The 72089-nt window shown below is 47.2% G+C and overlaps 1 protein-coding gene and 5 long non-coding RNA genes across 6 annotated transcripts; 4 read left to right on the plus strand and 2 right to left on the minus strand.

Annotated features, from left to right (window-relative positions):
• Positions 1-12924: 12924 nt before the first annotated feature.
• Positions 12925-36927, minus strand: LOC135400617 (uncharacterized). Its single transcript, XR_010424629.1, has 3 exons — positions 36884-36927; positions 13300-14121; positions 12925-13202 (listed from the first exon to the last, which is right to left on the minus strand). It is a non-coding gene; the product is annotated as an uncharacterized LOC135400617 (long non-coding RNA).
• On the plus strand, positions 17136-18563 carry LOC135400599 (uncharacterized). Its single transcript, XR_010424625.1, has 4 exons — positions 17136-17182; positions 17373-17450; positions 18083-18236; positions 18296-18563. It is a non-coding gene; the product is annotated as an uncharacterized LOC135400599 (long non-coding RNA).
• Positions 18822-19348, plus strand: LOC135400604 (uncharacterized). The gene is made up of 3 exons (XR_010424626.1): positions 18822-18968; positions 19040-19102; positions 19190-19348. It is a non-coding gene; the product is annotated as an uncharacterized LOC135400604 (long non-coding RNA).
• Positions 20694-21346, plus strand: LOC135400608 (uncharacterized). The gene is made up of 3 exons (XR_010424627.1): positions 20694-20760; positions 20836-21084; positions 21172-21346. It is a non-coding gene; the product is annotated as an uncharacterized LOC135400608 (long non-coding RNA).
• LOC135400613 (uncharacterized) lies at positions 23961-24792 on the plus strand. Its single transcript, XR_010424628.1, has 5 exons — positions 23961-23991; positions 24082-24282; positions 24363-24483; positions 24563-24621; positions 24699-24792. It is a non-coding gene; the product is annotated as an uncharacterized LOC135400613 (long non-coding RNA).
• Positions 36928-56294: 19367 nt separating the features above from the next.
• On the minus strand, positions 56295-58554 carry LOC135370347 (uncharacterized). Its single transcript, XM_064604108.1, has 3 exons — positions 58388-58554; positions 57723-57904; positions 56295-56308 (listed from the first exon to the last, which is right to left on the minus strand). Exons 1-3 carry the CDS (start codon positions 58552-58554, stop codon positions 56295-56297), a joined length of 363 nt encoding a protein of 120 aa, XP_064460178.1.
• Between the last annotated feature and the right edge of the window lie 13535 nt (positions 58555-72089).

Here is a 72089-nt window from a genome sequence, read left to right on the forward strand (position 1 = left end):
TACGCGTCGGGGCCAAGTGTGAACTCGTTGAGGAAAGGTTCCCGAACGATGCGTTTTTGCTTCTCCATTTTGCTGATTGGTAAACACAAACAACAACAATGCAGACAGATAAGCCACTGTGTTTTTGAAAGAAGAACATACATCTAATCAACCACATAAGAACACCTGTAGCGGTTGCACTCCCTCTGCTAGGAGAGCGCCACAATCATCGGGTGTGAGAAGGGTATCACTATTTATGACTCAACCTAGTGCAATCTGGCACTGTTGCGCTGCACTGTCAACGTGATCTGGACTGGTCAGGTACACAAATCATGGCACCTACGGTGAACCACCTACCATTTGAATTCATTTAGCTCTTTTAATGTCGTGTTAGCGCCGCGAGGCAACTGTGGCTATGAGCAGCATACATAGATGTGGACACATGGAGTCTGGACAGCAGGAAGGAGTAGGGGACAGAGTATGCACCCTAGACCCTCTTCAGGGGGAACTGTGCCGACATTTGTCTGGAAAGTCGGCGCCGGAAAACCGGAAACCCCGAAAAGCGAAAAACCGAAGTCTGCCGGAAAACCCAGAGAAAACATCAGACAGCACAGCCAGTGGTAGGATTCCAACCTACCACCTCACAGTCTTTAGCTCGACCTTGGCTACCGCCATCGAACGGATGCTTTTAATCGCTCAGCCATGCCGCTGGTGGAAGTTCATTCAGCTGCCCCCTATTTACACTACATAAACTAGACATCAGGCGGGAAAACAACTTGATAAGAACAGCGTCTCGATCACCACCACCACATGAACTCTCAATGTCTCACCGTTCAGCTGAGGAGCTTGAGTCACTATACATTTCCCGCAATTGAGGAACAACGCCGTGTAATCCACGTAACCGGAGCCGAAGTCTGCAAAAGCAAGAAGAAAAGGATCACAACCGCAGCATTTGTTCAGGTCCATCGTGTGTGCATGCACAGTGAGTTGGGATTTCAGCAAAAGAAGCACCTGAAGAAGGAAAACGGCTGTTTCGCAAATACGTAGACCCCGGATTCCTAGGCAAATGCCCATTTTTTTCCCGTGTGGTTCTAATAGTGCCTTTTCAATACAGGAGCACGAACAGAGTGCTGGGGAACCTCCTGTATCGATTTGACAGTGCTTATAATGCATATTACGGCGTTAGTGCCTATTTTGGCGTCGATGCCTAAAACTCCGATTAAACATCGAAAAATGCCTATAGCGGCCCTAAAGCGGTGGCGAACTTCGTTGTCAAGGCGAAATTGACATCGGTCACGTCGGACGTCCTTTTGACACCCTTGACTTCTTGAAAGAAGCGAGTATCTCAAAGGTGCTGGAATGTTACCTGAGGATTCAAAATCGGCTACTCGGTACAGTCGCTTACTCGTTATTTCTCTCCCTTCCAGCATTGTGTTGTTTCGTGGGTCGTTATTATAAAATATATAGGCACGTTTCGTAACGGCTTTGTCGCAATCTAGAACTCACAGAGCTATTGCCTGTTTACATCTAGAAGAATCCCCGAAGCTCTTTTAATTTGTTCTTTTAATGCCGAAAACGAAATCTAGAAGGCGAAGCTGAAACGTTTGAGGACTAAGAAGTTTGCGCGTTAGACTAAAGCCTCCGATGCTCGTACACACTAAACTTTTTTACGCCTTTTTGAGTATAAGGTGGGTGTACCATAACTCACACCCCTTGAGAGTAAAATTTTGTAGGTGTAATGAAATATACCTACCTCTCAGGGTGTATTTCACAACACCTTCAAACTTTTACACTTAAAAGGATGTGAGTTATGGTACAGCCACATTACCTCTGAAAGGGTGTAACATCTACTTAGCGGGTGTGCGGCTTGTTGGACTGTTAATTGGAATTAACACTGCCAATTGGACGATACCCTACCTGATTCACTTTTTAGTGTCAACTGACAACCTTAAGCAATGGAGTAACATGTGCAGCTTTGTTTCCATAGTGAGTGTATATCATGCATATCAGCCAAAGTAAATGCATAACATGAACATATAATGTATTGTGTTCTCCTAATATAGCAATTCCGAACTGGTGCTATATTGGACCAGTATACGGTCTGATATACAGGTTAGGATATACGCGCTTAAATTGAGAGATGGATTTGAAACATCACATAAATGGGATGACGAACCAAAAGCTCACTTAGAAAGGCAGAGAAAACAGAACTCACTTAAGAGAAAACAGATACTATATATGTTGCCTGTCTTACGAGCGTCTGCAAATTCGACAGCCCTGCTCCCATTCCAGTCTAAAGGAAGGGTGAGGTGTCTAAGTTTAAGTTGATTATATACACAAGAAAACACTGAAGTGAGGAATTGCTTGGTGTATCAACTCGCCATCAAGATATATACCATTTGTGTTTCTTACTGGTTTTGGTATGAGGGAAACTTATGACTCAGTGTACACACCATTCATATTCCACGACAATGTTAAACATTTTACAATAAGGCAAAACACCCTTAAACCATTACACCCTTATTACATCCTCAGTACAGCCTTAACACACCAATGTAGATGTGTACTCAATTCATACCCATCTATGAGAGGATCAGCCTCGAAGGGATGTAATATGAGTGTGATCTGGGTGTAGATTGCAAAATACACCAATCTTATACTAACGTAGGTGTAAAAAAACTTAGTGTGTAGGCCATCTCGCACTTCGCCAGTATGCTACCCGTGACAAATCCTTCTTCGAGAGGTCATCGTGGAACTGGTGGCAATGGCTAGAAGCCTTGTCACCGTATAGGATGGATAAGTTTTGCATTTCGAGCAGCAAAAAAATCAGAAAAAAACTCCTATTCGGTACTGTTCTTGCGTGTAGAATTGATTTATTCATTGTTTTTGCACTTTCAAAGATACAGATGGAAAAAAAAAGCTCAAGAATTTATAGTGCCTCTAATGCCATTTGTAGTGCCTAAATCGGGATTTTTCCGCCTTCTATAGGCGCCTAAAACAATCTTTTTTTCGTGCTTAAAAATCCGGGCTCTATCCATCACCAACATGGCGTTGCGATGATAATCGTCTAGTTTTTCGGCGAGCAGATGACGACGATGAACAGAAAAAAAATGGGGAAGTAAGTCGCGGCAAAAACGAAAGAAAAAAATGCAGACACTATGGAGGAAAGGAGGTGAGCAGCTGAAATAAGCGAATGACTCTGAAAATGTAGTTTTTCACCGCCTTCTTTTATTTGCTCGAAACTGTGCAGGAATATGATGAGGAATTCCAGTGGTCGATTTGGAGCGTGTGTTTCTGCTCCGCGGTGGAGAAAGCGTGTTTCACTGGTCGGTTCCGCTTGGATTCGCCTGTTTCACTCGTCGTTTCAGATCAACTCGCTCCGCGACGGAGTGCTCCTGTTTGCTCCGCTGAGAAAGCCGGAACTCCAACGAATCATTGTCGTAACTTCCGCATCTTCAAGGCCGAGCAACAGCAATTGCTGGACCAGATGGGTGACATAAACCCGCCTTTGTTGTAACTACCCTCAAGCGAGTGCTTTTCGCAAAACTGCCATCTTGTCGTGGTCACACGTCATAGGCAACGTCATTTTGAGGACTTTGTTTACATGCCGTTTTAGCGCTTGTCGACATATTTCTGTCGGCATAAAACCAAACAAGTTGAACGTATTTTGCCAGCTTATACTATACGGTGCTTCTTCCGCGACATGGTAGCCCATTTCTCCTTAGTTTAAGTCAGAGTGTCGAACCGAACCGGAACCGAAAACCGGAATTAACCGTTATTTTTAGCTGGAACTGAACTGGAACTGAACCGTAATTACTAGCGGAACCGAACCAATCTAAAAATTCCGGTTACCGGTTCGGGATACCGGTTCGGTTCGGGTTGGTGTGTGCTGCCTGTTATCTATGCCATCTTCTGGTGGCGACATCCGTTTTATGTGAATAATACTCGAGATTCGGCGGTGCGTTCGGGTGCGCGGAACATACAAGGCCAAGGGCGAAGTTAGTTGTCCCCTCGCCGCCGCTTATAGAGGAAACATGTTTTGTCATTCCTACCTTCGAAAGCTTGCAGCAGTACTGCACTGTAACAACATCATGTGGAATATTTAAAACGTAGCCAAAGAACCACTATGTTCAATAAGGCTGCACTGCTCTGCTGCTGCAAGTGTGCCGCGACGCGCCAGTCACAGCATTTCAGCCCTTCCATTTGCAAGTGCCCCGTCCCCGGCACCGACAGCGGCGGCTGCGGAGTGTGCGGTGCACTTCTATAGTTTCAATTTTAGAGTTGTGGAGTGTGGACGCTGGCCGAAGTTGTGCCAGTCTGTCCGAACGCAGACGCAAAGAAGACGAAAGGAAGCACACGGAGGTCAGTGCAAGTTGCAGTGAGTGAAGTTCCTCGAACTACATATATACAGGGTGTTTCACCTAACGTGATAAAAAATTCTAACTGGCGACGTACTCGCCGGAGGATTGTGGGACTTTCGGCAATTACCTTCTGGAAACTATTGCCACCATTGAGGAGGCTTTGGACAATTTTCAATTGCGGTAAATTTTTTTTTATTGAACTTCGAAAATTGCACAGCGAACCTCACTTTCTTCTTTTTTTTTTTACATAAATATGAAGTCCTTCACGGATAGCCACAGACCCAACAAAAACTATGCACAGTATCCCAACAGAAATAGTCGAAAAAAAAGTGAAAATTACGCTTTAGCCCCGCCTGCTTGATTTTCGCAAAGAAGCGCTCGCGACATGTTCGTCTAGAGGAGGAAGTGTCCCCGCCTTCATTTGTTTTCTCCTTCCTTGTGATAAGACGGTTACTTTGTTTTCTTTGTGATAAGACGGTAGTCACCAGCATCAAGGTCAAAGCGGGGAAAAGAAAGGTCAAACAAGAGGCGGGACACTTCCTCCTCTAGACGCACATGTCGCTCGCGCTTCTTTGCGAAAATCAAGCAGGCGGGGCTAAAACGTAATTTTCACTAATTTCTTCCGACTATTTCTGTTGCGATAAGTGCATCCGTGGAGGACGTCATATTTCTGTTAAAAAAGTGAGATTCGCTTGGCTATTTTCAAACTGCAATTGAAAAAAATAAATTTCACTCAATTAAAAACTGTCCAAAGCCTTCCTACAAATTCCCAAGTTGTACACCGGGCCGCTGCCTCCTTTAAGATGCGGTAAAAGGGATCTACCTGACTGGCAGGTCATGAAAGGGTCGGACGACACCGCCTATAGGTCGTCCACGGAAGAGACCAGTAGCATCGAACCTGATTCCCCTGCGAGCGGATGCATGGTGATCACAGGCAAGAGAAGTGTGCCACCAAGTGATTAATCTGTAATCACCACTTCAGACGATGAACAACCTTTCCAAGAGGCTGCAAAACGCGCAAGGAAATCGAACCCTCGCCACACCGCGCGAGTAAACTCTCTGGAGGGAATTACCGTGATATTCGCGCCGCTGGAACGGGCTTCTAACCTGGCCAAACTCAATCACCTCAAGCTCTCTCAGTTTCTTACTTCGGTGCTGCAGGGGAGAATCAAGCGAATCCGGCCGAACTATATGCCAAGAACACTACTATGCCAAAGTACCCCTCTTGCAACTTACCAAAATCTGTTCGATTATCTGCCACGAGCAATACAGTGGGTACGAACATGTGGCTGCTTGCTGCAGTCGAACGAAAACGTGCCCTAACTGTTGGACATCCCACGACAATTTGGAGTGCCCTTCTACCGGTTCGGAGTACCAGAACCCTTCTGCATAAACTGCAAAGGGAAGCATACAGCCACATCTAGGGACTGCCCGAAACTAAGAGAGCAGTGGCGCATCACCCGGGAACGATCGCGCTCCAATAGTACCCACAGAGAGGCGAAGGAAAAGGTCAGAAGGATAGGGCACCATAGACATCTCAAGCACAGCAGTGCGCTGAAGCCTTATGCTGCTTCTGTGAAAACTGGAGCTAGGCACCCCGCCTGGATTGCTCCTGCGACGCAGCCACAAGCCCCGTGGACAGAAGCTTGATTTTCCTTCGCTACCACCCAAAGAGCATCAGGAGGTGCAAAGGTGTGCTACACTCAAGAAGCCATTGGAATGCAACAGCGGCTCCCCGACAATATACTCTCAGCCTGCTTACCGCACAGCACTGGACCGATCGGTGGGAACTGGTATGCCTGCGCTGATAGTGCGGCTGCTGTTTGCAGCACTCAAGGCCATCATCTCTGCTTGTCCCGAAGTCACCGCCCTTGCCGAAATCCAATTGACCTTACAACTCGAAGCAGAACATAACTGCCGTCACATTTCTCATCGTCCTAAATGAAACCGGCCAGGAGATTATTATGATGGGAAGAAGAAACAGTAGAGCATTCCACCCTCGTATTCTACGTTGGAATTCCAGAAGATTCGTGCACAAACAGGCCAACCTCAAGCTACTCTTACGAAAGGAGGACTTTGATTTCTTGGCTATACAAGAAAGCCTCACTCAGCCGTCATTTAAGATTCCGCCATACGTGTCGTACCACGCTAGGGGTCTTCAAGCTGATGGCCTCCCGATGGCATCACTATTTGTGCAACGGAATATTGCTCAGGCTGAGATCGGCTGGGATCCACAAACGAATGCGTCCTACACCATATGCGCCACATCTGACCATATACGCCGATGATATCTGTCTCCGCATAGCAGGAACGAACAAGGAGTACATTCGCGACTCAGCCGACGTAGCACTAAATGCCATCAACGAGGCCTTATTGGAAGGTTGGAAATATCACCAGAAAAGTCCCAATGTCTTGTCTGTATCCCTCCAAGGAAACACGTTGGTTGGGACTTCCCACGTCTAAGCATCAATAACATCTGTGTTCCAAGATGTACGTAAAGCATGCAGATACCTTGGTGTCACTATTGACAGCGCCTTGCGCTGGACGAAGCACGTGCACGAAACCATTGCTAAAGGGAAGAAATAGCTAAATTTGCTCAGACGAATCAGTGGCAAAACATGGGGCTGTAATGCACGATCTATGCTCACTCTGCACAGAGCTCTTAATTTATCTCGGATTCTGTATGCGACGTCTTACGTTGACTTGCCGCCAACACAATGACTGAATCTCGAGCGTCTCCATCGGGCCGGCATACGAACAGCGCTTGGTCTACCCAGATATTACTTGGCAGCGCTTGGTCTAACAGCTACTTGGACCAATTAGCATCTGCCTCACACCACAGCACAAGCCCCAATTTGCCAACCCCGGGAGACAGCGACAGAAAATTTGTTATCGATGAGATAGTTCTTACACAGCACCCTGCGATCCGGAACATCCTGCAAAATCATCGACTTGATCTCCCGTTGAATGGACTTTCCCGCAGTACACAAACCCTGCTTTTCAGGTTACGAACAAGAAGCGCTGTCACTAAATCACAGTTATTCAAGATTGGCTCTCTGGACAACGCAAATTTCAAATTGCATACATTGTCAGCAAATCGAAACTATTGAACACATCCTGCTCCATTGCTGTGCATATGCTGTTGTGCAGAAAAAAATACCTTGGTCATTGCAGGAATTGTACGGTGGATGATGTCCTACATCCCAGAGGCTCTTTCACGGAAAGACTCTCCAAAATTCGCAGCCTCGTCGGCTTTCTCCAGGAGTCTGGCCTCGCTCGAGACTATGAGTACTACTCGGACTTCTCACCAATTCTGGCAGTGACTGTCCTAGATATTAACTTTCGGCCGTCATCTTTCCTTCGTCTGTTATCACATCATCTCATCTCATCCTTGCTACAGTCGTGACGCTGCCCACGTAAGTAAGGCCAACAACGGCAAGCCGATTTTCCCCACCACCACCACCATCGGGGGATTCTGGTGCTCGCTCCAGATCGACCAGTGGAATTCGCCATGGTCAACACACATTACAACTAACATCTGATTGATCAAAAAATTTGCACCATAGTTCTCCTTCCAAGCACGTTCTATATCATGATTGTATTACATGGTGGCCTAGATGATATCATAACTGGTTATAACATTATATAGGTTTACTCAGGGGCGTCAGAAGTCCTTCACGGCAAGGGGAAGGCGGGCCTAACCTAACCTAACCCAACCTATCCTAAAGGAGAGCACTATGGTACATTGCTCTAGATTGAAAAGTGCGGAAAAATTCAAAAATGATAGCCATTGATGCGCTTATTAGTAATGACTCGTCCAAGCAATTAGATGACAATGGATGTTCTGATGTAGATGGGGAACGCCATCTCGCGTTCTTGGTTACCTTAGACGAAAAAGAAATTGGCATTAGAGCAGCAAAAACTGAAACAGTTGTTGATGAGGTTACATTAAATGTGGTAAGACAAATTTATAGAAGTAAGCGAGCGGTGGCGTGTTTCTTTATCTTCTTTTTTTTTTGTCCTCAAGTGAAATGGTTTCGCCTGCAAAGGGTCTCATTATTCTTGCACTAAAAGGCACTGTCGAGTGTTCTGGCCATGGCTCAGGCAAAGACAGCAGATCAGCCACACGAGTCATCAAACGTACCAGCGTACTGATTAAAGTGACCTGTTTAGCCATGGGAGAGAAGGAAGGGAAGATAATTCGATAATGAAGGAACCCGTGTTGCATGCACCCTGCATGTGGCCTTGTTCTAGGTTCTCTTTTCTTCTTTCTTTCTTTTGCTTTTCCGTTTTCCATTCTCCCCTTTTTCTTTTTTTTTGAATAGCCAGCAGGCTCCTTGCCTGGCAAACCTTACCTTTTTTTTTCCTTAATAGACACATACCCCCACCCCCCGTGTTGTAGCGATGAGCGATGGTCATTCAAACACTATCGATAGTACTATCCATGGCTGAGATGACTACTCATTTTAGCTATCCATAGTAAGCTGAACACAGACCAAACCCACTTGCTGCAAAAATGTAGAAGTCACTGCTCCCAGTTGTGTTATCAATCTAATCAAATACCCTTATAGTTTCACGGTAGATTTTTTTTTAAATAGTTGCGAACCGTTAGCATGAAAAAAAAAAACTAATACATAACACAGGAGCTGCCAGTTCCGAAAAAACGACGGAAACTCCTGTTCTGCTTAAACCAACAAAGTAGAAAAAGAGATTTCGTGGATTGTTGTGCGCTATGCTTGTGGTTAATATTATTCAGAGCAGCCTGTAAGAAAGAAGCACACTGTAAGAAAAATTGCCGTAATTGTGCTGCACAAGTGACTGCTAACTCTCTTGCCGGCATATGTGCCCTAACCTATAGGCTGCACAAAATCGGTTTGGAGTGCACACTGCACTTCTTAAGTCCTCGTCTTTATCGCGCTCTGCAGCAATACACACTGCATAGTTCCAAACTGGACTTTCGCAGCTTAAGAGGGGATACCACCTCCGTCGGCCCCACGTATTTTCTATGGGACAAACTTTGCAGTCTCTTTCGGTAAATAAATAACCGATTTATTATAGCATTCAGAACTGCGCTTTTTCGCTCCAGAAAAATTATTGGTTTTCTCAAGCCATTTTTCTAAACACGTTACTGAAGCACAAAAATTACCAAAATTCGATACTCAAGCTTTGACACGCTCTTGTAAAAAAACTAGGAGACGTATGCGGAAAATTTTCTGAAGCGATAAAGCAAAAATCTTTCTAGAGCATTTTAACGCCAGGATCATCCGCATCCGATTATCTGTTCTCTCGATATATGATAAAATGTGAAGGTTGGTAAAGCGCTGCATTTTGCGCCTGCCTGTGGCGCCATATCGCGGGCTACAGGGGTAAAAAGAATCCCTCCGCCACACAGCAGTGTAAATACAACACCCTATCCAAGATTCCCTTTCCTGACAGGTTCCATTCCCGCTGTTGAAGTCTTTGACACAGCTCTTTTGGGGAGATTAGGTAAGGGAATGACAAACGCGTCTGCTGTATCGGGAGTGTTGGAGATAGTGTGTGTGTTGCAATCTCCCAGTCTGTTCCCTGCCTTGGGTTTTTCCGACCTGATCGGCATGACAATGCACGTTTTCCGGCAGGCAAGCCTCCAGCTATGTCGTATCATCCTTGTTTTTTTTTACACCATGGGTCCTACGTGTATATGGTGCTGTCTTTGCAAGCATACTAGTTTTTAATTGTACTGAAGTGATGAATATCGGCACTGCTTTTGTTATTAGTTGCTCCGGTGCAGGGGTTTATGAAAAAAATGCCCCCCCCCCCACACACAAAAAAAGCCACCGAAAAAATTATCCCCTGAAAGAAATGTCCACAAAAAAAAGTCCCCTGAGAGACATCCACTATTGATATGCGTGGGCTTGTTCACTTTGGGCGTCGACTTTTTGCTACAGTGTGAATAAACACCGGGGCGGGGGGGGATATGAAGATATATTAAGCAAAAGGGGAAAAAGGAAGACTATTCTCTAGAGAACTGGCCTAGGATTTTCCCTCTCCCTCGCGCGCCCCGCCCACCCGGAGCGCGCCAATGGGAGGACGCGTGGGCGGAGTCGACTTTCATTGCCATCTGGAGGCAGAGGTTCGAACGTAGACGGAGACGTGCTTTTCGCGATGCTATGTCCACTGGGTCGTTCCATTCACCATGGCCCTGAGGTGGCCCGTGTTCCAGAGATGGCGCTGCTCGATCTAACCTAGGGACGTGCGTTCCTTGGGACCACGAAAATGGTCGGCGGTAAGTACTGTGTCTGAGCGATGCTCGCGTTTGTCTGTTTGTTTGTTTTTGCTTTTAATGAACGTTTTATGATGACTTGTTTTTGCTTTTAGTAAACGCTTCATGATCGGCGTCTCTGAGCGATGCCCGCGTTTGTTTGTTTGTTTGTTTTTGCTTTTAATGAACGTTTATGATGGCTTGTTTTTGCTTTTAATAAACGTTTCATGACCGGCGTCCCTGAGCGATGGCCGCGTTTGTTTGTTTGTTTTTGCTTTTAATGAACGTTTTATGATGGCTTGTTTTTGCTTTTAATAAACGTTTCATGATCGGCGTTCATTAAAAGCAAAAACAAACAAACAAACGCGGGCATCGCTCGGAGACGCCGATCATGAAGCGTTTACTAAAAGCAAAAACAAGCCATCATAAAACGTTCATTAAAAGCAAAAACAAACAGACAAACGCGAGCATCGCTCAGACACAGTACTTATCGCCGACCATTTTCGTGGTCCCAAGGAACGCGCGTCCCTAGGTTCACAGATCGAGCAGCGCCATCTCTGGAACACGGGCCAACTCAGGGCCATGGTGAATGGAACGACCCCAAACGACCCAGTGGACATAACATCGCGAAAAGCACGTCTTCGTCTACGTTCGAACCTCTGCCCCCAGATGGCAATGAAAGTCGACTCCGCCCACGCGTCCTCCCATTGGCGCGCTCCGGGTGGGCGGGGCGCGCGAGGGAGAGGGAAAATCCTAGGCCAGTTCTCTAGAGAATAGTCAAAAGGAAAGGTCAACCGAAGCGAGTAGTCGTATACTCTATTCGAATTCCGAATCAAACATGAAATTCAAAGTTCAAATTCCTAATCGAATATATGTTTCTTCCAAACCGAACACATTTCAATAATCGCGAAGCTACACACGTTAGACTGGCATAGGGAGGGCATAAAATAATGTGATCGCTACTCCAGCATGGAAAGCGACGGACGACACGAAACGTCTAAGTAAATTGTAGGAAGATAAGATAAGTTGATAAGGAAATTTAAAGATTACGTTCGTTTCATGCCGAATAATGATTTCGCATATGGTGGACACGGTGGACGGGTGTAGGAGAAAATGGACCAGAAAAAAATGGCCCCGCAAGCAGACTTGTGTCCGTTACTCGACAAAAGTAATTCATTACCGTTACCGTTACTTCTACCCAAAAAGTAATTTTTAACGTTACCAATTACTCGACTCCAAATGTGATCGAGTAACGAGTAGAAAAGTAACGCGTTACTCCGGTCGTTACTCTGCATTCAGGCAAATTGTCAGGCAGTCTTTGTGTGCCTCAGAAAAAAAAGAAAAGAAAACGAAAGAAAAAAAAGAGATGTTCAATTCAATTCAATTCAATTCTTTATTTCCCAAACAAGTTGGTGGGGAGATGTTCATCAGCGGAACAGATGAAGTACAGCAAAAAACACGAACGCGTAGGAGAGGTAGATCTGTACGTCTACTGTATTTATGGCCCCGGAAGAAGTTGACCAGATTGTGGAAGAACATTGGGTGGAATTTCCCCATGACTCACTAAACCCCTAAAGCTGCCCTAGCTCACTAGCGATCGTTCGCTGGATGCTAGTAGTTTTCATGTGTTAGTCAGACTTTCCTGTGTCGATGTTTTATGGATAATAAAAGCTGTACATACACTTATTCAATTGTTTCATTGCCCTTACAACTCCGCTTCTGCTGATGATACGGCTAATCTACAATTGAAGTATGAGAAGACAACTGAAAAACCTTTATCTGACTTTATCTGACAGCTTGTCAGCGCCCTGTCACTTCTTTCGATCTGACCAAAAGCACGAAAATACTATATAGGAAAATATTAGTATCCAGGTTGAGTTGGGAACTACATCCAACGACACCCACGTACAGTGAGCGTTAAATCGGAGCCTCAGGATATGCGATTCATTTCATTGGTATGAATGCTATGGTGAGCTACGAATACAGAAGGTAATGCGCCATTTTGCTCACTACGCTGTAGTACTTCCTTTTATAAAAGAACGCGGCTACCATGTTTACATCACATTTGCCAGATATACGTAAAATGCAGCAGGACGTTGGAAGATTGGTGAGTAAACGTCTGGTGAGCAATTGTCGGGTGGTGCACGATTCCCCCGAATTCTACTCTCCGGTATCGATTCCCCCGGCACGGTACGGCCGCCCCCATTTCGCCCGTCGCGTCTACCCCGTCCAAGAATATGACCCAGAAAAAGGAGAACAAGACAAAAAGGGTTTGGATGGTGAATAACAGTTTTATTTTTCACCTGAACACTTTTGTTCATAATATAATAATGCCTTCTTTATGTGTTTATGTGTGTTTTATATGTTTATAATGCCTATATGCCCAAAAATGTTGAGCTTTGTCCTGGAACTGTTCAAGGTTGATCTCACCGCGGCTCAGACGTTCCTCCAGCTTCCATATTTCTTCATCTTTCATGTCCCACTTTTTCATCCTCTTCCGTGCTCTGCCACCACTGGACAGCTGAAGTAGGGTTACCCTGCCTGTTGCTTCGTCTTTTTTGATCATGTGGATGAACGCGTAGATATTTGGGTGGGCCTTTCCCAGCATGTGGTTAATCTTCCTGTAAAAAGAAAGTGTGATTCAGTTTTTTGCACAAACCACGTGATGTGAATAACTGCGCTAGAGCAAGGCAAATTTCATTCCCATTCATAGCTCACCGGTGCCAGGCCTCCTTTAGGTTGTTGGTTCGAGCACTGCGGTTGTTGTAATGGTTCCACTGATTTATATCGAAGGAGACCATCATCCATACGTCTTCGAGATATAAGATGAAGGCCGGAATCCCTGGCACCAATGGGGCTGTGGCCTTCAGTTCGTTCCAGGCGACACGAACAAATGACACCGGAACAAATGCCAAGCTAACAGACTTCCTGACGAAAGCCTTCACTGACGGGTCGTCGCTGTACGCAGTGCTTAGTCCAAGTACGTGGACCTTTCTCCATATGGCTTGGCCAAAATGGAAAATGGCAGCCCCTGTGGGTTGCTCGAGGAAACGTATACAAGAGTGCCTGAATCAGCGCCACTTCGAAGTCCGTCCTCACGACTGTCATTCTGTGTCGGAGCTCGTGGTCGCTAAGACACTCAAGGAAACGCGTGAAGGTGGCGACATACACTTCCCGTGACTTGCCGGGCAGGAGGAAATAGGCGGTATTAACACTACATCCGTTTTTGACAGAGCTAACTGTGAGCACTTGAAATAATATTGAAGGGCACGAAAAGAACGTGCCGTCAACGAAAACTTCGTCGGCCTCGCAGAACACCGTGAAACCTTCTTGCGTGGCGAAACACAAGATACGACCTGCACTCATCGTTCGGTCAAACAAAAGGAAGTCCTGTCCGTTCAACGTTTGAGTGTATGGGGCAGTTAGCTGCAAATCAGCTGCCACCTGCGGCAGATTCGGTTGCTGTCGGCGTTTCTCCCGGTATATGACACTTCTCAGGCTCCCGAATGTCGGACTATGGGCAAGAACTTCGTCCTCCACCTGCATAAAATATTTAAGTGGCGGTTAGGATATGCAAACGGGTTACAAGCGCGATAACAAAGAAACAATGCGGTAACGTTTGCTACACACAAGCTGAAGATCTTGCCCCTGGGCAAGCTGTAGACACGCGTCGCTGTGTGAACAAGGCCTTAAAGGGACGGTCTCGTACCCCCTGCCCCTCTCATAAAGTGTACCATCCGATTGCCTTTTGTTGAAAATGGAATACTGCGAATTTACCCGACAAAACACGCCGCAGTTATTAAATAACCGAATTCAATTGATAAAGATTGCAGAGCATACCGCGATCTGTGTTGGCAACAGTAAGAACGGCCACGTCGCCCTGCGGGAAAGTCCGTGATAGGATACAGGAATCGTCTGCTCTTGTGCGCGCTAGTGCATCGTCGTGAGCAGACGACTTTCAGAAGTTACTAGGCACCGCGTCAACTCTCGTATATTTTCTTTCAGTTCTCAGGTGAAAAATGCACATTCTAAGAAGTGGCAAGCATGGTGGTTTAGAACAACTATGTTAATCCTCAGAGACAAGTTAAAAGTCGCAGGACAACCCCACCCACAATCACAAATCTGAAATCCATGACGAAAACCCGAGACTGGGAAAAGACGGAAAACAGACGACACAACAAAAAGACTCAAAAGTGTTTTGAGACTTTTTGTTGTGTCGTCTGTTTTTCGTCTTTTCCCAGTCTCGGGTTTTCGTCATGGATCTTAGCCACCAGCTCGCTTGCTTTTTAACCATTTTATCTGTACAAATCTGAAGTCGCTGGCCATCGGCGCACGCGGTCGCATTACAGCTCCGACCAAAAATATATTACGCGCGCTTCCATTACACTCCCCGTTGCACACTGATCATGCTTCGAAATGAAGTGTCGCTGACGACGTACATGGAGAAGGAGTGCGTGTTTATTTAAAAACCGCATTAAATACTCCCCGAAAGAAAGCACGTGACTTAGCTTCCAGGTATCCGATTATGCGCCACATTATGGGGGACCCCACAGTCAATGCTCGGGCTACATTCTCCGCACGCGGAGGTATATGCCTGAGTGTCCTCATTTCGAGAGCAAAGGGGATGACTTAACCATAGCCTCTTATATTTGAGTATGCCTGCTCTTTCGCCTCGAAGCGCCCGTTCAACCTCCTCCCCTATCCTCCTCTCCACCGGGCCGCTTGGGGCGCTCGCATCCTAGGGTTCTCCTCAATGCAAATGCTATGGAGCCCTCGCGCAATTAGTAGTAATATGCGTTGACGACTGCCACTACTGGGATGGATGATTGGGAAATCTATTAATATTAAATCAGGTATTTTTTAAGAAATTCGACTGCTCGGGATATTGATTCTGAGTTGCGCAAAAACCTCATTGAAAAGTGGAGAACCCAACGCTGCCGGCGCTCTTGGTGTCATATGCGTATTTTTCATCACATTATGTAAAATTGCAGTAGCGTCTTGCTTTGAACTGTATGCGCAAATACGTGGCCTACAGGTTTGACAGCTGCTGTTGCACGCGTACATGTGTACACATTATTGTAACGAACTACTCCAGGAATTACGAAATGGTGTTAACTCCGCGCTTTGATTTCTTTATTTCTTTCTTTCAAGAAAGATAATAAAGCTGATCGTTACAAAGAAGCAGGCTGCTTGCTGTCGTGCCCTCTTGTACCACAGAAGTCATTTTTAACACCCGTTTTTTTTCCTATAAAACTGTTAAGTAGACCAGTAAGATGCACCATGAGATGTAATTCACACCATAGAGTCATAATTATCGCAGAAATTGAGTTTAAAGTACGCCGCAAAAAGCGACCGTGCGCAACGGTGGTGGGGAGCAGAACCAGCAAATGATCTGCTGGGGACCTCCCGCTGACGTTGTAGGGGGGGCGCTCGCTGATTGGTACAGAGAAATGCTGTCTGCTACTCAGCTGTTCGGGGCTCTGAAAAAGCATTACTCTGGCTCGGTCATGATTTCCTAAAATTCACGGTGCCTTGTTCTACGAAACACATGATTCATTTATCGCTATCACTAACGCTACGGAATCACAAGACTGCAGAACAGTGCAACAGTTGCTGTAATACCGGCCGCAGCAAACAGCTGTTTCTTTATTGTCGAAGGTATTTAGAAGAGATGACTGTATTTTGTTTCCGTATATTTTTAACGCGAATTTATTGCTTCTATCGCCTCACAGAAACGTCCTTCAAAAGAGATCTTACAGTAGACGGATCACCGCGCACACTGCTATATAAACCCTAACACAACCGTCACTGGTCCTCTCATTTCAGCTAGTTTTAAGTAAGCGCAACGCGGCTGAAACTGTGTATGGTAATCGGTGCCTTGCCTGACGCAATCCGCTGCAATCCTGCGTAATGCGTGTGTGCGGCGTTCGTGGCTGTGTAAACACCAAAGAATCCCGCTCTGGTGGACGAAAGGGACCGGGTATTCGCTATCACAAGGTTCCAAAGAACGAGCCCGCACGAACCACATGGCTGAGGTTGATAGGACGTGATGCCGTCCCACAGAACTTCGAGATCTCCGTCTGTTATTTGCACTTCCGATCGGATTACGTATTGAACATGGCACTCGCGGACGCTTCCGGAGTTGGGAGATTCCGAGGTAGACTGACGCCTGGCGCGACGCTGTCGTTGAACCTGCCGACGGGCGATCAGCATGCAGTGCAACAGAAAAACAAGGTACGTATTACAACGCGTCGTGTAATATAGACACCCATACCACATACGTATATGCACATACGTATGTTTTCTGTCTTGCGGGTTTGAGCCTTCTTTGTGTCAGTCACTTTCTCCAATTCAGGCCAGCCTGTGTATCCCAGAAGGATGTGACAGCCAAGCTAGTGATGGTAAAACTGCATGGACTGGCTCCATGGTTCTTGTGAGTATATGGTGGCATTGGGTTTTGTAGGAGACATGATTTTACGGTAACATTTATTGATGTTGCACTGCCTCACAATGTTGTTTACAGGCTTCCCAACCTGGTAACGAAGAAAGCAGCTACGCATCTGAAACAGTGTGTGCTTCCCCTGCACTTCTGTCTCCCAATGTAAGCAACTTATCAAGTTTACGGTGCTCCAGCGTGCTCAGTTATAACATATACACTGTTCGGTAACTGAACGGTATTCTGCAAGACGTTATCTGATCTAAGAGTGCATGTTGTGTGTATGTGCAGGTACACATGCCTTTTACAGTAACATTTATTGATGCTGCACTGCGCCTCGCAATATTATTTACAGGCTTCCCAACATGGTAACGAAGAAAGCAGCCACGCATCTGAAACAGTGCGTGCTTCCCCTGGATTTCTGTCTCCCGATGTGAGTGTCGACTCTTACATTGTAATATTACTTATATATGACATGCATACAAATTGTCACAAAGTACTGCAAATAACATGTGACTCTACGTGATACATGGTTTCCAAAGAGAAATCGGGTTCAACTGCAATTACTCCTATCCTGATCCGGGAAGGAATAATCTGGTTTACCATGGAGATGCCATACCATAATGTACAGGGCTCAAACCTTCCAACCAATCTCCTATTACCATGACCTAGCTCCAATACTAGCACCAGCACAAATCTGGCGGAGAACACTGCATTCAGTACCGAATCTGACCCATGTTCTTTCGAGGAGTGGCAGGATGTTGACATGCTGTAGCTTGTTGTCATTGTGGGTGGAAATGACCTGAGCAGAAAATAAAATCTGGGGCAATCTTCGGGACGCCTGTGCTGAATCTGTCTGTTGAGTCTGCCTCCACATGTCTTGACAACAAGCAACACCATGTCAACACCCAGCCTTCGAAAGAACGGTGTCAGACCCGGTACAGTCTGTGATGTTCACCGCCAGTCGGGCCTTATCGGAGTGAGATCATGGTAATGGAAGATTGATTGGAAGTTCCGAGCAATGTACATTAGCAGAGTCTCTGGCATTTTGTTTCTTCAATGCAGCTCGACACGACCCCTCCAAACACCCTGGAGTGCATGAACTGTGGATGCAAGCAGCTCAAAAGCACATGTTCAACCGAAGAGAAAGGCACACAGTATTCTCCACCGAAGGAGTCAAGATGGACCCAAACAGTACTTACGAAGACTAGAACAACTGGTATGAGCAACATAACGACATAAGTGTAACATGTGGCTCATAGGATTTTGTACCTCTAGGCACACAAGCAAATCGTAATGTTGCGGCGCTGCAGACATCATGTACTCAGACAAGTGAAGAGCTTTGTCAAACTCAGCTACAGGACAGTGGGCTTCCTTGGCAGTCAATGCAAACATCGTGTAACCGGACAAGTGAGGAGCCCCATCAAGCTAACCAACAAGACACCGCAGTGCAATGGGAACCAAAGCGTTGTTCCACACCAGTTATGGACGTGACAGAGAGCAGTATCGGTGACACCGAAAACCCAGCAGACACTACATATGTACCGAGTAATGACAGTGTTCTCAGGTAATTACAGTTGTACTTCCATATCTTGGGTTTTTCTCTGGGTATATTTATATATGTTACATGCAAACTCGTTGCAGTGACCGCCATCAATACCGGTCTGTGGATCCACAGGAGGAGCCAAAATACATTGTGTTTGAAAGCAAACTGAAGGAACTCTTTCGTGTATGTACCACATGTTTGAGTTCATGCACTTCGTCATTCAGCTGTGTCGGATCCCTGCTTCGAGTGAAATGCTACTGTCCAGATGGCCACATTTTCTGTTGGGAAAGCCAGCCGTACATAGCCAATAAGCCTGCTGGGAATGTGCTTTTGTCAGCTGCCATTCTATTCAGCGGAGCCAGCCCAATACCAACACTGCGTATGCTTCAACTGATAAATGTCAAGGTATGTCCATACTCTGCCCCTAGGAACTAGATGTATCTAGACAAAGTTTAGCGGTTATTTTTACCCTTTAGGCCATCTGTGACAACACATTTTTCTGCTACCAGCGAGGCTATCTTCTTCCCGCAATAACAGAGGTATGCGCTGTTAATATTTGTTCTTTCACGGATTTAGTAGATCATGAAAAGTAGCCCTATTACTAATGTGCTTTCTACCTGCTGCAGGTATGGATACAACACCAAGCCACACTCCTGGTTGAGATGCAGGGCAGGAGAATCAACTTAGCTGCTGACGGACGGTGTGATTCACCTGGACATAATGCAAAATACCTTTCCTACAACTTCTACAACTGGGAGTTGAACAAAGTCATCCACACTGTCCAGGTCCAGGTGTGTGCTTTGTAAATATCTGTCTGGAGTACAGTCAAACTCCTTTAGAACGAAGCTCAGGGGACCGCGAAAAAATTTCGTAGTAAAGGTCAGCCATCTTGTTTGTTTACATTTCCGCTTCGCTTCCGTGCACGAAAGGCTCGGAGCCACCCCTGCGTTCCTTTGAATTTCTCTTCGACACCATACATGGCTGCAAACTCCCTTGCTTTCGCGCACAACATGGGGTCCGATATGGGTATGTCCTGGGATCTCACCTCTAACAGCCATCGGTAAACGCACTTGTCCACTTCTTCGAAGTTAGCCGCACGTATCCTTTTTCGCGCTGAGGATCCTTCGTTGTTCTCGTGCTGCTTCTGTATCTTCTCTCGGTCCTTCAAAAAAGTCGAAAGTGTAGAAGCACTAATCCCATATTCTTTGGCAACATCCAATTTCTTCTGCACGCTATCAACGGCTCTCAGCACCGCGATGTTCTCCTCGACTGTAAACTGCTTACCCTTCGAGGATGCTCTTGCGGAGGTAGCATCGCCGCCCTTCGCTGACGTGTCTGCCATAGCACAACTGGCCGCCACAACGGACTCTTCGTGAACGCTGGTGTCCTGGTGTGCACTGGACGCTGTGAACTCAAGTCAGAAAGGAGGTCGATCGGGCTTTGAACTCCAAGGCGACCAGGAATTGCCCAGGGAGGCTTTGTGACGGGTCATCTGATGATGTCACCCCTTTCCCCGGACAAAGCTTGGAAACGTAGATCATAAAGGAGCTGGACGCTGTGAACTCAGGTCAGAAAGGAGGTCGATCGGGCTTCGCACTCCAAGGTGACCGGTAATTGCCCGGGAGGCTTTGTGACGGATTATCTGATGATGTCACCCCTTTCTCACGACAAAACTTGGAAACGTAGATCATAAAGGAGGGGGTCCGCACCGGGAGAAAAACTTGGTATGTACGTATAATCCTCGTAAAACCCGCCGAACTCCCCTGAGGAGCTTCGTTGTATGTGTTGGAAATTACGTTGAAGGGGCCGCATTTTTGTTCGTTATTAAGGTATTTTCGTTGTAAAGAAATTCGTACTAAATGTTTGAAAAATACATTAGTCCTATGGGGCTTTGGCGGGACCGCGAAAAAAAATTCGTTCTACTAGTACTTTCGTTAAAAAGGCGTTCGCTCTAAAGGAGTTTGACTGTATTTGGTGTGACCAGTAGCTAATGACAAAAAAAATCAACAGTCAAATGAAGTGGCGTCAAGCTACCACATGGAGCTGGAAGCATTGAAACGTGGGCTGGAAGAGCTGAAATACTTCAATGTTGCGGTAGACACCCTAACAACAGATAGGCATGCCAGTGTGAGAAAATACATGCGCACATCATATCCAACTGTGAAGCATCAGTTTGATGTTTGGCATGTCTCCAAAGGTAGGTGCTTAGGGTACTGGTGTACTGAAATGGTGCTGAGAGATCAGTTTATTTTCTGTTAATTTTGAAATATAGGCATCCGCAAGAAGCTCATGAGTGCGAGCAAGACAAAGGGGTGTGAAGCACTTGAGCTGTGGACAAAGCCTGTTGTCAACCACCTTTACTTCTGTGTCACTCACTGTGAAGGGGACACAGAGCAAGCTCTCTCAATGTGGAAGAGCCTCAACAACCATGCTTGCAATGTCCATGAGGGTCACGAGGGTTCTTATACGCGCTGTTTGCACCCTCTCCTCGACGACACGAAGCGACCATGGCTCATTCCTGGTGAGTATTTTGCTATCAAATTACTGCACATTGGCACTATTTATTCCTTTCTGCAGTAGCCATAATATAGTGTATGCTCTTTTGAAGGATCACAGCCGCAGAAAAAGCTAGCCAGTATAACATTGTCAAAGTACCTCCTCAAGGACATCCCGAGCCTTTCTCCTGATGTGCAGACTTCAAGCTTGGAGGCATTCCACAGCCTCCTCATCAGGTTTGCTCCAAAGTCTGTTGGGTATGGCCCCAAAACCATGAAGTGCAGGTATGTAGGCATCATCAGAGAATGTTTATTGGTTGTTAATTGGTTGTTAAAACAACAACAACAACAACTTTATTTTCGGCCTTGGAGAGTGGGGAGTGTCATCGCAACAGGCGATACTCTACCCCAGTGCTTGGTGGAAAGGGGGGAATAAAATAACGTGCCCCTTTACAATAACGATCGAAGTCCGATGGTGTCCAGAAATGTCAGAAGACCTTTGAGCGCAGAGCGTTGCTGGGCTGGATTGGGCCAGGGACCAAGCAATTTCGGTAGGGAGAAAGGGCGAGAGTCCAGCTGACGAAGAGACTCGGAGAGTGTGGTTCGGGAAGGTTCGTAGTGAGGGCAATGAAGAAGAATGTGCTCCAGATCCTCAAGAGCACCACAGTGGCAGCAGGTGGGAGAATCGATTTGTCTCAAGCGGTAACGCCACTGAGCTGTAAAGGCCACATCGAGGCGCATGCGGTGGATTAATGCAGCATCCTGACGAGATGTGTTTCGTGGCATGCGGAAAGCGAGCGTGGGATCAACTCTGTTCAACATAGAGGGGGGAAGAATGTCGGTTGTCCGTTGGCGGGAAGCCAGGGGTGTCACTAGACGTCGCAGAATTGAACGGCGGTCTCCTCTGAGCAGAACAGTACGGGTCCGGTTCCGAGACGAGAGTGCTGCTTCTGCGGCGCTGTCGGCCTGCTCGTTCCCCACGACACCACAATGGGCTGGAACCCACTGGAGAACTAGCCTGTGGCCTGCGGCGTAGATAGTGTGGTAAGCCATTAACACGTCTGTGACTAGGGGTGCGGATGGGCCTCGTATGCCGGAAGTTTCAATTGCTTGAAGTGCAGATTTGGAGTCTGTAAAGACTGCCCATTCCCGGGGTGGAAAATCAGCGATGTGTTGTAGAAAGAAAAGGATGGCATAGAGTTCCGCAGCTGTGGAGGAGGTTGGATGTGAAAGGCGTCTTCCGTGCACGACGCCTTCGGATGGAATGACGAAGGCTGAGGCGGACTTGTTGTTTCGGGATGCGCCATCAGTATATGCTGCCGTAAACGTAGAAAACTTCTCGTCTACCAGAGCATGAAAATGGGCTCGGAGGACTTGAGGGGGGACCTGATCTCTGCTTTGCAGAAGGTTTGGGAGGCGTAGAAAAGTGGGCGGTACCGGTAGAGACCAGGGGGCTTCCGGCGGTATGGTGTCCTTAGTTATGAAGCCAGTGAGAGTCTGGCGTGTCCTCTGCGCTACTCGATAGAAGTCGCTTTCAGGGCGGTATCGAATTTTCCTGAGTAGCGGGTGGCGGGGAATGTGAGCACGCAAACGGAGGTAGTGCCGAGCCGTTTCCCGTTCACGGAGAACTTCAATCGGGAGCTCACCAGCTTCAGCCAGTACTTGTCGTGTTTCAGCCATTCTTGGAACTCCGAGGCATCGACGAAGGCTTCGAGCAAACAGGGACCGAAGCGTATTTAATGAAGTTGTTGATATCCTGTGCAGAATAGGAAGGCTGTAAAGCACAGTTGCCCTCACCAATGCCGCGTGAACCGCGAGCAGGGAACGCTGATCACAGCCCCATCCTGGGCTAGAAAGATGTTGAATTGCGGGGAGCCATCGCTGCACTTTAGTTTCAAGGTGTTTAATGTGCCGAGCCCAGCGCAAGTCCGAGTCGATTACCACGCCAAGGAAGCGGTGAAAGCGTACTGGTTCTAGCTTCTTTAAACCAAGCCAAAGTGGGAAATTGGCCATAGCTTTACGCGTGAAAGGGAGCTCGACACACTTTTCGGGTGAAAGGTCCATCCCGAGGTGCGTCAGGTACGTATGGATATTGTTTAAAGCGAGCTGCAGGCGGCGCTGGAGAGCCGGGCGTGATTTTCCTACTGTCCAAAGGGCGACGTCATCTGCATACACGGAGAACGACACTTTGCGAGGAATTACTGATTGTAGGCCGGCCATCACCACGTTAAAGAGTGTCGGGCTGAGAATGCTTCCTTGGGGGACTCCTTGGGGAACAGGATGCTGAGGGCTTTGGCCTTGGGACGTACGGACAGCGACAGTTCGGTCCGTAAGGAAGTCTTGGAGCCAGATGAAGAGCCGACCGGATACTCCAAACGAGCGCAAGGCATGCAGCACACAAATGTGCGAGACGGTATCATAGGCGCGCTTGATGTCGAGGAAGACCGATCGGACGATCCGTCGATGGGCTCGAGCATGTTGAACTGTAGAGACTAGGTCGAGAACTGGATCCATGGAGCTTCGGTGGCGACGAAATCCAGCCATTTCGTGAGGGAACGCACGTCGTTTTTCGAGCCACCAGTCGAGGCGATGCAAAACCATTTTCTCCATCAGTTTCCCCACACAGCTTGTCAGGCTCACCGGGCGAAAGGAGGATAGGGCATTTGGGGGCTTGCCTGGTTTCAGGATGGGAACAACCAAGGCCTCCTTCCATGTATGTGGTAAAGATCCTTGTTGCCAAGACGTATTATAGACATGAAGGAGAGCTTGGTTGTTAATGTGTAGGACATATCTCGCAATCCTGCATTTCAATGAGAACTCTGCCAGGGCGCATGCTTTCACGGAGAACGGGGAACTACGCTATCTTCTGAAACGGTCCAAGGTGTACTCTGGAGAGTATGTCGCACTGCCCATCAAGGAGGAGCCTACCTTCAGTATGTAAACCATACATAAGTCAGACATCACTATTAGTTAAGTCAGTGGCATGATATCCAGCTTAACTCTTGCATTCTTGTTGCTTTCAGACTATGTGCACAAGCTTCTCAAGAAAGTGGTAGAGCTGTGCGATAGGTGGCCTACGTTTGATGCAGCATGGGCTGCAAACCCTCCTGAGGAGCTCCCCAGCCTGACAAGCAGCCAGCCCCCCATGGATAAGCAGGCACTGATAGAGGCCAGGCAACACCGCTTACGGCCTTGTGCATGCTGCCTGTGCTGCAAAACTCCAGGTATGAGACAAAAACAAGCAACATTGTACTGAATAGGTTAGAGTATATATTTATATATACATCCTACTACTATTGTGCAGGTTTGAACCCTGTATAAAACGTAGACGGAAACTTGTCCCGGATGGCCCACACTACGCAGGATGGCAGCACACGCCTATCTCCCTCTTCGAGACGCCCACAAAGCCACGATGCACATTGTTTGTAGGCAACATGGCGGTATCTCCTGTAATGGAGAAAAAACCATATCATTAGGTGAACAACAAATTTGTTTCCTTTATAGCAAGGAAAGTGTTTGACGATCACACAAGAAGCAGCACAATTTGAGATAAGACATGTAAGGTGAGTGATTGCTTCGGTAGTCGGATACTCAGTGAAGAGGGAAATTGTACTTCATGCTGACACACTCACTCTTCAAGAACAAACTCAAGAAAAAGACTGCATAGTGACAACTCAAAGAATAAATACAGCCACCGATGAGGAGCAAAGAGCAAACTTTACTCAAAGGTAACTCAATGGCATTTCCTCCCTCAGGCAAATATTGGAAACTGCTAATTTTGTTTTCCACTTTCCTCGGGCGTAAGAGCCCCAGAATTCCAGCAAGGCATCAGTACCAAATTTGTGCCAAATTATTTTGGGGTAGGCACTTTTCAACCACGTTGCTTGTTACGCTTCCCCTTCGCAGTGCAACTGTATGTCCCTAGACTTATGATTATCAATACCAGATTTCATCAGGTGTCACTGCAACTAAGGAACAGCATTTCATTGCCTGGAGAAAGGCATACAGCCACCGATGAGGAGCAAAAAGCAAACTTTACTCAAAGGTAACTCAATGGCATTTCTTCTCTCAGGCAAATATTGGAAACTGCTAATTTTGTTTTCCACTTTCCTCGAGCGTGAGAGCCCCAGAATTCCAGCAAGGCATCAGTACCAAATTTGTGCCAAATTATTTTGCGGTAGGCACTTTTCAACCACGTTGCTTGTTACGCTTCCCCTTCGCAGTGCAACTGTATGTCCCTAGACTTATGATTATCAATACCAGATTTCATCAGGTGTCACTGCAACTAAGGAACAGCATTTCATTGCCTGGAGAAAGGCATACAGCCACCGATGAGGAGCAAAAAGCAAACTTTACTCAAAGGTAACTCAATGGCATTTCCTCTCTCAGGCAAATATTGGAAACTGCTAATTTTGTTTTCCACTTTCCTCGAGCGTAAGAGCCCCAGAATTCCAGCAAGGCATCAGTACCAAATTTGTGCCAAATTATTTTGGGGTAGGCACTTTTCAACCACGTTGCTTGTTACGCTTCCCCTTCGCAGTGCAACTGTATGTCCCTAGACTTATGATTATCAATACCAAATTTCATCAGGTGTCACTGCAACTAAGGAACAGCATTTCATTGCCTGGAGAAAGGCATACAGCCACTGATGAGGAGCAAAAAGCAAACTTTACTCAAAGGTAACTCAATGGCATTTCTTCTCTCAGGCAAATATTGGAAACTGCTAATTTTGTTTTCCACTTTCCTCGAGCGGGAGAGCCCCAGAATTCCAGCAAGGCATCAGTACCAAATTTGTGCCAAATTATTTTGGGGTAGGCACTTTTCAACCACGTTGCTTGTTACGCTTCCCCTTCGCAGTGCAACTGTATGTCCCTAGACTTATGATTATCAATACCAGATTTCATCAGGTGTCACTGCAACTAAGGAACAGCAGTTCATTGCCTGGAGAAAGGCATACAGCCACCGATGAGGAGCAAAAAGCAAACTTTACTCAAAGGTAACTCAATGACATTTCCTCTCTCAGGCAAATATTGGAAACTGCTAATTTTGTTTTCCACTTTCCTCGAGCGTAAGAGCCCCAGAATTCCAGCAAGGCATCAGTACCAAATTTGTGCCAAATTATTTTGGGGTAGGCACTTTTCAACCACGTTGCTTGTTACGCTTCCCCTTCGCTGTGCAACTGTATGTCCCTAGACTTATGATTATCAATACCAGGTTTCATCAGGCGTCACTGCAACTAAGGAACAGCATTTCATTGCCTGGAGAAAGGCATACAGCCACCGATGAGGAGCAAAAAGCAAACTTTACTCAAAGGTAACTCAATGGCATTTCTTCTCTCAGGCAAATATTGGAAACTGCTAATTTTGTTTTCCACTTTTCTCTAGCATAACATCCCTGACATTGCAGTCTTCCAGCAAGGCATCACCTGCACTATCACCTGGAGTTGAATTTATTCTAATGTGCTTGATGTTAAACATACCTTATGACGGTACATTTTGTTTGTTGATAGTGTAACAAAGCAAAAGTAGGCTTTAGGAGCAACAATAAAAAATAAAAGTCAATAGTCTCTTGCACTCAAACTACCAGCAAAATATCTATGAACCTTCATATAATTCGTGGCGTTATGTTTTGAGGGAAATTTGATCTGACTTTATGCATCCAAACAAGCGAAAGCGATGCTGACAGCAGCACAACATAAGTATCGTACCATAATGACAAGATGAGCAACCTACTTTACATTGAGAACTTACTCATGCAGTGGGGTGTTCCTGAAAACTCCCTGGTTTTCAAGCATCTGCAGTGCTAATTGCACCAAAATTTCTGTGAGGCACGACGCCTGAAATTCTGCGGCTGTTGCGACGCACCCCACGGGCATTTTTTGCATTGCTGCCGGCACGTCCCGACAGCAGACGTCTTCGCGTCCCGTGTCCATTGAGCGGCACGAACCGCATGTGCACCTGTGACGGAGATGAGAAATTACATATAAGCCAGTATAAAATGCACGTATGTCACGTCGACTTACCACTCGGCCGCGCTCTCTCGGCGTTTTCGCTTCGTAGCGGCGGCCGCGCGGTCGCTGTCGCCGGCAAACTAAACCTGTGCCGGCATCACAGGGGTATCGCCGTACGGCCGTGTTTTTTGTGCCGCACACCGCCGCAGTGTGCGAATTTCCCAAGGGGAAAGAGGCATTAGATGCCGGTACTCTGGCGGGACCTCGAAGTCGTCCATTGCTGCGGCCGCTCCTTCCATCCCCGATTCTCCAAAGGAACTGTCAAAACTAGTGATGTGTCGTTCGCGAATGAACAGTTCGGAATGAACGAATCCCGGGCACTAACTGAATGAACTCATTCACTATTGTCACGGTCCTTTGATACTCTCTCTGGTCAGGAAACTCCGCTCCGAAACAATGGAGCAGACTGCCTTAGGGACCACGCGAGCCGCGAGGTGGCGTGGGCGCAGATCGAAGGTCATGGTTTTCGTTGAGCAGACGACACTTCCATATGTTGTCGCATGTTTACATTCGGCAAGTCGAGTTCAATCTGGTTGCATCCGACTTGTATCACTTCGTGGTTTCACTGTGTGCTTACTGCGACGCATCGGCATGCCCTTCATATGCTGTGTGACCGCTTGTGACGTTGGGAAGCGATCGTGCCCAATTAAAGCGTCACTTTTTCGACTGCCGTCGGATCCAGTCGAAAGAGAACGTTGGAAGCGTGCCATCCCTCGTGTCGAAACTGACAGGTTTAGTTTTGACTCGCCGAACACAAGGGTGTGCTCTCTCCACTTCGACCCCACGGACATTCTGAGGACGGATGACTTTATCGTGAACAAGGAGTTGGTGTCGCACGACCGTGTGTTGCCGAACCGTCTTACCTCACAACACCTAAGCCTCCAAGTCGTGTACGGAAGACCCGTATGCCGACCTCCGTGCACGAAAGCGGCAGAACTGCGACGAAACGCAAGCAAGTGAGGTGTCTGACTGAAAGAAACACCGAAGATTCGACGTCTGAGCCACCGCCGCCAAAACTACCTAGGCAACAATCAAAAGAGAATGTCAACCCTATTTTGGACATCCAGTACGACGTTGAAGGGCAACTGCAGACTCATGAGAAGTCCTGCCAGACAGAAGATGCTGTTTGCTTGAGGGCTGAACTGGACAAGACAAAACGGAAACTTTGGCAAGTTGTTAACACACAGCGCAAACTGCAACGCAAACTCGCCGCGAAGGTGGCTGAATGCCGAAGCTTACACGTCCCTCGTGAGAAGCAGTCAAAGCTGGAGATGCTACCAGAACGTCAGAAGCTGATCCTTGACCAGTGCCTGAGGAAGGCTACCACAAAATCTTCCAAAGGAATGAGGTATGTTGTAATTACAGAATGTCTTACAACAGCCAAAATCAAAGCAATACCACTCATGTACGTGTGTGACTAGTGCGATGTATAAAATGCCCATCTTTTTCAGATACAGCCTGGAGTGGATATATGACTCTCTCCTCCTTAAGATCGAGTCCAATGCGGCATATACATTTCTAATGGAGAATGCCTACCTACCCCTGCCGGATCCACGCACACTTCGGATCTACATCAGCAACCTAGACGCAAACTTCGGGTTCAACACCGACGTCTTCATGCTTTTAAAAGACAAGCTGAAGGATCTGCCAGAGAGAGAGCGTCAAGGCAAGAGCTTACATTTTAAGGTTGCCCAAAAAGTATCCTACAATGTCCTCCACAACTAAAAGACGCAGTTTGGACATTGAATGACACCCACAGTGCGTCACGAAAACTGTGCATGTTCTGTCAATCACTCCACAGTACTTGTCGAGTTGAAAGGGTGTAGTGGATACTTTTTGGGATGTTTCTTGTAAATGATCATGGATGTTCTCATATCCTTGTCACGAGGTTGCGCAAATAATAATGTGTACTATGATGGCCTTCAGGTGTCCTGATGTTTGACGAGATGAGCGTCCGGAAGGGCCTACACCTGCGACAGTCCGACATGACCATCCTTGGAAAGGTGGACCATGGAGACCAGATGCGGCCTCAGGACGAAGTGAAAGATGGGGACCACGTCCTGGTGTTCCTTTTTCGGCCATTCTTGGGCGGGTGGTCACAAACAATTGGAACCTTTTGCACTGCGGGAGCTACACCTGGCACTGTCCTTGCGAAGCTGATTCTCCAGTGCATTATCCACCTGGCAAATGCATCAGCTGTTGTCCAGAGCATCACGTGTGACAATTCAACAACAAACCAGGCTGCCCTAAAAGCTTTGGGTATGAACAGGCTTACGTACTAATTTTTGCTTTAGATTACTTTCAAATTCATACTTTAAAATAATTTGGCAACAAGGAACCCGGAGACGACAGAAACACATTCTACCTTTGTCTCCAGGTTCCTTGTTGCCATCAGGGACCAGTTTGTCGCACCCTCTGTTTTATCGGTACTCCAAATTAATTTTTTTTTCAGCAGTTGTGTGGCTTATCAACAACCTTATGTGCTAATTTTTGCTTCAGATCAATTTCAAATTGATACTTTAAATGAACTACTTCATATGTATTTTTCCTCAGCAGTTGTGTGGCTTTTGAACAAGCTTACGTGCTAGCCTTTGCTTTAGGGTAATTTCAAGTTACCTGCTGTAAAATTATTTTCTTAGCAGTTGTAATACAGCAGTAATACAGCCTGAAATAGTAAATACTGTAGCTTTATACAATTTTTATACAGTGAATATTCCTCGCCTTTAAAGGCTGTTCGTGGTACCCTGTACACAAAATGGCGAGGCTGTAGTAGATCTGTTATATTTCCAGGCATATCCGGTGATGGCAACCCTGTCACGACGTCATTTGAGCACCCGGTCTTTCCTGACGTCCAAATCTTTTGCATCGTGGACGTCCCCCACATTTTCAAGTGCATCCGCAATAACCTCCTGAAAGTTGGAAAATTTATTGTAAGTTCCCATATTATTCTGACATATGTAGCATGCTGAAACAAACTTTGGTTAAATTTTGTAGCTTCCGGACGGGAAAGAAGTCTACCACAGTCACTACCAGGCTCTCCTCGAATATGAGGAACAGCAGTCTGGATTGCGAGCTGTTGCAAAACTGACCAAAGCGCACGTCTTTCCAAATGCGTTTCAGAAGATGAACGTAAAGCTTGCGGTGCAGGTAAGCTTTGAACATTTCCCACTGTGTGATATACATGATATAATCACGTAGCATAGCTGGTGTTTTCATTTCCTGTGTGCTTTATGTTCATCATTATGCAGCTCTTCAGTGAGTCTGTGGCAACAGCAATGGAGTTCTACAGTAGGCAACAAGAATGCAACAAGCTGAAGGACTGTGAAGCAACCGTAGCCTTCACCCGAAGAATGAACACACTCTTTGACTGTCTGAACATCCAGCGGCCCCAAGATGTTGCACAAGCTGGCCCAGGACAGCTGAATGTAAGTGTCGAACATAAACACAAACATGTTCACGTTGCAGCTTGCACCACTGACATTGAAAATTAATAATATAAATACTTCAGGTTATAAAGGAAAGCATCGCATGGCTTGAGGAGTGGTGTGCTCACAGGAAGACCCTGACCCAACAGCAGCAGCTGTGCTTCCTGAGCAGACAGACTTGTGCTGCCCTCAGGATAACCCTTCGCAGCACTGTGGAACTGGTGCAACAGCTAAGGTCAGCCGGGTATAAATACGTACTCACAGGAAAGCTAGGCCAAGATCCATTGGAGGTAAATACCTTCACGATCATAAAGCTGCCATGACAAATTGTCTTTGACCACAACCATCACAAGTTCCCTCATATATTGCAGAAATTCTTTGGAATCGTGAGGCACGTCGCTGGTGATGGTGGCCGCCCCACAGCTGTGCAGTTTCTGTACATATACCGTATGTTGTCCGTCAACAACTTGGTAAAACCGCCAGAACGGACAAATGTACAGTCACAAGGCCCACAACTGCTCCTCACTCTGCACACTCTCTTTGGACGAAAGCCAGTCCCAGTTGACCACGTAAGAGGTCCCCTGCCGCACCACTAACTGAGTTAATTAAATATGTGCTACTTTTGCAGCTGAATAACCTGGTAGAACAACTTGACTGCATCCTGCTCAACCCGGCTTCCACTGAAGGACAAGAATTCCAGTCAGCTGCCCAAAAAGTCACTCGAGATGCCATTTTGGAATACCTCGGTGGCTACATCGTCTACAAGCTCCGTGGAGGAGACTGCATTTCATGCTATGCCACCCTGGAAGGACCACAAAATGATCTGCCAGACCTAAACACTGCGGACCTTATCTCGATAAAGACGCACGGTGGCCTGAGAAGACCATCGCCACGTTTGATGAAGCTGCTCAAGTTGGCAGAGTCCCACGTCAGAGAATGCACAGACGCTAGCGTGAGAAGTTCTGTCTATGCTGAAATAATTGAGGCAACGCTCATCGACGAAGACCTACCCAATGCAAGAGTTGGATGCACCGATCACTATGTTCAGAAGACTGCGGAAGTCCTACATTTTTTTATCCGGTGTCGACTGCACTTCTTTACAAGAGAAAAGAACAAGAAGTTCAGCGAAGTAACCCGAAGGTCTGCTCCTGCCAGTGGAGGAAGAAAATGACTGACCTCACGATCCTGCACTGCATCCAGCCCACGATCATCGTGGCATCACAAAGGCCCTTTTCAGGGCCAACCCACAATGCTGAAACAAAGGCCGAGCGCCTGCGTCAGAAAAGTCCCGATGAAAAACAACACAAATAAAATGGTGCTGGTTAGTTAGTATACGCTTCGGTTGCAAAGTGGCCTGAAGTGCAACTGAAGTGTCAAAGTATTGCAAATGTCAGTGGAGAAGGCCGCATGACTAGCCCTTGCAAAAATGTGTGGGAGCGTGCAGCTACGCCACTCACCATTTTCTTTTTTATCTTCACGACAAAGCCCAGTGGCATGTGTGCTCATCGCGACGCATCACCTCTTGGACGTGTCGGTCAATGCCTGTGAACCCAGCAGTGGGCTACGGTGGAGCTGCAAGTAGTAATCAAAATAAAGTTACCGTTACGTACAGCTCACTCCCACCCTGCTAGAGGGAAACACGGGATGACTTACCTCCGAGAGGTGCCGAGATTCGATAAACGTTCCGCCGCAAAACGCTTCCTGGCAGCGCACGCGAGACTTTGCTGTTGGCATTTCACATATTATTTAACAGCAACCAATATGTACTGCACTATGTGTGCGAGCACCCTATTAAACTCACAGACGCGAGCTCAAAACGCACCGGCAACGCGGTAGTAAACAAGCCCGGACAGCCGGAAAGATCACCTTCGATCTATCGGCGCGCCGCCGTGCGGCAGCGGCGCGCCCTAAGGTAACTTTTCGCCGGAGTTTCCTGACCAGAGAGAGTATCAAAGGACCGTGCTATTGTCGATCGTACTCGTTCACCAGGTCACTTAGACGTCCCCGTTTTGTCAGGTTTCGCTGCGTTCGCTTCACAATTTCTCGTTTCTCCACTCTCCTCCAGTCGATGGTGTGCGTGTCGCCATCTATGTTCGCCGCTGTAAAGCAGTGTTGAACGCATGCGCAGTAGTTAGCCAGGCGAAGCTCAGCGCGCGTGGCCCGAATATCTGATGTGTTCGTTCAAATCAGTGAACATTAGGGACTCGTTCGAAAGATTCGTTCGCGAATCATTGACGCCAGTGGGTCATGTGACCCTTATCATTACTATTTTTTTATGCGGAGCCTTTACCGTAGCCACTGAGGCGCCAAATTCGAAGTAGGCAGGCACTAGGCGACTGGTTTAAGATTTCTAAGTACTGATCATTACTAAATACGTACATGAAAAACATGTCCGCCATCTCACATACTAGCCAGAAAGGCCCTTTTCCGGTATACCTGACAAATAACTTGGATTTATCGAGTGCAGATCACTACCAGCGATACGTATAGCGAGCCGATCATTAACAAAAAATCAGAAAACACATTTTTGATTCTGAATACTTCCACCTGGTGACTGTACTTCCACCCATACGACGTCCGCCACAAAGCTCGATATCGACGCGCCGTAGTGAACCAACGCTAAGATTCCAAAGGAGACCAGCAAGAACAACGCAGCGAGTCGCGGAGGACGCAGACGCGCCGTAGTGAACCAACGCTAAGATTCCAAAGGAGACCAGCAAGAACAATGCCACAACGCAGCGAGTCGCGGAGAACGCCGAGAACGCAGCGAGTCTCGGAGAACCGAAGAACCAGTGCGCCGTTTGAGAGCAAACGATTCCGTTGCTCTTCGATTCAGCTCGCGAGTGAACGGTTCTCTCCTCGTTCTCCTATACCTTCGATTCAGTTGAGTTCTCTATCGTTCTTCGATCCCCGGCTTTGCGACTCGCCTTCAGTGCTCTCCGATTCATCCCAGATCGTGGGGCTTGGCCAATCACAAACCGGTAAGCTCTCAGTGTGGCCAATCGAGCTCGTGGCCTGTCATATTCAAGCTTCAGAGGAATGCCGACAGATGGCGCCCGCACCGGAATAGTTGAGTGTTGATTCATTCGAGCGCCGGGAACGGCGGAAACACTACCTCGAGCGGGAAGTAAGCTCGATCGTGGGTGGCTTTCGATTCTTACTAACAGGTCGCAGTGAGTCTCGCTGTTTCCCGTAGACTAAGTTCATTCTTTTCGAAAGAAAAGTGCTGCGCAGGTCCATCACCAGTTCTTAAATACATGAGAGGTCCATGGCGAAAACATTGTGAGAGGGTTGCGCTGCTTGAACTAGTTCAGGGCCGGGGTGCAGGTGAAAAGAATGGACCTACTATGAAGGGGACCAAAAAGTAACTATGAAAGTGAATTTGCGTGACCAAAGAAAGCCCAGCCGAGAGGCGGAAGCAAGCAGAAAGTGGACTGAAGAAAATGTGAACTACGAGAGAATTACAGTGCGGCAGAATGAATTGTTTATTTTCTTCATGACAGCGAAAGACAGTCCCATAAACATGCATTCGCTTATCGCAACATATGACCAATATGGCCGGCAGGTGACTGTCAGATTTAACGCGGTAATGTCATGGAACATAATGGAACACACTCGCCCACAAAACAGAACTCTTACTCAGTTACTGTCTACAACCTACAACCCTGCACATAAGTAGATGCCGGTTCGCCGTTGAGATCGGTCACATGATGTTATGACGTCACGGAAAGATGAAAGAACGAATCTTTTGAACGGTTCAGTGAACCAAACTGAACTGTACGAACGAGTTCACCAAAGTGAACTGGATTGCCCATCACTAGTCAAAACTGGTTTACGCCGGCAAAGGGACAGGGCGCTGACCCCCATTGACCAGCGAATCAGAACGAGCCCCCCCTATCGCGTCATCATCACCTCCTCATCCTCGTTTCGCCCGACGTAGCGAGTTAAGGGTGAACGCGCGCAGGTATGTTTATGTGAGTTTTTTAATGGGAAACAAATAGCACACATCAAAACCTTTCGCGCTATTCGGTAAAATGACACACACACTTTCATCCGACGTCTTAATCTGAAATTTTTTTGGATGGCCCTTTGTACTCCTTTAACCATAGCCTCTTATATTTGAGTATGCCTGCTCTTTCGCCTCGAAGCGCCCGTTCAACCTCCTCCCCTATCCTCCTCTCCACCGGGCCGCTTGGGGCGCTCGCATCCTAGGGTTCTCCTCAATGCAAATGCTATGGAGCGCTCGCGCAATTAGTAGTAATATGCGTTGACGACTGCCACTACTGGGATGGATGATTGGGAAATCTATTAATATTAAATCAGGTATTTTTTAAGAAATTCGACTGCTCGGGATATTGATTCTGAGCTGCGCAAAAACCTCATTGAAAAGTGGAGAACCCAACGCTGCCGGCGCTCTTGGTGTCATATGTGTATTTTTCATCACATTATGTAAAATTGCAGTAGCGTCTTGCTTTGAACTGTATGCGCAAATACGTGGCCTACAGGTTTGACAGCTGCTGTTGCACGCGTACATGTGTACACATTATTGTAACGAACTACTCCAGGAATTACGAAATGGTGTTAATTCCGCGCTTTGATTTCTTCATTTCTTTCTTTCAAGAAATATAATAAAGCTGATCGTTACAAAGAAGCAGGCTGCTTGCTGTCGTGCCCTCTTGTACCAGCATCTTCCGCTACGTCAAGGTGCAGTTATTGTGCGCCGGACAAAAGAAAAAAAGAAAAAGGAGAACCGGGTGATCAAAATACCGCGGTTGCTCATCCCCTGGGACTATTTGGCTAAATCATTTTAAATCTCCTAAAGCAAGTACTTCTTTTCACAAGACTTAACTTCATGAAAACGGCTTCAACATGCAAATGCGCTTCTCTGCCAGAGGATGTGCGATACGAACGATAGCGCACCTGTTCGTCGCCAAGCTTTCGCGGCTACGCGTTCCCGGCCACGAGGCACACATAAAGCACACATACGTGAGCATGCATTGGCAGCATTGCAAACGGTATACGGTTATATATACGGTTATATATATATGCAAACGGTTTTATTCTTGTACTTTTTGCTTTCCACCACCATGAGATTATTTACTCATTTTTATTGAAAATGCTTCCGGCATAGAAAGCATTACGAGGAAGGTAATACATTGGAAAACAAATACATTGCTTGAAAATCTACATTCAAGTGATGCTAGCAAAGAGGAGGAACCTGAAGCATCCCCTTAAAGCAGCTGTGGAGCATGCTACTGAAATATTAAATGAGCGGGAAGTATTAAAATGCTCTGTTCCTTGACATAACCGGCAGCTTCTGGAAGCGTTGCTTAACAAGTTTTTCCGCACACTGTTCACAAATTTTGCTCTCGGAGTAACTGACAAGAATGACATGGCAAACTTTTTCGCCTCCAAGCCCCTGTCACCGAAGGCACTAAAACTATGAAGAAATGCGATAACAGGCGGGGCGGAGTATAACCCGAATATATATAACCGAATAAATAATTTGTCTGTATTTTGTTTGCTTGTATTTTTACTGTCATTTTTGCGTCGCACATTCTGTGCGTATATAATCTACACCGCTGCACTATGGTGATCTGTGCATTCGTGAAGCTCGCTCAGATCTCGGGACATCCATACTAAAATCCGTCGTCATCAGCCCTTTTCACTCCCTAGTCACAATACAACATGTTCACATAATCTCCCCTGCTTCATAACGTCAGCTACAATTCGACGTGAAACATCTTACTGCCGGAAAATGGATATTTTTTGCGGCTCCGACGTTTGCGCCTTTCATCACTAAACACCCTCGAAAATAACCTAGCGCTTATTTTTTTTCTATTATCAACTAATTATCGTAAGCCCTAGTTCGCGTTGCAGTATTAAAATGTCGAAAATATGCCACATAAAATTAGTTTCGCGATGCAACATAGCGCTCATAGAAAAGCATGACAATCGCAGGGCAGTATCCTAGGGAGGCAGCGCCCCTTGCGGTGGGCGCCGGAAACGGATTGGACGGGCGGTGCTCTTTGATCTCGGCGCCGTTGAACAGGCATTTTCAAATATAGGAGGCTATGACTTAACTCAAGGTGCTTCTGCAAGTTACAATTACCATGACAACGACGACGTACCCGCAGGCCGTCATACGTGACGTATGCATGAGAGAAGCGCAGATTTCGTCGTCTGCTAATACGGCACGTTTCGACAAATTCCTCGAAAACGCCTTCGTTATTCCGAATGAAACTTTGAAGGGTTGAATGTGTACAGTACTCGTGAAGCTGGTTTTGGCAAAGTTTCGGAATCGCCCCGGCTGTACGAGACCGTCCCTTTAATAGGAAGTGCGACCACAAAAAGTTTTAGTACAAATACAACATTTAAAACGTTACTCACATCCCCGCCCGCCATGCTGCGGATCTGGTCGTTATATATCTCCGGAGCAGGAACGTGTGGCTTTAGGTGTGCACGCTCTTTCACAGCATTCTTGAAGCGAACGTTTTGGACATCCACCGCATCTGGCGCATGGCAATGGGCCCCTGCGAGGTCAACATGTCAATGAGCAACAGATGGCGAAAATGAACCATAAATAATGTGAACTGGCGATTAATGAGCTCGGAGCCCGAGACATAATTACGTCAGCATCAAATTCGATATCTTCCTCTGATGTCTCTGTCTCTACATCTGTATCTTTATGGGCATAGTATTAAAACATCCTTGTCCCCGCCCTATACCCTCCGTCGCAATGAAATTGAAAAACACTTACCGCCATTTCAGGTGTTTTTCAGGCTTTAGAGCATTAGAGCTCATATGCCTACACTCATCATTAATGGGGGGGGGGGGTGACGTTGGGCCACAGGTCTTTGTTTTCTTTCCTGTAAGTAAAAACTCAAAGACGAGCATTAGTGAAAAATGTCATACACTCTTTGTATGCAATGTTCCTTTTTGCAACCGTCGCAAGGAGGGCAAAGCCGCATTTTCTAGCATACACCATTCACTCACAGATTCATACTTGGCAATTATGTTCTGCTATTGCCCCTCGATAAACTAAATTTAAGTGAACTAAAAGAATAAAAAACACATTCGTTGGCTGTTTGTGGGCTGTATGCCACGACAGTTGCCCTTCTTTCACTGGCTTCCAGGGCTTTACCCCTCGACAGCGGCCACTCTTTCATACAGAAGAAAGTAAAAACGAATAAAAGAGGATAATCATTCGCTGGCTTGTGGACTTTTGCACCACGATAGGGGCCACTCTTTCAGACACTACAGGGGCGTCCATAAACATTGCCTAATAGTGCATTCAACAGGCGGCTTTTCAGCCACCGTACTCATTTTCTCACTTGCGAGCTTGGTGGTTTGCATAGACCTCATTCCAACCGGCGATCTGTTGACCTTCAATACACTAGCTGTCTCTGGTTTCTGACCTGTTATTTGTTTCTTTCAATACTGTGGTTCCACTCACTGCATAATTTCAGCAGTGAGTGGTGGGTGACTATGGCGTAATAAATAATGATTGATGTTGGATGAATGATGGTAGGTGATTATGGTGGCATAAGCCGTGAGTAAAATGTATAAAGGTGAGATGAGTAAAAATAAATGGGGGGTTAAAAAGAGTCAGTGTGACGGGATAAAAGTTAAAACAGGTAATGAAGCAGAGTGAATGACTGAAGTACAAAGGAAATAAAGAGAAACTTTAAAGGTTAAAGATGAGGGCCAATATAGGGCATATTCTAAATATAATATGTGATACGAAACTTGTATAAAGCGGGGTTTTAAAACCTCACATTAATGTCTCCATTCTGAAGGTCATAGATAACATTGGGAGTCCATTTTTTCTGGAATTCGTTCGTTTGCATTTTCACCTGTTCTCTTCTTAGGACCCACTTTATTTCATTGCTGCATTTCGCTAGGAATCTCACTGAGTCTGGGGGAGACCCTCCGTGCGCTATATCGCACCTCATCAACCAGTTCTGGTAGGATACCTCTACAACGGTAAGAATGAACTGCCTTCTTTCAGAGGCATTAGAGGATGTCTGGTCGAGGTACCGTACCGTTCCGTAATTGATGTCGTTGATGCCAAAGATATTTTTTATTTTCTCTTTGACAGGAGCCAAAAAGGGGCATGCTTAGAAAAAGTGTTGGAACACACTTACCAGCGCTTTTCACGATGTTGTTTGCCTCCGTCAGCATACTGGATTTGCAGCCGTTAGTGCCGTACTTGCAGCATCGCCATGCAATCGTCCCGTTCTTGTTGCGGCGTTGGAGGCGTGCGGCGTATGTTGCCATACGTGATGGTTACAGATACAAATCTGTAACCATCACGTATGGCAACATCTTTTCCCCTCTTGCTCTTAAGAACCTCCATGGCGAAATTAAGGCACGATTGCCACGACGCTTTTTAAGGTCCAATGTTTGACACACAGCTTCATGTCATTTGTCGTTTTCTTAGGGATTCTCAGAAAATGGTGCTCACTGAATTCTGAAGTCTGCCGGCAAAAGCAACAAAGCATGCTTGCCGTACGTGACCTGACCTTACTGATACCGATGACACAAGCACTAAGCCGGTGCACTGCAGACCAGTCAGAGGGGAATAACCGCATGGGAATGGGTACGGGGGAACCGGCACAGGTGGAAATGACACACGGGAGGAAAGGCGCGGGGGAAATGGGACGGAGGAAATAGAGCGGGTGAATTGTGCTACACCTGCAATTGTCTGCTTTTTCTTTCTTTTTTCTGGGGGTTCATATATTCTAGGACCATTTATTCCTTGGCCCATAAGCCAGACATCAAATAGGACGAAGGTGTGACATTGTAGTAGAAGTTGTAAACAAAAGGGTTTTGTCGCCTATTTCTGTCCTCCTGCCCGATTGTGACAGTTTCCAATAAAGGAGAAATAACAAATGGTATGAGACTCGTAAACATCAAGGGTGGTAGGCTCGCTTGCGTGTGCGTTTTGTAGATATTCTATATGGCTAATGTAATCAATCAATCAATCAATCAATGCACCACACTTTTTCTGTGAATACACAGCACTTTGCCTTGCGAAAGCCTTTTGTCTGCAAAATGTTTTACTGTTGCAACTCCCAGCCAAAGACGTAACACCTGGACTTTGCATGCTGGTGTCGAAAAACTCAGACATGGAAAGCTTAGGAAAGCTAAGACAACATCAACCCCAGAAGTCAGTAGATGCAGTCCACAAAGAGACAATGAAGAAGCATTCGCCTTTGTCGGACCTGTCTTTTTTCCTTTAGCTCAGTTGACCTTGGCAACCCACACATGAGGGGGGATCCCTGCACCTCAATAGTCAAGGAGGTCACACGTGTTTATGGAACTGTAGAGGAGGTGGTGTTCCTCTACATGAGTCCTGACCGGCGATGATGGAATGTCCCAGCGGGCAGATGTGCGTGGCCTCACGCTAGGACGGTGCCGGTAGAACTGCCGTGCCAGAGCCGTAGCGCGTGGCAGCAGAAGCACGTCTTCGTCATCACACACGGGCCGCCACATCACTCCTCCCCTCAGACGCGGAGCGGTGTAGAGCTGGCGGTTGAGATTCCGCGTCGATACAGGAAGAGGAGGAAGACGGGCGACACGCAGTACAGGGACGGCTGGTCTTGCGTCTTGTGATGAGTGGGCAGAAGTGGCGGGCTGAACGGTGCGGACAAGAGCTGGCCGGGAGGGTTCCAGGGGCGGGCCAAAGCGGAGAGCATGCATGTAGGCCGAAGTGATAAGAGAGTGGGGCGACAGAACCGCGACCGGTTCGTGAGCGTTGAGCTCGTAGTGTTGTCACCACGGAGAGTGCCGGGGAGGACCATCGTGAAGCACGTGGAGACCGGGAGTAAACTCACTGTGGCCTCCGTGCGTGACCCCGGTGGAACATTGGTCCTGGTGCCCCTTGACCGCAATTGGATGGACTGGACTGCCACTATGTTGCACAAAAGCCAGGTGGGAAGGCGAGGCGGGCAGGGTTCCTTGACCGCTGGCGTAGCAGATGCGGGTGGCGCGGTCGACAGCGGCGTACCGCGACCGGTACAGGAGCGTGATGCTCGGGAATGTGCCGCTGGTGGTAGCCCGAGGAGTGCCATCGTGAAGCGTGTGGCGACGTGACGCAGAGTGCGAGACCATGGCGACGTGATCTGGATAGATGGGTAAGGTGGGTAGGACCATGGTGTGGCGCGGGCGGGCGTTGCGATGAGTGGAGCCGCGGTGAATTGACGTCGTCGCCTAGCGGTTCCTCGGTAGAACGTTGCACCGTACCTTCGGAGGTGGGCTTGCAGTAATTTGGGATGGTACTGGGCCGAATTATGCCGAACATGGTGTTCGTTGTTCGGGTCACCAAATGTAGAGGAGGTGGTGTTCCTCTACATGAGTCCTGACCGGCGATGATGGAATGTCCCAGCGGGCAGATGTGCGTGGCCTCACGCTAGGACGGTGCCGGTAGAACTGCCGTGCCAGAGCCGTAGCGCGTGGCAGCAGAAGCACGTCTTCGTCATCACACACGGGCCGCCACATCAGAACTACACAATCCCGCGGAGGAGCAACTCGTAACAGGGGTATTGGTTAGAGCTTTCACCTTGCTGAGACCCGGATGTTTGTGTGGCGCCATTTACATGCGACAAAGTCGTGAATCAGAGATGGCTCCTCGGTGATATCCCCTCTTAATATCCCTTTAATGTAAGTGGCATTCTTTTCGCTTATGGGAGCTGTGCAGTGCGCACTCCAAACGATTTCTTTGCAATAACCAGGTTACGGCACTTGTATGCCGCCAACAGAGTTAGCAGTCACTTCTGAGTAAAATTTCAGATTTTTTTACAGTGTACGCTGTCAAACTATAAGTAATTTATGTTACTCTCACAGTAATACGGGTTTGTGACAATTAAGGGCCACTAATTCCTCCTCAGAAATGCCAACTTTATAGAAGTGTATGCATATTTCATATTTCTTGAACTTCGTAGTTTATTTCCCATTATCATATTTTTTCTCCCCCCCTCCCCTCCCGAGAGGTGTCTATCAATCACGAGCGAAACGCGAAGTTCAGAAGGTTTTGTTTCCGAAGGAAATATGTTCAACTTTTCAATTGCGATTGACTAAACGATAGTTTGCATGAGCGAAACACGAACTCAGACGGTTTCGTTTTGAAAAGAAACATGAGAGTTTTTTAGATTCGTAGTGAACAAACTCTTCAGAGTTTGCAGGAGTAAAACGCGAATTCAGAAAGTTTAGTTTTCAAAGGAAACCTGCTCAAAATTTAAATTTGGAGTGAACAAACTATTGATACTTTGCTGAAGCGAAACGCGAATTCAGAAGGTTTCATTTTAAAAAGAAACATGCTGAAATTATAAATGAGGAGTGAATAAACTATGGATTACTTGCCTAGAGCGAAACGCGAATTCAGAAAGTTTCGTTCTCAAAAGAAACGTGTTCAAATTTTAAATTCGGAGTGAAGAAACTCTTGATAGTTTGCAGGTGCAAAACTATAAATTTAATTTCGGAGTGAGCAAACTGTTGATAGTTTGTAGGAGCGAAGCGCGAATTCAGAAGGTTTCGTTTTCAAAAGAAACAAGCTAAAATATTAAATTCGGAGTGAATAAAGTACTTATTGATAGTTGCATGACGAACTAGCACTGGGAATGGGACAGAGAGAAGAGACGACAGGACAGGCGCTAGACTTCCAACAAAATAATTTATTGGCAACGTAATACTGTCTTTAAATATCACACTCAGACGGCTAATACGTCATCCTCGCACTCATCATCCTTCGCCTTGTCCCACATTTTTAGGAGTTTTACTTCGTTATCAAAGAAAGTGATAGAAGCATGACTCACACACTGTTGCTCCTTTTTCCTTATTTCGAATGCCTCTATTATTTCTCTGGTACGCTGATCACAAGAACGACCTTTTATCCTCGTCTCCGGAAATCTTGGGGAACAGTCACACGTGCTACAATGCACAGACAAGTGATCAGACGGGGTACACCTCAGGGTAGCAGCATGCTCCTAATGTTTAAATGTTTAAACACCGCCCCGTCTGGCCAATGTATGATTTACCACAGGTCAGCGGTATTTCATAGACCACATTTGCCTTACCTGTCCTGTCGTCTGTCTCGTTCCCAGTGCTAGTTCATCATGCAAGATCAATAGCAACACGCCCGGTTTCTCACTTTAATGTTATTGACAGTTTGCATCAGGGTTGCGGAATGGGGTCTCCCATTCCGTTCCAATTCCATTCCGAGGAATGGAAATTTGTGGTAATTCCATTCCTTTCAATTCCTCGAAATGAAAAGGTATGATCAATTCCCACTCCTGGAATGGCTTCGCAACCCAATTCCTTTCCGTTAATTCCCTCAAGAAAAGACAAGGACCGGTAACCGTACTTGCAAGTCCAGCAGTGCTAGAGGAGATTGACATTACCAAGCACGGAAAAAGCACAAAGGCAAGGTTATTTCACTCTTGACCGTGTGTAGGTGCGGTGCAAGGGGCGCGAGGGCAGAAACCAGCACGTTGAAACCAAAACTGCCACCGGGGCACCCAAACCATTCCATTCCATTCCATTCCTAGGACAGTTTCCGCCATTCCAATTCCACTGCGGGCCCTGCTAAATCTGGAATGATTCCGGAATAATTGCAACTCCGGAGTGGCAACTCCGCAACCCTGCTCAAATTTTCTATTCGGAGTGAAGAAACTCGTGATAGTTTGCAGGTGCAAAACTATAAATTTAATTTCGGATTGAGCAAACTATTGATAGTTTGCAGGAGCGAAACGCCAATTCAGAACAAACAGAACGTCTTCAAAAGAAACAAGCTAAAATATTAAATTTGGAATGAATAAAGTACATTGATGGTTAGCATACAGGAGCGAAACGTGAATTCAGAAGGTGTGCTGTATTGGCTTGGCTTAAAGGACAACAGAAATGAAAATGTGCCGCAAAGTTCTTTAGCTCATGTTGCAGTGTGTACTAAAACCACCCGGAATTCGGCTGGGATCTACCGAAATTCGCTGAGAGACTGTCACAAACGGGATATAAAACTGTGTCCGCGGGGCGATATGAACCCTAGCGAGCGTCGCTCCGCTGCCGTAGCAGACAACGGAAATGACGTGAGTCATTTCTCCTCTTGCAGTTCCTGCCGTTCATTTTGCGCATGTTTTCGAAGCGGTGGTTCTTTTTCGTATTTTCGCGGGAAAAAATTTGCGTGTGCTAGTGCAGTTGGTGCAATGCCTCCTGTCTGTGGTGCGGCGTGTTGCAGACTTCCCTTCGGGAAAGGGAGGTCGGGGTATTTGTTTCCAAAAGACGAGAAACTGCGTAGCATTTGGTGCCTGGCCGCGGATCCGTCTAGGCCTACCTGTAGACCGGCGAAACAGGAGAAGTTGTGCGCTGCACATTTTCTTGACGAAGACTTCGAGACAGATCCGAAAGTGCTCCACAGCCTAGGCTGGTCAACAAAGTACAACAGGTTGAAAGAAGGAGCTGTTCCTTCTGTATTCTCACGGAAACGAAAGGCAGAAAGACTTAACAAGGCATTCGAGAAGCGCCAACGCAAAGAGGCAAGTAGCTGAGAAACTTGACTCAAAAAGGCTCTTCCACAGTGTTACTCAAATAAGCTCATTCTCATCCAGGTTATAGATTCACTGTTGGCCACACAAGAAGCCGGCATTGCTGAAACGTCTTCGGATGATAACAGAGCGTCTGAAAATACCATGCAGTCTTCAATATCCTCCGATGTAATACTTGATCAGGTGCGTCTTCTTGCATTACCATGCTGAATTATTGAAAATTTGACATGATGAGTGAATCTGTGAATCCCTGTTTAGATAACTGCATTTATTCATCAATATTTTTGCAACTTTTCAATGTACGGTGACCATTTTAGTGTTACAAACTCACTCATTCATGAAATTTACAGGCCAGTTCCTCTTCTGTGAGTGTGCACAGTATACCATTTAGCACAAGTGAGACTGCATCCCAGGTAGATATGTCTATATAATAATGATATGTTTTGTAAGCATATGACCTCTCCTGTCAGTTACATAATATTACAATACATGTTGTCGCAGTCATTTTACAAAATGTGCTGATCATGCATGTTTCAACAGGGCGTTGTCAGTTCAGTCCCAAGTTATGCCTTGATTCACCCGTCGCGTGCAATCTGCCTATAAAATGTCACCTGCTACTCGACGACTTCACTGTTGGGCACGGCACTCGTTGCGGGATATTGCTTCACAAACGCCTTGTTCTTGCGTTACAGGTCAGTATTACGTATGCCAACGTTGATTCCTTGAAAAGTAATTACCTGTGCCTGATTGTACTGCCGTGCCCGCACACACTTCTTTTAATTATTAGTGATTGTTCTGATATATTGATGGCGGTATTGTTGCTTTCTGGAGATATTGAAACAAACCCAGGTCCCAATACAGCTGAACTATTGGCTAAGGTCCTCGCTAACCAAGAAGAAGATCGCAGACTACTTCAGTCCATTCAAAGCAGCCAATGTATCGCTGAAAAATCGTTAAACGATCTTAGTGCCAAGGTGGCTTCAATTGAACTGAAAGTGCCAGAGTTAGAAACCCTGAAATTATCAGTGGCCGAGAGTGTGTCACAGGTTGCCTCTCTAGAATCTAATTTCGTCTCACTAACTCGTAGACTTGACGACCTCGAAAATAGATCTAGATGAAACAACCTTATTATATATGGCATCGAAGAAACTAGTACAGAGACCCAGGATGATTTACTAGGAATTGCGCGGGATAACATATTTCGAGATATTCTAAATGTTGATGTTCACAGCATTGAACGCATTCACCGAATCGGGAGAAAACATGAGGGCAAGCCCCGACCAACGATTCTGAAGTTATACAACTTTTGTGAAAAATCAAACATTTTGAAGAACTGTTCTCGCCTAAAAGATTCACAGTATACTATCAGCGAAGATTTCTCCCGGCATGTTCAACTTACCCGGAAGAAACTATGGGACAGCGCCAGGACAGACAGAGAACACGGTCATAGGGTTCGACTAGTCTTCGACAAACTATTCATCGATAATCAGCTTTATGTCTGGAATGACGGTTCGAACACGAGACGCCCTGTCAACAGAAACCATATGTCTGTCCTGCTAACTAGCTTAGGCTCCGATTCAACCGCACGTGTCACAAGATCGAAGTCGATGCCCCGAATTGTTCCTGCTCCCAAATGTTGGAAACAGATCAAAACCGTGACCGATAAATAGTAAAATCAAATTCTTATATGGTAACATCCGTAGTGTTGTTAACAAATGTGATAAGTTGTACTCAATAATTGACGACTGTGACGCAAATATATTTGCTCTCACCGAGACTTGGCTAAACGCTGATGTTTCTGATATGTTCTTGCCGGCCGGTTTCACTTATGTTCGCTACGACCGTTCATCTCGTCGTGGTGGAAGTGTGCTCCTAGCGTTCAACGAAAATATCTCTTATTCTGCAGTTAACTTAGATAGTAACCTTGAAATGTGTTGGGCTACCCTGTGTTCAACGTCACTGAGACTCTTAATAGGCGTATGCTACCGCCCGCCGGATTCGATTTCATTTGCTTCTGATCTTCAGTGTGTCATATCTAACCTAACTGCCACATATCCGTCCTACTATTACTTATGGGCGACTTCAATTACCCTAAAATAAATTGGACTGAAAATAGCTATCAATTGCACCTTTCCGCTGAGGAGCGTGACTTTGTCAACATGGGTCTGATGTTTAACCTCAAACAGTTAGTCTCGTCCCCTACAAGCATCACTGATTCTTCGTCCAATATTCTTGATCTTGTTGTCACCAACGCGCCCGATGTCGTCTCTTCACTATCTTTATTTGATGGCCCTAGTGACCATAAGTTCATCTCCTTTTCCGTCGAAAGAACTGTTCCTCGGCTAGGAAAACGTACTAAGGCTATAAAAAATTATAATCGAGGCAATTACGCTGCTATTATTTCAGAACTTAACATATTTCTTGAGCATTTTGTAGCTAATTTTCCATATAAGTCAGTAGATGAAAACTGGCGTATTTTCAGAGATAAATTAAAAGAAGTTGAGGATGTTTTTGTTCCTACGCTCCTGGTCAAGTCTTCTCCCTTTACACCTTGGTTCAACAACACTCTGAAACGTCTAAGAGCCAGGAAGAAGCGCCTATTTCGGTTAGCCCGTACACGTAACACTCCAGCAGCATGGAAGCATTATCATCTCGCCAATAAGGCATTCAAACTGTATTTTCAAAACGCTAAACAATCCTTTTATTCCTCAACCCTACCCCACATGATCAGTTCGCAGCCAAAAAAAGTTCTGGAGTACGATCCTCCCCCGCAGCGAAGCCCCCGTATCCTTACGGGACGCATCAGGAGCAGTTGCTTCGCCAAACGATTGCGCTAATATCATTAACAACTATTTTGCATCTGTTTTCACAGAGTCCTGCTCGCCGTGTATCCTTCCCACATCACCGTGTAACTTCCCTAAAATGACTAGCATAGAAATTAATTACAACGGTGTTTTGAAGTGCATCGAAAAATGCAAGCTTTCGTCCGCGTGTGGCTTTGATTCCATCAATTCAAAGCTTCTTAAAAACACTAAGAATGTCGCAGCTGAATTTCTAACTTTAACCTTATCACAGTCACTCTCGTGCGGCGAAATCCCATCTGACTGGTTAATCGGGAAGGTCATTCCAGTATTTAAATCTGGCAACAAGGAGGACCCATACAATTACAGACCAATTTCCCTCACTAGCTTACCCTGCAAGTTTCTGGAAGATATAATCATCTCCCATCTCACTGTTTTCCTTGAGGATAATATTTTTTTCTTTCCTTATCAGCATGGTTTCAGGCGCGACTATTCATGTGAGACACAGCTGGTAGGCCTAACTAACGTCATCCTCTCTACCTTAGACATGGGATTCCAGGTGGATGCCATATTCATTCTTCGCGAAAGCTTTCGACCGTGTTCCCCATGACCACCTATTAATGTAACTAGCAAGACTAAACCTGGATCCGTTGGTTCTGCAATGGATACAAAATTTCCTGTCAAATAGATCGCAATTTGTTGTTGTCAATAACACGTCATCTAACATCACTGAAGTAACATCCGGCATTCCTCAAGGTTCTGGTATCGGCCCTCTACTTTTCGTAATATATATTAACGACCTTCCGAATGGCTTATCTGGCAGACGACTGCGTTATCTACCGGAAAATAACATCAGTCTCAGACCATAACCACATCCAAAGCGACCTTGATAAAGTACAAGCCTGGTGCTCGAACTGGCTTTTACCTGTTAACTCAAACAAATGCAAAATTATGTCGTTCACACGTCGAATACCAGCCATTGTACCTTATCATCTTGGTTCCTGTGACCTTGAGCGCGTCTCCTCATTTAAGTATCTCGGTATTATCTTAACAACTAACCTGACTTGGTCAAACCAGATCGCTTACATCATATCTAAAGCTAATCGCTCGTTAGGATTCTTACAACGCAGTCTAAAGCTAGCACCCCCATCAGTTAAGAAACTAGCCTACACTACCCTGGTAAGACCTAAGCTGGAATATGCTGCCTCCATCTGGGATCCTTACCACGCAACTCTGATAAATTTCATCGAGAGCGTCCAGAATCGCGCCGCACGCTTCATTCTCAACGACTACAGCACTAACTCCAGCGTCACGGCAATGAAGCAATCTCTTTCCCTACCCCCACTAAGCCTACGTCGTTCTTTATCCGGACTCTCCCTTTTCCATAAAATATTTCATAACACATCTTTGCACTCTTTAATGTTAAACTCCCCATTGTACGTCTCTGAACGTCTCGATCATCCATTCAAAGTCGTAGTTAATTCCTCCAGGATTAATTACTATTACGAATCCTTCATCCCTCGCATATCTCGACTCTGGAATGACCTCCCCGGCGACTGTGTTACCCTGACTGACCCAATTCATTTTAAGCAATCTGTAGCTGTCTTACTAGGTATTTCGTTGCGCTAACCTGTATTGTGTATCCTTGTGTACATTTTATTGTGTCTTATATATTGCATTGTATGTATTGTATAACTGTTGTGTTGATGTGTATAAGCGGTTAATCTTATCACGCGTGTTGATTCTGTTCCACGTGCCTACATGTCTGACCTTGATAAGCAGCGCCGCCTAACTGTGTATAAGATCGCGCTGTATAGGTGGTTCTGATCCTCTTTTGTATTTGCTACGTGGCTCCGAGCTGTCGGGCCATGCTGTGCCGAAATTAAAGAACCTCTTGTTGGATGTTCCAAGTGTTCCGTGTGGCTATGGACATACACAACATATATGGCGACGAGCTGGTGGAGCGGTACATCTGGCATCATGAACGTTTGGTCTGCAAAGGATATTCTTCATGAACACTAGTGACAGCAAGGGTTTGGTTCAGCAGCAGCCGGAGCCAGTTCCGACAGGCAGCAGTATGGCTACAGGTATGTCAGCCCTTGGCAACATTGAACCTTTCGACGAGTCCGTTTCCGATTGGAAGACTTACGAACAACGCTTCACAAGTTATTTGAAAGTCAACAAAATTTCCCCGGAATTAGAAGTCGATGCATTCATCACGTTGATTGGACCAAAAACTTAGACTGCTGCAGGATTTACTGTCTCCATCGGAACCAACTTCAAAAACTGTGGATGAGTTAAAGTCAGCCCTACGAATGCATTTGTCACCACAACCATCAGTAATTGCTGAGCGAGCGAAGTTCCATGTTAGAAAACAAAAAGAAGGCGAAACAATCTCGGAGTTCGCCGCTGCGTTGAAGCACCTCGTGCAAACCTGTAAATTCGGCGCAACTTTGGAAGAGGTGATGAGGGACCGCTTCGTGACAGGGTTGTCGCGCATTGATATTCAGAAATGCTTGTTCGCTGAAGATGAGTCATTAACCTTGAAGCGTGCACTGGAAAAAGCACTCTCATTGGAACAAGCGAGCAAGAACGCAACAGACTGTCACAGTGATATGAGTGCTAACCAACAGATTCAGCGACTTCGGAGCGAAGGAAAAAAACTTTCCGTCGTAACATAAACAGCGTAGGGGTTGTTATCGCTGCGGAGGTGAAGGCCATGAAAGTAAAGATTGCCGATATCGCAACTTCGCATGCTTCAAGTGTGGGAAAAGGGGACATATTCAAGCAGCATGCATGTCAAAAGTGAAAGAATTGCGTTTTCCCAAGGCGAAGTCTGTCAAGACCATTCGCAACTTGAGTTCAGAAAACCACGAAGATTCATTTTCGCACTTGCGTGCCCTAAAGGGTACGGCATCTCCCATTTGCTTCGACATGACAGTAGAAGGGCAACTTCTTAAGATGGAGCTGGACACGGGGGCAGCTCTTTCCGTAGTTTCGGAAAATGTTTAAAAGGAACTGCTCCAACACAAGACATTAGAGCATACCGATGTCGTTCTCCGTACCTACACGGAAGAGGCCATAAAGCCTTTAGGAGTTGTTGTGGTCAACGTAGACTACAAAAGCAAACATTACTCGCTACCACTGCATGTCTTGGACAAGTCCGGGCCATCGCTGATCGGCAGTGATTGGCTGCGCCGTATCAGACTGGACTGGAGCGTGCTCCACAAGCTTAACGCCGTAGAAAGCAGCAAGGCGTCGTGTACAGAAGCCGCGAAAAGACTGTTTTCGAAGTATTCACAGCTCTTCAACAATGAACTGGGATGCATAAAAGAAGAAAAGGTGCAGCTGCGTCTCAAACAAGGAGAAAGACCGAAATTCCTCAAAGCACGACCAGTACCATTTGCCTTGCGCCCTAAAGTAGAAAAAGAGCTGAAGGCTATGAAAGAAATGGGAATCATTAGCCAGGTTATGACATCGGATTTCGCTACCCCAGTGGTTCCTGTCGTAAAGAGCAACGGCCAAGTGAGGCTATGCGGGGACTACAAAGTGACCATCAACCCACTACTTGAAAGCGTGCAGTACCCGCTCCCGCGAATAGACGACCTTTTGGCGGACCTGGCAGGGGGCGTCAAGTTCTCTCTGATTGACCTCAGTCGCGCGTATCAACAGATAGAGGTTGATGAAGATTCCCGAGACTGCCTAACAATTAACACTACTCTTGGACTGTACCGAGTAAACAGGTTGCCGTTCGGCATCACAACAGCACCCGCGCTTTTTCAAAAAGTAATGGACACAATGCTCAAGGGGTTACGCGGGGTGACGTGTTATCTGGATGATATTCTTATCACTGGCAATTCGGAACAAGAGCACCTAGAGAACCTGGAAGCTGTTTTAAAAGTCCTAGTACAACGGGGCGTACGTGTTCGCCCAGAAAAGTGCGAATTCTTCAAGGAGTCCTTGGAATATCTAGGACACGAAATTGATTCTACAAGCATCCGACCATCAGCAGATAAGGTTAAAGCATTGTTGTTGGCACCGCATCCAACAGATAAGAAGCAGTTGAAGTCGTTTATAGGATTGATAAACTATTACGGGAGATTTCTACCTCAGTTATCGACGGTGTTGCATCCTCTGTACCGACTACTACAAGAAAAAGTGACTTGGTTGTGGGACCTGGAGTGCCAGCGTGCGTACTCACAAGTGAAAGACTTGCTCGCGTCATCGGCAGTGCTTGCGCATTACGACCCCGACAAACCCGTTCAACTGAGCTGCGACGCATCTCCGTATGGACTAGGTGCGGTACTTTCTCACGTGTATGACGACGGTTCAACACGACCAGTAGCTTACGCTTCTAGAACTTTGTCAGACTCTGAAAAAAACTACAGCCAACTAGAAAAAGAGGCGCTCGCGCTTGTGTTTGGTGTTAAGAAATTTCATTTTTATCTTTACGGAAGGAAGTTTGTGCTTGTAACTGATCACAAGCCTTTGCAGTGTATCTTCGGCTCGAAGAAGGGCATACCGACGATCGCCGCAGCGAGGATTCAAAGATGGGCAATCTCGCTTTCTGCGTACGACTACATCATCAAACATTGTTCTTCGGAAGAAAACAGTGCGCCTGACTACTTTTCCAGACTTCCACTCCAGACAACGCGACAAAACTTCCGGGATGAAGTGGATTCGTTTTTCACGCTTTGGCTCGACACTTTACCAGTTACCAGCAAGGACATCGCAAGAGAAACGACGAAAGATCCTCTCCTTTCCCGAGTACTGGAGCACACCATGATAGGCTGGGCAGCTGAAATTAAGGATCCAAGCCTGAAGCCCTTCTTTCAACGCCGGAATGAATTGTCCGTACAGCAACGGTGCCTCATGTGGGGTCTTCGAGTGGTAATACCGCTGAAGCTGAGGAACAGAATACTAGATGAACTACATAGCAGTCACCCTGGAGTAATCAGAATGAAAGAACTGGCACGTAGCTTCATCTGGTGGCCGCATATAGATACGGATATTGAGACAAGAGTACGGGATTGCGACGACTGCCAACGTCACCGTAACGAGCCTGCTGCAGCCCCTGTACATACATGGGAGTGGCCAACCCGACCATGGCAACGGATCCAGGTAGACTTTGCGGGACCTTTCCAGCACCACAACTTTCTTGTTGTAATGGACGCGCATTCGAAATGCCAGAGGTTTGGCCCATGTCGTCAACATCGACGTCAGCAACAGTGGAAAAGCTACAGGACTGTTTCAGCAGGTACGGCATTCCTGAGACTATCGTTTCAGATAACGGTCCGCAATTTCGGTCTGAAGAGTTTAAGTCCTTTCTGCGCAACAACGGAGTTCGACACATAACATCGGCTCCGTATCATCCGTCTACGAACGGTCTTGTGGAAAGATTTATACAGTCGCTCAAGCAAAGTTTGAAGAAGAATCCGGTAGGTCCTCTTCACCTGAGGCTCTACAGTTTCCTACTTGCATATCGTACGACTCCACACGCTACGACACGGGAATGCCCAGCAACATTAATGATGGGGAGACGAATTAGGACATGTTTGGACTTGGTGAAACCGTCAGTATTGTCTGAAGTACGTCACAAACAATTCAGGGGAAGTCTCCACCGACGTTCAGTGGTGCGTAACTTTTGTGAAGGACAAAGGGTGCGTGCGCGAAATTATCGCGGGCTTCCGAAGTGGTTATCTGGTGTTATTGTGAAGCAGACAGGCCCAGTGTCTTTTGTTGTACGAGTTGCTACTTCCAGGGGCACACTTCTGTGGAGAAGGCACCAGGATCAACTTCTGGATGCGGAGCAGGGCGTTCCACCTGGAACTCCGTCCTCCGAAGAATTGTGGTGGGATTCACCTTTAACTGCTCCGGGTGATCGCAGCAACACTTCTGTCGTCGACGCAACGCAACCATCTTCAACGGGATAAGGGTGCCAAGAAGCCCATTCAGTTTCAAACGGTGAAAGAAGATACCCGCAGAGAATGCGGAAACCGCCAGACTTTTATCGCTCAAGTTAAAGTATCTTGGTTATCGTTTTTTTTTTGTCATAAAAGTGTATAGTGTGGCATCATTACTATTTTTAAACTTCGAAGTAAGATGTTATAATTGAAGATAAACTACTTAACATTAACTTAACATTAAGAAGGGAGGAATGATGTGTATAAGCGGTTAATCTTATCGCGCGTGTGGATTCTGTTCCACGTGCCTACATGTCTGACCTTGATAAGCAGCGCCGCCTAACTGTGTATAAGATCGCGCTGTAGGTGGTTCTGATCCTCTTTTGTATTTGCTACGTGGCTCCGAGCTGTCGGGCCATGCTGTGCCGAAATTAAAGAACCTCTTGTTGGATGTTCCAAGTGTTCCGTGTGGCTATGGACATACACAACATGTGTATTCTGTTTATATGTACATACCTTATAGCATATTGTACGTCTTGTTTTCTCCATCTCTCACTCTGTTTTCTCGTAATTTTTTCTGTATCCTTACCGTGTGCCCACCTCCGTTATGTAATGCCCTCGGGCTTTTAACGTATTAACAATAAATAAATAAATAAATAAATGTGCTGCACCTCTGAAACACCTAATAGTGACTGTCAACAGGTAAGAGCTTGTGTGCCAGGTATCATATTTTTTTACATTTGCTTCCCCATGATTATAGTTTTGTCCACATGATCTTGCAATTCTATATAGGAACCAGATGTCGGTAGCTCGCCAGATGTGGGTTGTGTACCAAGGAACGACACCACACATGCAACCCAGCTAACAGAGGCCGTGCTCACAAAAAATGCACACACCCAGACAACAGGCATTTATAGAAACCGTGGTATGAAAGAGTATCAATGGTCCTGTTACGTACATATGTCAAGTGTAGGTTAGGGTCCACATATCTTTTTACGATTCCCAGCTGTTCAGGTGGCACTGGACATTGCACCAGCCCAACGAGAAGGAAGCTCGAAAAGCACTCAGACACGTCACATTCACTGGCGTTCTACTCCTGTTCATAGTGAGGACGAGTCGGATGAGGAGCCTGATTGTGTTCGTCTGGACAAGGGAGACGTAACATATGAGCCTTCGCAAAGCTCCATGGACGATGGATATGTTATTTCAGCACTATGTTATGCGCTTTCTTCTTTTGCAGGTTATGCTTCCCTGATGCCATGTGTTGTTGAACTTTCTAGGTTGAGCTTCCATGACGAGGTCCTGGATGCCACGAACAACCCCGTGAACAGGATTTCAGAGCGAAAGTTCATCATCTTTGAGACAGCTTTAGATGTATTGCTGTCAAAGTGTCAAAAATGTTCAGAGAAAGTGGTACATGTCAAGAAGAGATGTGATGGAACTCTGCTGAGTGTGGAAACTGCATGTGCAAGAGGGCGCGTGTGCTCTTGGTACAGCCAGCCCCTCTTGAATAGGAAGCCCCTTGGGAATATTTTACTCAGTGCAGGCATCGTTTTCTCTGGTTCCAACATCAAGAAGACCTTGAGGTTACTGACATCTGTGGGGATATGTTGCTTCAGCTACAGGACATTTTTCAATGTACAGGGGCCGTTTTTACTACCCGCAATAGAAAAGGTAAAAGAGGGGTATAAATATTCACATGTGAAGAGTCTTATTCACTGTGTATTCTGACTAGTGCTCATGATGTTCATTTTTGTGCAGGTTTGGCAACATCACCAGACGGTCGTGCTTGAGGCAGCGCAAGGGCAGGGCTTGACATTAGCAGGTGATGGGAGGGCAGACTCTCCAGGCCACTCAGCAAAGTATGGAACATACATGATGCTTGACGCCGCACGGATGCAGGTGCTCCATATTGAAACTGTGCAGGTATACCGTGGCCCATAACATTTGTAGATGACTTACAACAACTTCTGAGATGATGAGTGGGGAGTTTCATCACCAGGGGCGATACTCTACATTTAGATATACCTATGTGCTTTTTTTTTTTTTTCCTGTCAGAGCAATGAGGTTGCAAACAGTCATGCCATGGAGCTCGAGGGCCTGAAACGCGCACTGCAGTTTCTTCGGAATCAGGGCATGGTTGTTCACAGGCTAATTACTGACAGACACGTGCAGATTCAGTGTTACATGCGAAAAGAAAATCCGGACATTGAGCACTTGTATGACGTGTGGCATGTAGCAAAGGGTACATTCTGTTGGACAATATGTGATGTCTCAGAGTAGACTCGATGGCTACGTTCTTTTGTAGGCATCAATAAGAAACTGACTGCAGCGTCCAAATTAAAAGCTGCAAAGGACCTCGGTGACTGGGTGAAGGCCATCATCAATCACCTGTATTGGTGTGCCATGTCCAGTCGAGATGATGACCCACGACAAATTTTGCCAAAGTGGACCTCCCTGCCAAGGCACATTGCAAACATACATCAACATGACGACCAACTTTTTCCGCAGTGTGCACATGGGGAAATGCGACGCACAAAGTGGCTCCCCAAGGTGAGATACGTCATAAACAGCAATTTTGAATTCTAAAGCTTGATATTCATATGTTATTGTAGACTCTTCAGCGTACACAAAACTGAAGGAAATTGTACTAGCAAAGAACCTTCTGAAAGACCTTCCCCAACTTTCGACAGTGGAGCAGACGTATGCTGTAGAATGTTTTCACAGCACACTAAATCACTTTGCACCAAAGACAACACACTTCACCTATGCGTGCATGAAAGCAAGGTAAGTGCAACATGTTCGAGGTGATGCACGTTCCTTAAAACTAGAAGTCTTTCTGCCATAGGACCTACATTGCAGTGATGCACTACAATGAAAACAGCCAGCGACAACAGGCTGTAAAGGCTACTGGGAAGCTCCGCTCTGCTGTCAAGTTTCCTCGGTCACGCAAAGAAGCTGTTGCATTTCCAATTAAAGAGGAATGCACTTTTGGTAATCACATATCATATGCAGTAATATGTGAAAGATTGTAGAAGAACTTCGCTGTGGTCTTGTTAATTTATAACAATTATCATTTGCTGCAGCCTATATGCATGATCTCTTGGAAGCAGTACTCCAAACTACGGCACACTACAAGACATATGCGGAAGCGAGGAAAAGCACCAACAGATATGCTCCTCCACCCCTTTCTCATGCTTACAACCATGAAGTGAGCATCCAGGCATTAGTTGACAGACACACCGCACGCTTCAACATGCAATGAGCTTGACCAAACCGTCTGTATTCCCAAAAAGGGGATAGAGAGAGAGCAAGAACAGGAAGAGGCAAATGAGATTGCATCTCAGGCATGTCTGTTTGTCAGAGATCAGCTTTTTATGCACACTACCCATGCAAATTTGAATAGAACTTCATTGCTGCTTTGCTGAATGCTGACACATGATGCTTACAACACAGGTTATGTGCTTTCTTCATTCGGGGTTGTTTTCGAGTGAAGGGTTTCAAGACGTACACTGAGGTACAGAGGGCAAACTGCAGGACAACCCGTCCGCCACTCTCACATGCCTACAGCTGTAACATTCAAATATGAGAAAAGAGCACCTGCCTAAAACAGCCCTTTATTGCATGTTACAAATATTGTATTGTGGAGAAGTGTGCCATTACACTGTGCGGAGTAGAGCAGCGCGGCTCGGTTGGCAGACTTCCACAAAGTAAAATTGTATATGATGGAAATTGATGTTCTCAGGCTGGAACACATAGAAAGGAGTAAAAAGAGCCACCAGCTTCCGTGGCATAGTGGTTGAGATTCCAATCTGCTTTCCACGCCGAGACTGGGAGGTGACACAGGTTCGAATCCTGTCACCGGCTGTGAGGTTTTCTCTGGGTTTTCCGAAGACTTTCCAGACAAATGTCGACACAGTTCCTCCTGAAGTCAGCCCAGGGCGCATACTAACCCCCCTGTCCCCCTACTCCTTCCTGCTGTCCTCTCCACATCTGTCCACATCTGTACGCCGCTCACAGCCACGGTTGCTTCGCAGTGCTAGCACCGAATTAAAAGAAAACAGAGCCCTGGACTGGTAATCTAGGTGACATGGGTTCGAGTCCTACAGCTGGCTATCCTTTTCAGTGACTTCCTTCTTTCATCAGTAAAACTGTAATGGGATTATACTTGAAAAATTACTTTCATGCAAAACTAATCGATTACTCTCAATGTTACTCGAAAGAGTAATTGATTGTTAATAATGCAGTTACTTGTAACATGCCACGTACAGGTCTGCCTGTTAGTGTTGGTCATGACTAGACAACATCAGTCAAAGGGACACGTTGAACTGCACCTGACCAGCGGCATGGCCGAGTGGGCTAAGGCGTCCGCTCGTTGGCGGTAACCAAGGTCGTGCTGTAGACTGGGAGGTGGTGGGTTCGAATCCTACCACCGGCTGTGCTGTCTGAGGTTTTCCCTGGGTTTTCCGAAGACTTTCCAGACGAATGTCGGCACAGTTCCCCTTGAAGTCGGCCCAGGACGCGTACTAGTCCCCCTGTCCTCTCTCCGTCTGTCCACGTCTGTACGCCGCTCATAGCCACAGTTGCTTCGCGGCGCTAACACGCAATCAAAAAAAAAAACTGCACCTGTAGCTTTTTTTAAAATCTTCATGAGCTGAAATAAAGAAATTGATATTCATATTAAACAAATTGTGTGGAAATGACACTGCATTTCTCTTGTACAAAAACAATGCTGTACAGACAACATAAACTCTATCATACCTAGTGTTGTGCATGCCGGAATCCAGTGTAGTCGCCCTCCTCAGATGGGAATGCATCACGAATTCTTCGGATTGCACAACTTGGAATAACAACCCTGTTTCCCTCCCCTAGGCGGTGGTAGATCCAAAATATAAATTGCCGGTACGCAATATACCTTTTTGCTCTGAAAATTAAAAGGCAACATAATGTCTTTGCCCACATATCGTAGCTGTCACCTGCTTACTTCTTTCTTGTATTTTCTCTAAATCAATTGTATCTGCATCAAGGCAGTGCTTGTGGAAGAGGTGGTGGTATGTGATGCACAACACACTTGCATCCTCCATAACATCTTGCACTCTGCCTTGTTCATTGCAGCAAACAGGGGATATCTCATCCTCCATGGGCATACAGTTTCCACAGGAGCACCTGTTGACATGCAATTCGTGACTCTGTACATTACATCGTCCAATACAATTTAGAAAGTATATTCTCATGCATACATAAGCTAATAGCGGCTTTTAGTATGTCATGCCCTATCGCCTTTGCGTACGATATACAAATATCGCACAATATAATAAACGCAAGGTCGACATTTTCGAAGTATTGCGATTTCCTACAACGCGCAGTTGAGGATAATAAAATTACGGGTTATCTATGGCCGTTGAACTTTGCGGGCACGATGCGTATTACTTACAAAGGAACGCCAACACCAAGTTGAGCGGCATTTAGACATGAGGGGAAACACGACACCAGCAACAGCAAGCAACGCACATGTGCAACATATAACAACGAACAACTGTAATGTTAGGTATCAGAGGAACGGGTAGTGAGTTATACGATACTTCCATGCTTGTGAATAGTTTATGTATCTGTTATGGTCGAAATCATGCAGAATGAGCGGACACTTACCAGTCGAATTCTTCCACACGTCGTCCGACGGCGGCGTGTTCTTGGGCATCCCCTGATTCTTCGTGTGATCCTAGCTGTGGGTCGAAGATATACGGACGAACGCCTAAGTCATCCGAGAACTCATTCTCGGACTCCCACAATGAGGACGAAGATTCAGAGTCCGACATTTCGAGCGCGATACGCAATACGCCAGCAAAGTTTCTCTTTCGCCCAGCTCACCGGCTTCCCCAGAGTAATGTGTGACGTCAAACCTGCCTCGGCTGATCCCAAGATGCTCTGTGCTCTCCGCGGGCAGCTCCCATGGGCGAGCGGTGCAGCGCTTCAGTAATCGTTCATAACATACCAATCCGTTCGTCTTTGGCATAAAATACTTGCGGTTCTATATATAGTATTAGCCATGTGAAGTGCATATAGTGTGATGATTTTCCCACAGTCACCGAATTTCATTTCTGTTGTCCTTTAAGCGACGTGAAGCTCGCTGAAGTGAACCACCTATATGTCACGGTACTATCGATAGTCAAAAACTATCGATAATATGGAATGTTTCGATAGTATCGCCCATCACTACCGTGTTGTTCAGGAAGGCAGGTGACCACAGCGGGAAAAGAGACAGTGTGAACAACGGCGACAAGCGACCGCAGCATGTCCCCGCCGTTGCCGTATGCGTGAACTAGCCAACGAGATAGAGAGGATCTAGAGTGCACAACTGCCTGGGCGAGGCTCCAAGCTTTGATGCCAGTAGGCGACCCTCGCCTTTCTCTCTCGCACTCTTTTATTTATTTCTAGAATCGCCCCCGGCAATGAAACTCCCCATTCGTCCTCTTGAAATAAAGTTGTTGTTCTGTCAAGGCAAGAACGAACGAAGAGCGAACCGAAGGACCAATGAAACGCGAGTGTGCAACGCAAGTTGGGTTGAAGCGGCCGTGGGACATCACGCTCGAGCCAGCCCAAGCAGCACAATGTACTGAAAATCGAGTGCAATAGGGGTGGACGGTACGTGTCTTATCAATGTACTTTAGTTGCGCGAGCCTGTTCAAGGCCTTCCACCTATACCCGTCCACCCCTATTGCACTCGACTTTCAGTACATTGTGCTGCTTGGGAGTGCAACTTTCTCTGCACGAAAACAATCAGCTGAATTCACTATAAAGCCGGTTCCTTATCCGACAACGGCAAAGACGGGTGCTGAAACACGACGTTCCAAATTCCGCTATCTTTCGGCCTCAATGACTTCTCTGGTGGTCTTATACATCTCGCTATCACACTGTGACGATCATATCTCTTCCGTAGGCTTGGGAAACATTGTTGGCGGCATTACGGAACACGAAATGCATCAAGTCTGTCTACTTTTAAAAAAAAACTGATCAACCAATTCGAACTAACTCAAAATTGAGAACGGTGAACGGAGCTTGTGGAAACAAGTCGGAGACTGCGTGCAACACTTTAGTGACACAGTTTCTATTGCTGCCGTATTGCTGAAGCTTTGCGCTTTACTGTATTGGTTTCTAGCTATTATGAGAGTTCTTCGCTGCAGAAACGTCCATTATTTTTCATTAATGTCCGCACGTGGAGATGTTAAAGTGCGTGTTGTCAGCAATAGATGCCAAAAAGGTGTTTAACTAGTTTAACTGTCCAACAAAATTTTCGCTAGTTTATACAGTAATTTGTTGAGCCAACCTCTGGTCATAAAAGGCGAAACTTGTAGTGTAAATGCTTGATACCTACCTTTACCAAGTGGATATCGAACCTTGTTCTTGACAGTGTAACACGGTGATGACGCAACACCGTAGGTTTTCTTCTCCACGATACTAGAATCACAGAGCAGTAGTTGGTGAACAACAAGTTCATCGGGCAATAGTTTTTCACATAAAAATAATTTGAAGGAATGTACACAAATGACATATGAACGAACGTGTGCGTGATCCATTCGATGTCCGTATACCTGGATTGTCGGTATGTGTGACAATAGCTAGGGTTCCAGATTTTCGGACTGAAGTCTGAACAGCATACGCCGGTAAAATTTAAAGCAATTCGCATTCATGCAGAAAAAATCCGGTTTTGGTTCCGGTCATTTGCATATCAAAATCCGGTTATGGATATTTCAACCCATGTGATCGTTTCAGGACATTCAAAAAATGGAATGACTTCCAACGAGGATCAGCCCCAACCAACTCAGCCCCCTCTTGTTCAACATCATTATGGCCTCCCTTCCTGCACAGCTGCCTAGTCACACCCACATCACAATCTATGCAGATGGCATTTGTATTTGGACCTCTGCTCTTCGTCGTGATGCGATCCAACGTCGTCTACAACGCTCCTTGGACACAATTGCCCACTATCTTGCCGACCGTGGCCTAGCCACCTCACCCGCCAAGACTGTCGCCATGGCCTTTTCACGGAGATCGTTCCACAAATATCCACTCTTCATCGACGGTTTGCCCCTAACCTTTTCTCAAAACGTGCCGTTACCTGGGCTTCACAATTGACCAAGGCCTCACATGGTCAACTCACTTGAAGACGCTTGTTACGAAAGCCTCCAGCCAGGTCAATGTCCTCAAACGTATCGCATGTGCGTCCTGGGGCCCGTGTTGCCAGAACCTCCACCGGGTTCATACGGCTCTTGTTTTGGGCACACTGCGATACAGCCTCCCGATCCTCCCGATCCCAGCCTTGAAAAAGCTCGTGACGCACCTGTGCAGCACGAGCGTGGATTGTTCTGCTCTTCGTTAGCCCTAAGGTAACCTAGCTATCTTAAACCCGAAATAACCCCTCACCTTCAGGCCGATGGCCAAGAATGGTGATGGTGGTCGTTCCGGTCTCCCCGGAACGCACGACGCGGTTCCCCGAGGCCGTAGTCGCTCCCCGGTACGGAGAAACCGGTCGAACTCCGCCCCTTGCGAACGGACACTTCTGTCGCTTCAACAGCCTTCTCTGGCCGAGGACCGAACATCAGGCACAGAAGTGTACGACGTAAGTCAGACCAGTGATCCAATGAATTGTGATGAATCACTGGACCAAGATATGGGGGACCCTTTCACGCTAGTGACTTACAAGAAAAATAGGCCTCAAGGCATCCCTGTATTGTTCAAGCCAGTTGACCCTGGAAAGTCGTTTTGGAAAGTCAATCCCAACGTGGTAGCGAAGACTATTCGCTCTGCGGCCCAGGAATCAATTCTCCGTCATCGTGTCAACGCTGATGGCTCCATGTGCATCTTCGTCCAGACGGAAGGGGCAGTGTCTAATCTGATGACCCTTAGTGAAGTGGCTGGGGTGGCAGTTACTGTCACCATCCCCTCCTCATACGTTAATAACATGGGGAAAATCTATGACGTCCCACTGGAGTATACCGACGAGGAACTCACCTCGTATTTGGGAGAGGATGGCGTCATAGCCGCTCGGCGTCAAGTGCGGCATGTCTCTCATGAAGATGGGTCGGACCAGTACATCCCCCTTCGAAATGTCATATTGACCTTCAAGTCCAACAGAAGGATACCTGAGGAAGTTAAGTTTGGTTTCTCAACGCATAAGGTGCATGAGTATGTGGAAGGTCCAGTGCAATGCTATCACTGCCAGAGGTTCGGTCATCTTGCTCGAAGCTGTCGATGGCCACTACGGTCGAAGTTCTGCTCTCAGCCGCACACGCTCAAGGAATGTACAGCGCGAATGTGCAAACTGCGAGGGACCGCATGCTGCATCGCATTCTTTATCTCCCCGGAAGAGGGCAGCTACAAGGCGCTTTCAGGCTCGTGTTTTGACCAACACCCCTTCCCCTTCCCCTGAGATCAGGAAGGCACGACGTAGTGCACAAACGGACGGAGGTTCAACTTTAGGTCTCCAGGCGGCCAAAAGTGATGGTCGACCACAAACTACTGCGAGATCCCAAGGGGCACCTCAGCAGGTCTCAAAACCAACAGTCAAAACCCCCAAACCACAAGCATTTAAGCCTCAACCGAGAAGGCATGTGCGGCTCCTAGATAGCCAGCATGACATCCCTAATGCTACCACTCCTCTCCGTGCAACTTTCGCGGCCGCAGTGCGAGGTCCAAGGAAGACCGACGAGACTCTGCCAGCAGCGCCTCGACGGCTGAAATGGCACTCCCCCCAGTCTTCGAATGACTCCTGTGTCATCATCCCCTTAGTTCTTGCTGCTATGAAGGCCATTGTTGCTTGTTGCCCTGAGGCTGCGCGGTTGCCCGAAGTCAAGGCTCTTCTATAGATTGACAGCCTTTTCCTCGGTCATGGAGCAAACCTATAGGAATGCTGTCTTAATGCAGTGGAACGCGCGCAGTCTGCGCAACAAGCTGCCAGATCTTAAAGAATTTCTACTTCGGCATCGAATTCCCATGTTGGCTATTAGTGAAGCTTATGTTGAGAAGGACTTCAGACTCAGCGGTTATAGGTTGGTCACGCAAGAAGATACAGATTTCTCAAGGACGGTTCTGCTTGTTCGACGCGATTTCAATGCAGCTGCCCTTCCAACGCCGAAAGTGGCTGGTCTAGACTGTATCCGGTGTAGAATTCGCTTGGGTAAAACTGTCGTCACTGTGGTGAACTTATACGTGCCGCCGTCAGCTAAGGTGTCCAAGACCGATCTGAAGGCTGTGCTGGACAATTTAGAGTCTCCTTATCTAGTGGTCGGTGATATTAACGCTCACCACTCTGCATGGGGGAGCACCAAAACTGATCGTCGAGGGAAAATATGGATGGAGCTGATCGAGAGCATGGATCTCTGCATCCTGAATGATGGATCACACACGTTTTTGCGGAGGTCCTTCACTACGGACGTTCTGGACGTCTCCTTCTGCTCAAGAGATATCTATAGGAAGCTCCATTGGTACACGGACCTTGATGGCAGGGGAAGCGACCACGTGCCCATATACATCACGTATGATGGATATTCAACGAGAGCGGGATGTAGAACGGCGAAATTAACAGACTGGCGTTCGTTTCGTACAGCATGTGGAGATAGGGCCTACCCTTTGCTTTCTGTGGATCAGCTAGGGAATGTCATTGCCGATGCCCTTGCCTCGTCCTCTAAAACAGTCAACGTGTGTTCTGGTCACTTAGGGTCTAACCCTCGTGTGGAGCAACTACGTGCTGTCCGAAGGCGCGCTGAACGTAAAGCTCGACGGACAGGAGATCTTTCTGATATACAGGAAGCAAGACGCGCGAGTAGGCTTGTCCAGAAAGAACTCCGAAACCTTGACCGTCAACGGTGGCGGCACTTCTGTTGCTCCTTATCACCTTTTGAGAGCCCTGCTCGGATATGGAGAGTCGCAAGAAGTTTAAAGGAGAACCCTCCAGTTCGGAACCCACTTGGAGCTCTTGCGCTCCTAACATCTACGTCTGAGAAAGAGGTGGCCAGGGAATTCTGCCGTGTCATTACGAAGGGAGCCAATGTAACCAGCACCGAGGAGTACCTAACCCATACAGCCCATGTGACATCTATTCTCGAGCATGCCAACCCAGCAGCTGTCCCTGCCTTGGATATGGACTTCTCCGTGGCAGAACTTTCGTCAGCCATTTCAGCTGCATGCAAGAAGTCTTCTCCAGGCCCGGACGCCATTACATACACAGTGATTCGAAACCTTGACCCTACTTCCCTTCAGGCCCTGCTGAACATCTGCAATCACTCGTGGAGGCATGGACAGGTTCCTAGGCAGTGGAAAGTCGGCCAAGTGGTACCGTTGCTAAAACCAGGAAAACACCCATCCCAATTGGCATCATTTCGCCCGGTAACTCTGACCAGCTGCTTGGGGAAAGTTATGGAAAGAATGGTCTTGCGTAGAATTGAGTGGTGGCTCTTCCCTCAAGAGCAAGCTGGGTTTCGACGGCACCGCAGTTCGATAGACTCTGTCCTCGACTTGGTCACGTCGGTGGAAGAGGCACGACGAGGCAGGAAGATCTCGGCGGCGGTATTTCTTGATGTTAAGAGAGCATACGACACCGTTAGCCATCCATCAATCTTACATGCTCTATACCGCGCTGCGCTCTCACGTACAACGTTGCTTTGGATAGCCGATTTCCTCAGTCAACGAGGTATTTTCGTCCGGACAAGACAAGGCGACACAGAGCAATTCCCCATCTCTCAGGGGGTACCACAAGGAAGCGTCCTAAGTCCGCTCCTCTTTAATGCCGTTATGGCAGGCATTGGAACCTGCATTCAGCGGAAAGTCAACTTGTCCCGGTATGCCGATGACATCTGTGTTTGGACTACAGGCACTTCCCGTCCAGCACTCCGTCAGCGTCTTCAGCGCACGTTAGATGCCATTCGCCTCTACTTACTCCAGGCAGGAATGGAGATATCCGTAGAGAAAAGCGCAGTTCTAGCCTTCACGCACAAAGACATGCATAGATATCGCCTGTATATTGGTGGAAGCCCACTGGAGCAGGTGACACATCACAAGTTCCTAGGCGTGACTCTATCATGGAATTTGCCGTGGAAGCGCCACATAGACGTCATTGAACAGAAAGTCCAACGCTGGGTCAACGTGATTCGTCACTTCGCAGGTATGAGATGGGGGCGAGACGAGAAGGATCTCCTCATGCTGCACAATGCCCTGGTTCGTGGCTCAGTGATGTACAGCCTTCCCGTCCTACACGGACTTCCTCAGACACTGATTCAAAGGATTCGAGCCTTGCTAGCGCGCAGCCTTCGGGTATGTCTTGGGGTCCCACGAGGCGCTGAAACCCATCTAGTAGTGGCTGAGGCCAGGGACATCCCCATTGAGGTTCTCCGTACTCGGGAAACTGCACGCCACTATCTGCGTCTACGTGCCCATCATAACCGTCACACTCTGATTCGCAAGCTTCACGCTAGACGGAACGCGACGGTTCATGCTGCTGTGACATCATTCAGACCTCATATCCCCAAATTCATAGTCGACCAGACGGCACCCAAAGTGCCTCCATGGACGCTGCCATCGCCGTCGGTCACTGTCTCCATCCCCGGTCTCAAGAACAACAAAAAGAACTATCCTGATTTTATTCTTAGGCAACTTACCCTTGACTTCGTCGAGGCTCAATACCGCAACAGTACCGCTGTATACACGGATGGATCGTCGGCCAGGGACACTTCATATTCAGCCTTTGCCATTCCATCACAGTCTGTTACACGTGGGTGTCGTCTATCTCACCGTACCTCATCGACATCCGCTGAACTTTATGCTATCTTGTTATTTTTGACATATGCGGAAGACTGTGAACCGCGGCACTGGGTAATCTACACAGACTCCAAAGCAGCTCTCCTGTGCATTAAAAACATGGGCATCCGCGGTTCCCTTGCCTCAGTGGTGATAGACATCCTGTGCGCCCTGAAGTCCCTACAAGATCGCTCCCACTACGTTGCCTTTCAGTGGGTTCCAGGGCATTGCGGAATAACTGGGAACCACGAGGCCGACGCTGCCGCTGCCGCTGCACACCAACAACGACCTTCTATGCCCATTATACTCTCGAGAGGAGACAGAAGATCCCTCCTCAGGCATTTGTCCGATTCCTGGTCTACCCTACAGTGGCAACACGACATTCCAACTATGTCCTCTTTGGGGAATGTAGACCCAACGCTGTCATACCGACTGCCTGCAAAGCTTCCTCGTCCTCTGAAGTCACTCATCCACAGGCTACGTCTGAATGTGGCCTTCACTCCGTCCTATCGATACCAGCTAGGCTGTGAGGCTAGCCCTATGTGCAACGAGTGTGGCGTACTTGCCAACGTTGAGCACATACTCCTCCGCTGCCGGACCTATGTCAACGAGAGGCGTACACTGCAGTCGCAGCTTGCCACCCTTGGCTGCCGCCCCTTCAACTTGTCGACCATCCTCGGCCCTTGGGACACGGCGGCCGACTCCAGGGCGGCCTTACGTCACGTGGTTGACTTCTTTGAGGCGACAGGCCTAAAGGACTCACTATGACCCCAGCAGCGCCCTCGGACACTCCCACCACCACGATCACGTCCAGCATCGTCATCGCCACTTCGATCATTCCCGTCATCTCTCATCGTCATCACTGATCATTGTCACCACTCATATTAGACCCCTAGCCATGGGGTAGCGTTCCACTCCTAGAGTGGAAAACCTCCCCACTTCATCATCACAATATATATGTTGTTGTTGTTCCCGATCCTTGATGCCCTCAGCTGCATCCAAGAGCAGGAGCTCCTGAACCTCCATGCCCGCAGTCTCCGTGTTTGTCTTGGCGTCCCTCGAACAACGGAGACATATTCCGTACTCGCCGAAGCTCGGGAGCAGCCTATACCCATTCTGCGGCACTCAGCCACCCTCCGCGTCTACGCCCTCTGTCTAACGCAACCCTCTCATCCCCTTCGCCGCATTGCTGTCAGCTGCCCTGCATACGCTTTTGCCAATGCAGTTGCCCGCTTACGAGACAATCTCCCGTCCTCGACACCTGCCACTACCTTTGTGCCAGCAGTGTGGACCTTAAAACGGCCTCGCATTCACGCCACTATACCAGACCTTCCCCGAAAACAGGCAATCAGCCCTGTGGTAGCCCAACAACTCGCTTTGGCCCACCTCACCTCTACTGATCCCCATTGCCGACAAATCTTCACCGATGCCTCCGTAATGCCTGACGCATCGGGCGCAGCCTTTTACGTTACGGATACAGACCATGAACAGGCCTACAAACTGTCCTATCCCATGTCGTCCACCGAGGCTGACTGTTCGCCATTGTTACCGCCCTGGAATACATTACTGACTTGCCGCCTGGGAAATGGGTCGTCCTCACCGACAGCAAGGCGTCCCTCCTCCGCTTGATGTCGCCCCGCACCAACCTCATACAGGATATACCCAGCATGATCATTCAGATGTACAACAGACTCCGTGCCAATGGCCATGCTTTGTCCCTTCAATGGGTGCCTGGTCATGTGGGCCTGGCCGGTAACACACGCGCAGACGCGGCTGTAAGACGAGCCGCCGCAGCTGCTACTCCTGCCACTGCACGTCCACCACTTACAGTTTCGGCTTGCCATTTAGCTATTCGCCGCCGGTGTGCAGCCCGTGCCAAAGCATTTAAATCTCAGGCCGCCGCCTACAACAGTCACATGCAGTCCATCGACCCCTCGGTTACCTTTTTCATTGCGTGTCGCTGCAGACGTCAGGAGGAATCACTGCTGCACCGCGTCCGTCTCAACGTTGCCCGCACCCCACTGCTTCTTTACAAAATGGGCCAAGCTAGCTCCCCCTTGTGTTCCAGCTGTGGCGAGGTGGCCGACATTCCTCATTGTCTTCTGCACTGCCAGCAGCACATTCCCCAACGGCAAGCCCTCCATCGCCGTCTAATACAGCTGGGCTACAGCACATTGTCCATGGCCACCCTCCTTGGTCCCGTACCTCAGCCTACTCAGTGGGCCGTAACTACAGCCCTGTCCGCTTCTTGACAGACTCGTGCCTTGCATCTGCCCTCTGACTGGACATTCGTGCTGTAGTGCACTGCATGCCTGTTTTTCTTTTCATTTCTTCCTTTTCCTTCTTCCTTTTTGTTTATTTTCAGTTTCCTTCTTTATTTCTCTTTTTCGGAGTAGCAAGCTGGCAATAGCCTGGCTGACATTTCCTTTTTTTTCTTCTCTTCCTTTTTCTTTCACTCTATTAAACATATCCCCCTTTTACAATTAAAAAGTGAATTTTTAACGATTTTTAGGTAATTAGTCATTTGACGGATGAGCAACATATGGCCAAGAACGTCCGCCGGTCCAGAGATGATAGATGTGAAAACAGCATGTCTATAACCCTTAGTTTTTTAATGAAAAATATGTCCCGAAAAAAAAAAACCCTGTGAACGTGTGAATATATAGTGAACGTTGAGATGAATATGAGACAGAAGACGAAAGTAGGGGAAGTAACAAAAAGGGTTTATTAAAATTTAAAAGTTATAAAAGTTAGGGGCGATGTCTATGTTACGGCGGAAGCTCCGCCTTCTTCGGGACGAAATAGCTATAACTTTAACTTATAACTATAGCTATAACTTATAACTTTTAAGTTTGGTAAACTTTTTTTTTACTTCCCCTACTTTTGTCTTCTGTCTCCCATTTATCGCAACGTTCACTATAATTACGTAGCCGTCTGACACAACTTCAACTTTTCATTTGATTTACACTTTGGTCGTGCACTCCCAGCCGAGGACAGATACTTTGCTCTTCCTGGAGCTCGTCAGCCCGGCGCAGGGAAGTGACACGATCTTGGGTCGGCGCTAACAGTGTGTCTTGGGGAGACATCAGTGTTCCACGGTGAGGGTGCCGCCTGTGGAGGCCGCAGTGCAAGCCAGGGAGTACATATACAAAAGCAAAATAGCCGAAGCTCTGTGGCTGCACGTTGAGCATATGTTTATAGTTTGATCGTGCACTCCCAGTCGAGGACAGCTGTTTGGCTTTACTTGGAGCTCGTCAGCTCGGCGCAGGGAAGCGACACGATCTTGGGTCGGCACTAACAGTGTGTCTTGGGGAGACATCAGTGTTCCACGGTGACGGTGCCATCTGTCGAGGCCGCAGTGCAACCCAGCGAGTACATATACAAAGGAAAAATAGCCGAAGCTCTGTGGTTGCAGGTTGAGCATATGTTTATAATGTGATCGTGCACTCCCAGCCGAAGACAGCTGTTTCGCTCTACTTGGAGCTCGTCAGCCCGGTGCAGGGAAGTGACACGATCTTGGGTCAGCGCTAACAGTATGTCTCGGGGAGGCATCGGTGTTCCACGGTGACGGTGCCACCTGTGGAGGTGGCAGTGCAAGCCAGCGAATACATATAGAAAGGAAAAATAGCCGAAGCTCTGTGGCTGCACGTTGAGCATATGTTTATAATTTGATCGTGCACTCCCAGCCGAGGACAGCTGTTTCGCTCTACTTGGAGCTCCTCACCCCGGCGCAGGGAAGTGACACGATCTTGGGTCGGCGCTAACAGTGTGTCGCGGCGAGACATCAGTGATTTTGAGTTGATTTGGGTTTTTCTGGCGCATTCGCTACTAAGGCCATAATGCGACAAATACTACTGCAAGTTTTACCTAGGTAAAATTTGTGTGTTCACTAAAACTGGGCTAAATGGTGGGTTAGTAATTAAAATCACAGATCCTTTAAAAACCCGGTATCTCTAAAAAACATGTAGACCTTCTCAAAGTTTACAAAACTTTCATCACCCAGCAAAGCGCCGGGTTCAGTGGTAAGAAGTTTCTATAGAACAAAACAAAATGACGTTGACGAACATGCTGATATGCTGGGCATACGAGGGGTGTTAAAGTCAAACCGGGACTTTTCATTTTTCGCAAAAGTAACATGAACTTACAGGCGAGAAATTTGTTTTGGTTTTCAACGTAATCTCCAGCTGCACTAATGCACGTGTCCCAGCGTGTCACGAGGGCTTGGATGCCAGCAGCGTAGAAATCCTTATCGGCGCGTAGCAGCCATGATCGAACCGGATTCTTGACCGCGTCGTCGCTGCTGAAGTGGTGGCCCCCAAGGAACGTCTTCAGTGGCCCGAAGAGATGGAAATCGCTGGGGGCGCGGTCTGAACTGTAAGGGGGATGTGGCAGCAACTCCCAGCCAAGTTCCTGCAAGGTGCGTGTCGTGAGATGCGCGGTATTCAGGCGTGCATTGTCTTGTAGGAGGAGGACTCCTTTGGTGATGAGGCCTGGCCGCTTTTGCTTCAGCGCCTTATGCACATCCCTGAGAACCTGGCAGTAATCTTCACTATTGATGGTGGTACCACTGGGCAGAAAATGAACATGAACAACGCCACCTTGTCCCAGAAAAACCGTGGCCATGACCTTACTCGCAGACGGGGTGTTTTGGCACTGTTTCGGGGTGCTTCCTGCACCGATGTACGGACGTCTCGGAACCGTTTGCACCACTCAAACGCTTTGCTGCGGCTAAGTGTATCGTGGCCATACTTAGCCTGAAGTCTTCTGTGAATTTCAGATGACTTTACGCCTTTATTCACGAGAAACTTCATGACAATTCGCTGTTCGATGTGCGCGCTCACCTCGTTGTTGGCCATCTTGTCCAGCACATGTCTTCTGTTTTGCACAAACTTTGGACCACCACGTGGTGAACGTGGAGGCCTGTCGCGTGTGAAAATGACGAAAAAGAAGTAGCGCCAGCAATTGTGCACTCAGGAGACAGAAAGTCCCGGTTTGACTTGAACGCCACTCGTACAATGAGGATGTGAAGGATTGAGAGTTGTTCCCCATAGTGACTGCATTCGGGAGGGTCTTCTTCCCATAACTGTGTATTCACACGAGCGTGTTTTCTGACGGCGCAGCGACTGAAGGAGCGAGAGGATAAATGATAAGGCGCTAAGGCTACGCCCCTCTGGAATGCCTACACAGATAGCGTTCCAATGTGCTGTCAGCTCAGATGCCGGGGATAACGTTCGCGCTGCGGTTGAAAGTTGCAGCATTAATTTTATGTGCACGGCGCTTGGTACGCTATGGATGACAGAAAGCGAAAATTGGTAGCTTTTGCTGTTCTCATTGACGATAGTGAATGCTGCCATGAAAAGAAATGGTTAAGGAAGATATGGACGAAATAATGGGAGTTGAGGAAAGAGCACGGTCTGCAAAATAGCCTTCTACAGCGGCTACGAGACGAGGACCCATGTGCTTACCGCAAGGTTTTGAGAATGGATGCGGCCGCTTTTGAATACATTCTGCTCCGCATAGCAAAGCGCATAAGGAGAGTATAGAGATGAATATGCGGGTCACTATACTAGCCAGTGATCGTTTTTCCGTAACCCATCTGCAACAGGTTCCTTCGAATTATGTGTGCTTAAACATGCCTCTAAATGCATAAAGCGTTCGTAAATAAGACTCAGCGGGAAAGAGTGTAGGAGAGAGTGCTATGAAGGCTGTGTGTCTTCGTTTTCTACCGTGACGCCGCAGCAGTGTGACAGTGATGAGTGTGACATAAAGCAGAGACGGCTGTGGCGTCAAGGTCGCACCTTTAGAACACAGTAAAAACAGCTTCATCGCATAGCACACTCTGCGCCAACCATTGCCGCGAATAATAACCCTGGCTCCCTTCTGATTGGAAGACACAGTGGAGCGTGCACCTTTTTGTCTCAATGGTGTGTGTGTGTGTGTGGTAGTTCTGTCGCACGTTCTACTAAAGCAAGAAACCTTGTCCTCTTTCTGCAGAAGGCAGGTCTTGCTCCAAGACCCATCTAACAGTTTGCTCCCCACGACGAACTCATGCACCCTCTACGCACCTCTATCCTCCATCCGGCTTGCTTCTTTTCTTCTTTTTGCTGAAGTCGTGACTACGCCCACTTCTGTGTGGAAAACAACGGCGAGCCGACCCTGGCATAACCCCCTCCCTTGTGTCAATTCGGATATATGATAAGTGACACAAAAAACCATTGACTCTCCTCTCTCTTCGAATCAGAAGCGGTGACCCTACCGCTCGCGGCCATGGTTGGAGCGTATAGCCGCTATGCCCTGAAGTTCAGTTTTTAGAGTGCAGAAATGGGATGGTTCAGGTACGATCCCCTCCTCTGGGAGCTTCCAATCCCTGTGTTCCATTGGCCCCATTGCTTTAGGCGTTGGACAAGCCATGTTTTTTTGTCTACTGCCTTCGTACACTACTCATTGCAGTAAAACGTCCATCGCATATACCGGTGGCATAGCGAGGTAGAGTTCACCACCATGAACCCGCACCGTTGGTAGTGCAATTAGAACGGGAGAAGAACCTCTCTTGGAAATGTCC

The sequence above is a fragment of the Ornithodoros turicata genome, chromosome 1 (assembly GCF_037126465.1).
Source record: "Ornithodoros turicata isolate Travis chromosome 1, ASM3712646v1, whole genome shotgun sequence".
Taxonomy (NCBI): Eukaryota; Metazoa; Arthropoda; class Arachnida; order Ixodida; family Argasidae; genus Ornithodoros; species Ornithodoros turicata.

Bases quoted from the DNA above. Each gene is read 5' to 3' on its own strand.
- LOC135370347 (XM_064604108.1), bottom strand. From the start codon at position 58,554: ATGTCGGACTCTGAATCTTCGTCCTCATTGTGGGAGTCCGAGAATGAG. The intron at 57,905-58,387 runs GTAAGTGTCCGC...GCATGTCAACAG, and splicing joins CGTGTGGAAGAATTCGACTG to GTGCTCCTGTGGAAACTGTA.